The following is a 72,089-nucleotide window of genomic DNA, read 5'->3' on the forward strand; positions in this document are numbered from 1 at the left end:
AGTAGGGTGAAAACTTTAAACTTCTCCCTTTAACTTTGTTCATATCCGGTGCAGATAGCTATTTTTAAAAAAGCAAAAGGATCAGGGAAATTGAGAAAATGAACTGTTGCATAATGATACACCCCAAATAGAAAATATACCCTCTGTTTGTTAGATAAAGAATATATAGATAACACTTATGTGTGAAAGAATCTTGTTCGCAAACTTCTACAGAAAAAAACGGATTTCTACTCAATATTTATATTTTTCAAATTAGTTATATTTTCAGAACAATAATAATTTTTGTTATTTATATAATACTCAAATAAGTTTATTTTAATAAAAAATATATATTGTAACATATATATTTGGCTTTAATTCATGATCTAGAGTACCTAAGAAATATTTTTCCCCCATTGCCACCTATACATTTTACAATTTGGAAAAATTAAACAATAAAAAAAAGATATGTATGCTGTGTACATATCTATATATTTTATTTATTTTTAAAAACAGAAAAAAATATTCACCATAGGTTTATCAAGGGTTGCAAAAATCATAATATAAACATTTATAATTCTTAAGTGTTTGTGTTAAAGGCACAATAAAAATTTACTGAAAGTTGAATTTATTTCTTACAAGATTGCAAAAATGATTCTTTTCCCTAGAATATGATGAATCTTATATATCAGGTTAAAAGACAATTTAACACACCACCATAGAATTATGGAACTTGTCTATTTACTCAAATTTAGGAAAGTCCCCTCAAAGGTTTTATTTGACATTAAATCTCTATATGTCTGGTGGAAGGTTTTCCTGGAGAAGAGACATATAATCTGCTCCAATGCAGACCTCAATAGAGTGGCTAAATGTCTAGCTGTCGTCTGAAAACACAGAAAGAACTAATGTTTCAGATGTGTGTATCATGAAGCTGTGGGATATGTGTAAACAACAAATTCGGTTCAGAATACAGGTGACAGGGAGTGGAGGTTATGATCCTACCTCCTCTCTAGGGTTTTTCCTAGCAAAGTAGGAAAGAGAAATGGAAACCCTCTGGTAATATTAACCCTTAGCATCATCTCCATTGGCATAATAAAGTGGCAATCTGTCTGAATGCCTGATGAGACCTCAACAACCTCCTGGGCTTCCTTGAAGGAGAATGAGTCATTAAGCAATACAATGTTCTGCCTGTGTCTTCAGGTTTCTGCGTGATGCTCATTAGCAGTGATGGGCTGAGGCTGCCTGACTTGAGGAAGTAACACAGACACAAAGCAGTAGATGTGGAGATAATGAACCAAGTGTTCACTGAGAGCTCTGGGTGGCACTGTGGCGTCTGCTGGGAAACTCTGAGTGTTTGCTTAGGCTGTAGCATATAACACAAACTTGTCTAGAGTGGCTCAGCCAAAACGGGATTTCTGTTTCCCACAAAGCAACTTGTCAACCTTAGCAGTCTGATGTGTCATCACTATCCCAGGATTTGTCTGTATTTTTGCTATAACAGACTTTGCTTGTGACTTTCATTCTCTGCTCAAGATGATTTTACACCTCCAGAAGGAGAGGCAAAAATCAAAAAAAGAACCCCAAAAACCCCACAAAAAAGAAATGAAGAAAAAGTTGTTGGTAAGGTTTTTAGAAGCTCTTCTAGTAACTTCCAGTTCATTTCTTAGCAGCCAGAACTGCCATACAGTCACTTCTAGGTCCAAATATTTCTGAAAGATTCTATTCCACTGTCAATGCTGCCCAAAACAAAACTGGAATTCTACTAGTAAGAAAGATGAGGAAATAGACATTTGGGAGGTGACCAGCAGTGTCTGCCCTAATCCTATCAGGACACTGGAAGCTTAGTGGCCTCTCTTTAGTCAGAAGTAAGACTACTCCGCTAATTTGCAATTAATGTGCATCTGACCATACCCCTGGTCCTCTCTATACTGAGGAAATAAAATGTCCTTTTATTGTCTCCTTCACATTGGAGATGGAGAAGTTTTTATATAATTATTATACAATATAATTATATTGTATTCGAAAAATGTCTCAACATTAACTGATATTTTATATTCAGTAACATAAAATTGATAAAAATTAGTTTTATATACCAGGCAATTATATTTTTATAATATAATAATAATCGATTAGAATGACTATAAAAGAAGGGTCCATTATTAAAGAGATCTAAAAATTTAATGCATTAAGGAACTTAATAATTGCCTGAGGTTTGGGAGGATTCCAGTTTTCCGATCTTCCTATTTTTCATTCTTCCACTATACCGGTGGAGTAGGATTCACCACAGACTCAATGTCTGAAAGTATTAAGATATCCTTTCACATTGAAAGCAGCTGTGACAGCCGTCTGGCAATCATGGGGAATAATGATGTGGAAGACTTTCAAAAGTGACTTGGGCATCAACTGATGTCACTTGTCATTTAGAGATTTTATTCCTCCTAAAATGCCCATGAAAATTACAGAAACCAATTTATTTTGCTTGGAGTTATATAGAAAGATAATTTAATACTTAGAAAAATGATGTAAATTTATTGAAAATATGTCAGAGAAAATGTACTTGATTAAGGAAACTAACAACAAAAATCATCAGATTAAGAAAACTATCACTTACGCAATATGGTGACCGTTACAAAGTGCATATTTCTCATTTATAATCTCGCTCTAATTTGCACCCACTTTTGGATGATGTATTAAATATTCAAGACTGTAAGTATTTTGGTTTAGTTCCGTGAAATTTGAAGACACTGGCCACTAAGGCTTTCCAGATTTAAAAAATTAAAGTCACTATTTTTATTTTCTAAATTTAAACCAAACCAATAAGTCTCTAGGCATTTAGACCATTAATAGTTCTGAGAATTTATATATTGAGCATAAGGTTTAAAGGTCTTTACTTATTTTACTATTCAAACTGTTATTCAATGAAAACTACTTTTAACATGCCTAAAGCTCTTTCTTTGACCAGCATTATGTCATGGAAGCACTTTTGTTGTTAAAATGCTTTTTAGTTTCCAGAGAGAAATACATAATAGCGGTGTTTCATTGGCACCAACTATATCTAACCACATGATGGCCTGGATGCTTAAATGCCAGATCTCATCTTGGGAATTCTCCCGCAGAGGATGATGCTATGTAAGTCTCGCTGGTTTCAGAAATATTTTCACCTCAGGGCCAAACCATGTTTAAAACCAAGGATCTGGGCCTTAGTCTTTCTTTGTACATGTTTCAAATTGTTCTGTTTTGAGAAGGAAGGACTCATACAGCTGAGACCCCATCACAGGATAGAAGCCTTGCAGAAATCAAGGTTATTGAAGTTCTTTACCTAAACTTTTGGGGCTCCTCTAAGATTCCAGGGATAGATTTTTAAGATGTATGTAAACCCTGACAAGTATAACCCATTTCTTCTACACTTACGCTCTTTTGAATAAAATCTCTGTATTTTTTGTTGCATTCTCCATGGACTGTTTGTGATGCAGAAGGACAGATCCAGACAAAGCCCCTCAATCAGTGGGAGGCGGGGCTGAACGCAGATCTTTTCTGTTCAGGGCGTTCTCCATTAACCACATTGCCTCTGATGTGATGAAGATAATTTTTCTCTAGCAAAGAAGTATTTTCTTTTTCTCCTGAGCTATAGTGAATATCTGTGTTTCTTAGACAAGTTTACAAGTTTGTGCTACATATAATAAAAGGAAAAAATCTCTGGGAGAGGAACAAGCAAATGAAAATCACGTGTTGGGAGCATGTGTGTGTGTGTGTGTTTGTGTGAGAACATCTGTGGTATGGGGACAGCGCTGGGCACGCTTTCCGTATTATCTGGAGTGGAGCCTTCGCTGTGCTCCCCAGCTCTGTCCTCAAGATCCCTTCATCCTCATGCTGCCCGAGACTCCCAATTACAGACAGGTAACTTTCCAAGTAAACAAATGAGAGCACTTGCTCATCAGTATCCCCGGATGGTTTGGAAATAATCAAGAAAGCAAAAGACTATCTATGCACAGAAATATCCAAAATGCCAACCTTCCACGTCTCCCGTGGATAGTTTCTCTCACTTTCAGTCAGAAAGTGAGTAGGAATAAACCTGTTTATGTGAATGTCTGAATAGGTGTTAGCACCTTGGTATTAGAAACCAGGCCACATGCATTGCTATATACGCTTCCAAACCGTTCACGCAGCTTACATGCAGTGGGCATTCATTTAGTGCAAGTGGAGAAAATCAATAAATAGATATACACACATATTTAAACCTATTTAGTGGCAGTATAAATCACTTGTTATTTTACATTTTAATACATAAGCCATCCCTTAAAGCTAGTTGTTTATCTAAATAATTATCGACTCCATTTGAGTTATATATCCTGAAAAAATGTCTTTTCTGCGATGTTTCCACTGGTGCTGTCCTGAGTAGCACTGTAAAATTCTGTTCAAGAGCCTCCCTGCCTCAGTTTTGCTTCCTGTGATTCCAATTATTCCTGCTCTCTTCACCACTTCTCGTCATTTGGCTCTACAGCTGACGGGACTACGCAGACGCAGTATTTCACATGCAGCACACATGGGCCTTTTCAAAGCGCACTGCACGCAGCTTTCTGGAGGGAAACGAAGTCCGCTCACATGCTTGATATGTGCAGGAAAAAATGCCTTGGAAATAAATTGTCTTATAAAGCATAACTACTTTTTTAATTTTAAGGAGTTTTAGGGGAAATGATTCATTGTTTAAATCTACTGCTTTATATTATTTAATAGCTAAAATCTAGTTCAGCAGTCTATGTACAAACAGTGATGAGATTTTAACCCAAATTTGATAATACAGAAGAAAAAATACAGGTGGTATATTAGTCATCTTGCCCTGCCTTAACAAAATATTATAGATTGGGCGGCTTGAAAAACAGACATTTATTTCTCACAATTCTGGAGGCTGGGAAGTTTGAAAGCAAGGGGCTGGTAGACTTGGTTCCTAGCCAGGGCGCTCTTCCTTGCTCATAGAAGGAAATCTTTTTTTTTTCTTTTTCTGAGGAAGATTAGCCTGAGCTAACATCTGCTGCCAATCCTCCTTTTTTTTGGTGAGGAAGACTGGCCCTGAGCTAATATCCATGCCCATCTTCCTCTACTTTGTATATGGGACGTCTGCCACAGCATGGCTTGACAAGCAGTACATAGAGACCTATGTACCTGGAATCCAAACCAGCAAACCCCGGGCCGCTGAAGCAGAACGTGCAAACCCAACCACTGCGCCACCAGGCTGGGCCCTAGAAGGAAACCTTCTTGATGTGTCCTCACATGGCAGAGAGCAAGACAGTTCTGATCAGTCTTCCTCTTCTTATAAGGACATCAATCCCATGCAGAGGGCCCCGCGCTTATGATCTCATCTAAACCTAATTACTTCCCAAAGGGCACACATCCAAATAGCATCATATGGGGATTAGGACTTCAACATATAAATGCGGGGGTGGGGGTGCACAATTGCTTAGTCCATGTCAAGCTGCTCACATATTTCTAAGTTAATCTATCACTATCCTTCTTCAGGTTCTCTACGTTATACAATGATAGCATCCATTTTTTAATGCTTCTCTCTTCAGAGGGAGAATTGAGGTCATCTTTCCAACCTGTGCCTCTATTCTCCATTTATAATTTTAGATTGTATAATTATTTCATATAAAATATCTTCTCATATCTCCATCACAATCCTAGTGGGCGTCTAGGTCACTATATAGGTGCACAGACTTTAACCTGGCCCTCAGGATGCCTGCCTCCTGATGTGCACAATTTCCTCTCAAGTGTGGGTGGAACCTGTGACTTGCATCTAATCACTCGTATACGGTAAAGGTGATGAGATATATGTAAGACTCTATTGTGAGCAGCTTCCTTTTCTTTTCCTGGCTGGTTTTGAAGAAGCAAGCTGCCATGAATCTTACAACCATATGGAAATAATTTCTGCCAACGACCTGAAGGAACTTGGGTATGAATTCTTCTCCAGTTGAGCCTTTCATGAAATCACAGCCCTGGCTGCCACCTGGATGCAGCTTAGTGAGAACTTAGTTAAGCCATACCCAGGTTCCTGACCTGTGGAAACGTCTAGATAATAAATGTGTGTTGTCTTAAGCTGCTAAGTTTATGGTTAAACAGCAACACAGCAATAGGAAACCAATGCATACATAATTCATTATATCCATTTTCATAGAAGAAACCATTGCCAAACTGCTAGATGGCAGCCCCAAGAAGAAGATTCTTACCAAAAGTTCCATCTCTGATCCCACTGCCAATCCAAATAACAAGAACAGAGTCTTGGGTGAAAAAAGAAAGGCTTTACTTTGTCAGGCAGAGGGAGTAAAGCAAAAGCCAGTGCCCCCCAAATTGCTAGCTCCCCATTAAGAAATGCATAGGGGTTTTTATTTGGTGTTTTAGGTAGGGGAGGGGGGCCATGGACTTCCTGGTCAGCATTTTCCCATCTGCCTGTGTCCAGCGCTGCCTCCAGTGGGGGAGACAAAGGATTGCTCAGATGAGTTTCCTTGACTGTTTATCTGCATGGTGGAAGGTAGACTGACGTCAGCAAGCTGAGGCGTTGGGGTCTGGCAGCTTCAGTTTCTTGATATTCTCTGGACATTAGTTTCTTTGTAAAAGAATTTCAAGGTCCTGTGATGAGCCACGGCTTCAGTGGGAGGCCCCAGCGTGAGGCCATTTGGACTTTAACAATTTGTAACTTCTATTTGGCTCTGTAGCTCAGGGAGTCAGAGGTTAAAGAAACAAGCATTTACATCTGAGTGCAACTGAAGAACCAGGGAACTGGAAAGGTGTGCTTTTAGTTTTAACCCATATATGCTGGGTTCACCGTAGGGGATCCAGTATCAGGGTTGATATTAGGTGAGAGCTGGTAACAAGATGAGTAAATTGATTTTAAAAAAATGATAAAAATCTCTGTCTAACCCTAGACTGAAATATCTATGGTGTGTCACAATCATTCTTTTGCTTTCACCCTTTTCCTTTAACAGAAAAAGCTGCTCATTCCAGGTGGTATCTTCTTTAATTCACTGTGATGGGTGGCAATTGTCTTGTTTCTGCAGCAACACTGATATGTTCTTTCTGAGAAGCCCCGGAAAACACTAGTCCTTTCTCGAGGGAAAGGCATCACAGAGGCAAAACCCAAGATTCTCGAGGGGCTCCTCAGTATGGCATTGGATCTGAGGCAGTTACTGCTCTATCTCCCTCTCCCCGGTCTCACCTCCTCCATCTCCACTTGCACTCTCCAAAGAGAGCTTAGATGGTCAAGAACAAACGCTTAGTAATAATGACAGTGTAGAAACATTTTACAGTGTAAATATGTTTAGAAAACACAATTACCCACGCACATATGTATAAACTTAAGATCCGCGAACACACTTATAAACTTAAGATTGGTGTTTGTACTGGACCTCCAGTGATGGAGAGGGGTCCACTGGATGGCTTTATGTCATAAATAAACTGACACTGACACAGCAGTTTTGAGATAAGATGCCTCTTTGTGATTTGGTATTTCTTAGAAAAAGAAAAAAGAGTCAACCTGCAGACAGTATAATCTGTCATTTATTTTTCAACAAGAAATTATAATGGTTCAAACAGGTACCTGATACTGATCTACATAGCAAGTTTTAATATATGAGGTTCTTGAGAAAGCAAAAGAAAGTTTTTCCTCCCTTTCCTTAAATGTCATTTCCCTTCCTGTGCTGAACTACTACTTAATTTCTTTATTTCTCACCTCAGTGAGGCAGCAGAATCAGGTGTGGTGAGCGGGATTCTTCAGCTCCAGATTGCCTACGGGTCAGCCAGGAGCTCTAGAGGGAAGGGCATTTTAAAAGCAACAACTTCAGTAATTCAAAATATTTTACAACCTCTTGCATAATTATGTCTTCAAATATTTATAAAGACCAGGATCGTTGCTATAAAACATGTGCAGGGATGACCCATGACTATGCTTTCACATCACTGCTGAGGACAAAGCACCGTCCCTGGCTGCCGATCGCTGGTGTTCATTATCACTCACAAAGACAACTAGCAACTAGGCTGACAAGAAGGGGAAAAATGAAAGAAAGCAAGCAAAAAAAGAGAGAAGTTTGTTCACTTGCTTCTTCCCAGCCAGGTCCACACATTCTTTGAAAATCCATCATATTACATCAAAGATTACTGATGCAGTAGGAAATTAACTTGCTTCTCTTTGGGTCGTGTTGGGGAAGGCTATGGTTCTTTCCAGCAAAAACTTTACGTCTTGCTGTTGTGCCTGCTCTCCTAATCATCTTCCCAGGAATCTGTGCTGCGTAATAACTATGTGCAAAAATCAGAACATATGGTGCAGAAAACTAATTACTCTACCAATATTTCACCTTGTTGTCAGTAATGGAATCTTTGTGGTAATTCTGCAACTGTAGCTAAGTAGTAATGCCAATATGATAAATACTGTCGAATAGTGATATGCCTACTCTACTGAGCTTGGTCTTATTGCAGTATCTTAGGGACTTATGCTTTTTCTGCATTTATAAAGTATATAACCTCTAAACGGGTGCTAACTGACCTCTTAAACAATCCTCCTTCATCATAATCAAGTCTAATTAGAGCCATATGCTCCTATGGTTTGCACAACTTAATAAAACCTGCTCAAAATCAATGCTCTAAATAAAAAATATTACTTAGCAATGTAAGGATAAACTCATCACTCAAACAAAGCTGTTAGGCAGACAGACAGTTGAGGTTTGGGTACAGATGAACTCTGGGTGATGGTGATGATGATGGTGATGATGGTGATGGCGGTAGCTGTTAAAATTTATTGAGGACTCATATATTACACAGTGTTCTAAACATTTTCAGCAAAGATTATCTCATTGAACACTTAAAATAATTTAACAGATAGGCATTTTTATGAGTATCTGTTTAACAGATGAGGAGACTAAAAGCAAGGGAGTCTAAATGTCTTAACTCAAATTAATCCACCACTGAATTGCAAAGGTAGTGTTTAAATATAGTTGTTCTGAAGCTAGATCCAGTGCCATTACACAATGCTCTGCTGCTTTCATCCAACTAACGTGGCTTTATTTATCAGCAACACACCACAGCTTATCCTATTGAGAAAACTTATCATAGATTGTAATGGACACAATTTGCAAAGAATAATGAAAATGCACTTAAATTTTGATCCAGAAATTCTGTTTGTGGACGTTTTTTCCAACTGATGTGTATATGGGTGTGTACATAAGTCTTTGTGGCATAGTCGTTGTAAAAGATCGGAGATGGTGTAAAATTCTATCAGTAATTTAGCAAGTAGATAATTACGATGTCAGTATAACGAGACATAACACAGCCATTCAAAAAAAATAAAGTAAACTTGTCAATTCAGGTATGGTGAGATTGCTATGGTGTATTATTGGAGTCAAAAGTCAAGATGTTAGACAATGCTTAAGTTATGTACTTTAGATAGATAGATAGATAGATCCAAAAAAATATACTGGATGGATAAATTGGGGGTCTTAGAGTCCAGGATGGGAAAGAAATTGATTTTCATATTTTACTACATTTGCTTTTGAATTTCTTATATAAGCAAAACATAGCATCATGAAAATTATAATGTACATGAGGGAAGAGGTAACTTTGCAGGACGGACAGCAGATCAGGTGCCAGGTTTACAATCGCAGTGAATTATTTACTCAAAGGTGGACTATACCACCTCATCTTGAAGCTGACGGTGTCACACGAGAAGAGAGGCTAGCAAGGACATATTTGAGGTAGCAGTTACAGGACAGCAGGCTAAAAAGCTAGTTTGATAGAGTTCTGTCAGTCAACCAGTTCCTCATGGAACAATCTATTCTTCACTGATTTTCTGCTGCAACTCTTATAGCTGACTCAATTCTGTTTTACTCCAAGGACGGAGGCACTTCATAGTTATGTCAAGTGCAGAAAATGAAGGAAATTGTCTGCCACCTGACACCTCTGGATAGTGGCAGAGATGGAATTAAGCTACTGGTTTCCTGATGTCAAATCAGTTCTTTTTTACACTATATATAGGAGAAGGTATGTTTCACTTCTCTGAATAGGATGAGGAGAGAATGGGGAGGGAGATATTAGCGCAGTGCACACTGCACACAAACAAATAAAGCTATGTGCTGGATGTGATGTCATGGTCTATCTTCCCGATGGAATTTTCTGGACATAAAACTGCTTTCAACAGAAAACACAGCTGTCGCTGAAGGTGCCCCAGGCTTTTATTGGTACTTGGTGCACTTTGATGGTGCATGAATAAAATGTGCTAATAAGTTTCTGAGTGCACAGAGGCCATCTACCACAATGACAGGTTTCAACATTTATTGTTTGAAACAAGATGAGAGATACTTTCTCAGGCTTTTGCTCAGCGCAGCTCCAGGAAGGAGGAGGTTTCAGAAAGATGACCACACCCTTCAGCTTTTATAATGAGCTTCCTAACCTGTATCGACAACTATCCTTTTGTGAATTATGGGAGATACAGAACTGGGACTTCACGCTTTTGAAAGGCAGGATATAACTAAAATTGCCCCATGCAGACAATTGTCCCTGCTTTCTCTCCTTTTGTCTTCTAAACTGAAGGGGGACCTCATATCACTTACATCAATTTTTTTAATTTTTAATTTTAAATTTTTTTTGAGAAAGATTAGCTCTGAGCTAACATCTGCTGCCAAGCCTCCTCTTTTGACTGAGGAAGACTGGCCCTGAGTTAACATACATGCCCATCTTTCTCCACTTTATATGTGGGACGCCTGCCACAGCCTGGCTTGCCAAGCAGTGCCATGTCTGCACCCGGGATCCAAACCAGTGAACCCTGGGCCGCTGACGTGGAACGTGTAAACTTAACTGCTGCACCACTGGGCAGGCCCAACTTCGTATCACTTACTCATATGTGCATACACCCATATGTACTTTTATATATTTACAACTATTCATTTGTAGTTAAAGAAATGTGGTGTCTGGAGTCATAAAGGTTTTTTGTTTCTAGTTTCCAGCATATTCTCTCATTACAGACAAGTTATAAAACTTTCTAACAGAGTTCCAGTAAACCAAGAATAGCATTACCTGTATTTGAGGATTACTGTGAAGTTACACACACACACACACACACAGAGGCATACACACATTAGAACACCTATTAGGTATTCAATGAGTGTTATATACTTTTGTTTTTTTGTGTTTCTCTCTTCCTCTCCTTCCTGATGCCTTGAAGATACTACAGATACCATAATAAACGTTGTAGGTGGGTACTGTTGAAAGGTATGGCACACTCGATCATGTTGCTATAATGTGCTGTTGAGGATGACATTTATGTAAATATTCTAAGGAATCTACAAAAGGAAGAATGCCCCAAAATGTATGAATTTCAAAATGTGACATTAGGCCAGCGCTAGAAACAGAAAGGGAAAATAAAATTAAATAAAATCGAAAAGGAAGCTACTATATTGCTTTTGTTTCTCTCTGTTCTGTACTCTTTTATTTGCCTCCTGCTCCCACGGTCCATAGTCATACCAATAAAATTTATTCTCTTAAACTACATTATAGGTTAAATGGACTGGCCTGGAAATATATCTACCATTTGTAAAAAATATTTCTGGAAGAAAATGTGAATAGCAAACACCTAAAGGATTTTTTGAACTAGAAACTGATGGTCTTTTAGGATAGCTTGAATTTATTTATTTGTTTATTTTTAACCATTTAAACCCCATTTTTCAGTTTTATTATTTCTTTATGCTTTGACATATTATAATGAGCGTAATATAGTATATAGAATCACCAGCTAATCAAGTCATAGTGTTTCGTTTCTAGCTCTACTTAATTATGTTTCTCCTTTTCTCTTTGTAATATAGAATTGTGAAGTTATTTCTATAGTACTCAGAATAAAATATTCTATCATCTAATTTAACTTGAAAGATCTCATTTTTTTGTAAAATGAATTGTGTTTTTAATGATATATTTTATATAATTTATTAATGATATTTAATGCCTCGCATTTAACAGTAATTATTCTGACTAGAAGGATTTTCCTAGTAAGGACTTTCTCTATTGTATTTGATAGAACTGCCAATTTTCAAAAATATATGTATACACACATATGATTAGGGAGACTAAAATTTGTTATTAAAATTATTGAGTCTGACAGAGGAAGCATTCTGTTTTAATAAAACAACGTTCAGAATAGCAGCTACTCCAGGCTAAATCAATATTAAATCCTTCAAGAGAATCAGTTCAGTAACAATTTAAACTTGCAATCAACCTCTTTCTATGCTGACAGAAACCAGAGCAAGAAGCTTTATCTTATTAAAGGTAACTTTCTAAATTACCCAGATCATGAGCTTTGCTTGAATGCATTTTTTCCCTATAAGTAGCCAAATCACATCCTATCTGGGTTAATTATCACTGATAATGAATTCATAGTTGCTTCTTCACTGAAGAATTTAGAGGGGTTATAAGCACAGCAGAAATATCTGCGTAGATCATGTCCTGTAAAAAAGAAGGGGGATACTATTTCCTGCTGAGCGATGTCAGGCTGAGGCACTGGTTTTGTCAGATGGGCAACATTATAGAGGTAAGCATTTTATTCTTTACCATATTTGCCAGTATAACAATGAATTATAGAGAATTTCTACAGTGGAGAAGTCTGGGTCTTGAAGGTCCCTAATATCTGTTCTCTGCTTTAGGATATAAAAGGACAGTAGCAATGATACTTTTCTGGCTTTCACATAAATATTTTGCTTTTGAAGCCTAGCTAATGTGTAGAAGTTAAAAGGTTTTGCTACTTCTGAAAATGATACACATTTGGTTTCTTCAACCCCAGTTTTGTCACTGAACTTCCAAATTTAACAATAGAGGGGCAGGACCCGAGGCACAGTGGTTAACTTTGCACGTTCCGCTTCAGCGGCCCGGGGTTCGCTGGTTCTGATCCCTGGTGCAGACATGGCACTGCTTGGCAAGCCATGCTGTGTCAGCCATCCCACATATAAAGTAGATGAAGATGGGCATTGATGTTAGCTCAGGGCCAGTCTTCCTCAGCAAAAAGAGGAAGATTGGCAGCAGATGTTAGCTCAGGGCTAATCTTCCTCAAAAAAAAAAAAATGAATTAAAAAAGAAGTAGAAAGCTAAGTATTTCTCAAATGTTGCATTTTAAAGATATCTTCAAGGGAATATAAAGTGGGTCCCATAAAATAATTGGAATTTAAACTTTTCCTCAAAAATCAAGAGATAAAGTTACAGTAGTTTATAACAACTATATGATTTGTTTTCAACAAACAATCTCATTGCATTCTGCGAAGCCATTCGTTTTCATGTCTGTTTGTTCTTCCATGGAAACCTCTTAGTAACTGTCTCCCTTTCCCTTACCAGTGCCTTCACGATTTCACACCTAGAGAACTGTTACCTTTCTCCTAGTCTCCTCCTACTTTTTAATCTCTTCTCTTGCCAATTCATTGAACCACTAAATTTTCCTAAAATTCTGATTTATTTTGTTACTTCCTATCGTAGAGAAAGCCTTTAGGATCCTCACCTTCTAGAGAGAAACACTGTGCCACTAGACTCTGTCTTTGAATGTCTACAAAACTTCTCACGTCCCAATCTAATCCCTCTTCTGTGTACACCTGCTGGGATATTCTGTTCTTTTCAGCTTCACTTATTAAATATCACCAGTGTGTGAAGCAGTACTTGGGGACAAGTTCTGAGTGTGCAGAGACAAGCTGGGCAAGCTTTCCATCCTAGGGAAGAATGAAGTCTAGACCAGGACCCACATTTGAAACAGAAATGCAGACTCCTATGGAAGCACAAAAGAGGGACGCACACTTCTGAAATAGACACATGCCATCATCCTCTCTGACCACCTGATCAGATATCCTGTGATTGGAGGATGTGGGCCTGGGGAAGTTGGGAGTAGATAACTAGAAGCAGAACATTCTATGTGTCTGATTTGGGGAATGTGTTTGGCTTTCTCTGGTTGATCATGGGTTGGAAGCAGGCAGGTAGAGGGAAGGAAGGAGGGGCTCCAAGTAGAGAAGCTCACCCTCATTGACTCAGCCCTGACCAGGTCTTGGTCTTTATGGGATAATCTCTGCAGAGTTTGGGGTTTGGTTTGCCAGGCTACTTGCTACTAAAGTTGTGATTCAGAGTTCTATTTCCATATATGATCTGTCAGGTGTCCACTTCTATATTCACTTTCCTGGACTTGAGTTACAGTACACTGACCATTTTATACTTATTTTGTATTCCTGTCATCATATGGTACATTTTCAACAAAAACTTACTGAATGAACTAATTAATAATTCTTTAACTGCCTGACTTGGCTGTATTGGTATTGGGACCTTAACAAGCATATCACCCTTATTAACTGATGTTTTAAGGACAGTCACAAATTAATCTCTGCATTGAAGAGCAATAATATTTTGTCAGGTTAATGTGGAAATGCTTTCAATTTTACAGAGAACATTCATGAAGTTGTAGTAATTTAATGGACAACTTTTAATCTGGTCTGAAAGAATGATGCTGATGTGGAGAGGGTTATATAACGGGTCTGTAATTGTGCCTCAGCTGGATCATCTTAATACCAAGACTTCAATATGGCCAGCTTGTTAATATCTCTCAGATGCATGTTCATGTTATTCACACATATTTATGGGAGTAATTAAAAAACTGAAGCGTAAATGTGTATTAAACTTAGAAGTATTACTCTTGTCAATATTGATTGGACACTCATGTACCTGTTCTGTCTCACTTCCTTCCAGAAATCAAATTGAGTCAAAGCAAAACCAGAGTTTGCTTTGAGAATATGTCAACAGATCAAATATGTCTTAAATACCTCTTTCATAGCGCAAAGATATCTGAGCCAATGAGCACATCTCTAAATGGACAGTGATGTCCTCGGGGAGGGTAAACTTCCTCCTGGGCTGTGGTTGGAAGTTCAACATTTGCTTAAATGATTTTAGTTTTCTACAGATTCCTCACATTACAAACTCTTTAGTGCTAGCATCTTTCTTAGGGTTATTTTAATATTTCTTAGATTAAGCTTGCTTAGATTGATTTCAATCATTTAAGTTGCAATGGAGCACTTTTATGTAAACTGTGTATGTCTGCTCTGATGGTTTCCACTTCACTACCCCATTAACATGTTTCAATATACCATTCTAACTCCTTTTCCACAGTTTTAGAGAGAAACTTTTTGAAAAGTGTCTAAATTACCTATTTCGACTGCCAGCAGTTTTCGCTTTGCCATTTGTCCCAAAGTCTCTTATATTCTATTGTTACTAAAGTCACAAAGGAATTTTCCATGGCTCTATCTATGAGAAAGATTTCGGTCTCAATTTTGCTTAAACTTGCTGATAATTTGATTTCTGCAAAGACCTCTTACCCCTTCCTATAGAGAAAGGAAGTTCCATGTATAAGAAAGAGACTTATTCTTTAAATCACAGACACTAAAACAAAGAAAGAAAGACTTTGTATTTGGAATATGGGCTATCCAGTCTCAAAAGCTCATTAACATTTACAGGCTTGAAAGCCTGGAGAAAAACACACCAGACACAAAGAATAGAATGGGAAGAAGGAAAGAAGGAAGGAAGGAAGGAGGGAAGGAAAGAAGAAAGGAAGGAAGGAAGGAAGGAAGAAGAGATTCATAGAAGACATATGAGAATACTCTTCCTAGATTTTTCCTGGAAGGTTAACCGAAATAAGAGGACTGGTTGCAGAATTCATTAGAAATACTAGAATGACATGAGTGGGGAAGAAATGGTAGAGGATTCCATAAATTTAAGGGAAAGTGATAGGAAATATCAGGGGTGCCATAGAAATGCAAGAACGGCTGAATCCCAACAGTAGTTTCTTTAAATAAGTATGTGAATAATATTCTAACTCCCAAGTAGTCAGGAAAATATAAACTAAAATAACAATGAGATATTATTTCCCACTTGTCTGACTGGAAATAACTTAAGGAAAATATTGCCAAGGGGGATGTTAGCATCATGGCACTCTGATATATTATCTTGGAAATGTAAATTGTTACACTTTGTAAATAGCTCTTCAATAATACACTTTACAGCTAAAAGTGTATTTATTTCAGCCCAACAATTTCACTGTTGGGAATCTATTCTGTATAAATATCAGCACATGTACTTAAAGTTCTGTGTATCAAAATATTATTTATAGTAGCAAATAGAATCGAACTAATACCCATCATAGGGAAATAGCTGAATAAATGATGATATATCTAGTGATAATATTCAAAACATAAAACAAGTAAAGGAATGTAAATTTATGTAAATGTATCAAAATTAAATATGTGCTGTTTTATTAAATAACAAGTATAAGAAAAAACTTTATCAAGTGACATATTAGTGCAAATTATTCATCAAATTATTCTCATAATATCTAAATTATTTGTAGACTTTTAAAATAAATTGTTCGAATATTTACTTGAGGTAAATGTCCCTAATTAAACATTTCCCTGTATTGGGCAACAATTTGATATGTGAAACTGCACTCACTTTTTAATGATTCAATAGTAAATTGGCTGTCATTGATCACATCAAATTTCTCTCAAAATCAGTGAAGTTTCTCTCAACTTCTGTTAACTTAACAATTGTATTAAAACAATTTGACCCTTCAATGGTATAACTTTTACATATTTAATATGCCCATTATTGACTTTATTCACAAGTAGTTAATAAGAATGATCATTTATCCGCATAAATCATCCATTAGGCAATGTGAGGTGGAATGTAAGCATGCAAACTCTGTTGCCAAGCTACACCTCTATGCCTAACTTTGAGTCACCCCTCTCTGCTTCCATTTCTTTGTGTGCAAGATGAAGACAATGTTAGCCTGCTTTCACAGTTCTCAAATAAGTTAATTTAGCTTCAGCATGGTGCCTGCCTCAGAACAATAGCTGTGTCCACATTAACTAAACATTAATACCTATGTCTGGTGGGCTCTCTGCAGATTTTCATCACCTAGACTTCTTCAATGGAGAATGGAATTTAATAGGGGCAAATATTTTCTGGTTGCCATGGCACCGTCCAAAAACACGAGTGTCCTCCATGCCAGAAGGGCCTGCAGCAGCCACTTTCTTGATTTCCCTTTCCCTCTGGCTTTCTCAGAGTCCAGCATGCCATTTTCGCTCAGCACCCAATCAAGGATCACTGTAGGGAGAGCTGGCCCACGGTGGGTGCTGCTGTTTTATGGGGCTACATGCGTATTGCTCACTGTGGTGCCAGCACCACCGTTACTGTCTCACTGTCTTCAGACCTCAGACCTTGGCCCATTCAGCCCACCAGGAACTTGAGACCCAGGCAGGTGCATGGGGCACGTGGTTGGTTGATTGTCAGGTGCTGGATCTTGAAAGAGGGGCCAAGTGAGCGCTGGGTGAGTGTGGGAGAACTGAGGACCAATCAGACTAAAAGTTTAAACATTGTAAGTAACTATTCAGCTGCATTGAAGATCTCTTCTAGATAAATCCATAGCACAGTAAAAAGTAATTTGGAATTTATATTTTATATCTATCTATCTATCTATCTACCTATGTACCTATCTGTATACACTTATATATGTACATAAAAAATACATGTGAAAAGGCTCCCATTAATTCAGCATAGTTAAATTTTAAGTCATTTTCATTTGCTTCTTAATAAATTTCAGAAAATTTAAGTTTTTCAATAAGCTTGGATGGTTTTTACAATTGGTAAAATATCAAAGAACAGAACTGTTAATGTGGGAAGTACAGAAATCAAAAGCCCAGTCCCCATTTTTCCTGGGGAGAATGAACATTCCCATCCTCAGATGGACCATGTGGCTTCATACAGTGAACACCTCGGAGGCATATTTAGCGCTTATGAAGCAATTACTATGTCCAGGCACTATTAAAGGGCCTTGTGCATATGTTTGGTCATTTAATTCTTACAATATCCCTAATGCTCAGATAGAAGGCTTTATGTGTGTCAACTCTTCTATCAAAAAGGGTGATGCCAAGTCATGTGCCTAACAGAATTGCAAGGGCTACCAACATTATTTTCATATGAAATAAGGGTAAAGGAAAAAGCAGAAATGACATCGGCATTATTTTTGCAAAATCAGAACTTTATAAAAACTTGGCAGACGAAAAACAAACTGGAAAATGTATAATTAATGAAAGCAAAGATATGATTTCTAATCTACAATAAAACAAGTTAAAAAAAAAATCGTTCAATAGAAATAGAAGACAAACCAATGGAAAGAGGAATAAAATAGTAATTGCGTCTCTGACCTGAATTCAGACTGCTTAGATTAAAATTTTCATTACATAAGTTCATTTGTTCATTGTTTATTTAAATGTGCTTTTTCTGAAATGCCCATCCAAATTTCTCGTGTATTTTTTGATGACTTTGTTCTAATGGATACTTAGTTCTTTGGTCTATTGGGTACTTAGTTCTCTGTGTACTATAGATCCAGCCCTTTGTTCATTATAAGTGTTGCAGATACTACCTTCCAGTACGTGGTCTGTGTTTTTACTCTTTTAAAATGATGAACCAAAATTCTAATTTAATATAGTGCAATTTATCTCTATTAAATTAATGGTTAAAGCTTTGTTATGTGATGCTTCAGTAGAGCTTAAGAAATTCTCCCTAACTTAATTTCTTAAATTCTCCTATGTTATCTATAAGAGGCATGATTATTGTATATTTCATAGTTAAATTGATGATCTGTCTGGAAATAATTTTTATAAAGTTGTGGTGTAGTCTCCTGGTTTCTTTTTCATTCCTCCCCCTCCATTCTCTCCTCTTGCTTTTGAACACGGGCATGCAGCTGATCAAGCGCCGTTTAGTGTAAAGATCCCCCTTTCCACACTGCCCTGTCTCATGCCACATGACCATGCACCTGTGTGCCTAGTTCTGGCCTCCCGTAGGCCATTTGACACTTTGTCTATCGTAGTATCATTTCCTCACAGTATTCATTATTGTGGACCTATAATAATCTGTTGACATCCGGTGAGGTGCACGATCTTTTTCTTTTCGTGATTGCCTTAGTTATCCCTGGATATTCATAGGGGAGATTTGAATATGACTCCAGATAGTCATTTCAAAACTGTGAAGCATATCAAAATATCATATCCACATTTTACTTGGTGTAAGTCCAAAATTCTTCTGTAAACCCTGTATCACCAACCTGGCTGAAAATCTCTGTTGGTGGTTAGATAGATTACGTAGCTGTCTGAGCCAGGTCTTTTCTCTATCTATCTCTGTTATTAGCTAATCTTTGCGTCAAACTGGCATTTGACTGCAGTTGATGGTTCCATAAATATTTTGACAAAGTCATTACCTTTATCTTGTATTATAAAAGGCCTTAAGGTTTGAGGTGTACTGAAACATATACAGTCTTTTTCTCTTGCGGTATTGCCACAAATGTTGCTTTTTCTGATCCACCAGGCAGATTTGGGGTGGGGCGGGGTTTGCAAATGGTGTTTTATTCAAGAAAACAGAAAGTATTTCAGAGTTGTACTGTGGAAGAGGGGGTTTTTATGGTTATAACATTGTAAGATACAGAAATAACATATAATAGAGAATATTATTTATCTCAAATTACACTTACTGTACCAAAATCCTCCAGCATTCACTTAAGCAGTCATCTCTGCACATCATATGTGAGTGGCTCCACCTGGGTAGAGAGTGAAGTGTATGAGTTTGGTTTTCTGGTTTCTGAAAGAAGAACCTGGAATGTTTCTTGTGCATTTCTTGGTAACTAATTAATACAGCCTTACCTCCCATTATACTTATTCCTTAGGGAATGCCATATTTCCCTTCGAGATGTAAATCAATGGAAAAATAAATAAAACTACTTAATTCTCCGAAGAAATAAATGATAAAATATAGTTAAAATAAGAAAAATTTAAGAAAGAGTAAACATATGATTCATTATTTAATAATGTGTTTCCAGTATTTCAATTTAATTGTGGCACAGATTTTCACTGAAATGGAATTGCAGAACTTATATATTTAAAACGTAACTATAATACCAAATTTTAAAGTAATATTATATATACGAAGGAAATGATGAGTTTGGTTATCTCACTCCCCAATCACTTGTTCAATATGGAAACCTGTGCTCTCTTTTCACCCCTGCTTCCGAGGGTCTGAATCCTCCTTTACCCATTCTACTGCCTCTCATCTCCATTGCATATTTCCACTCTAACATTCTGTAAAATTTACTTATTCACAACATCTGTTGTTGGTTGTCTACCTAGATCACCACCTCCATATCTGGGGTCCAAGAAAGCAGGGATCACGATGTGTTTCATTCACATGTTGCAAAAGCCCAGGAAGGAGTCTTTATAGTTAAACTGTTAAGCACAATGCTCAGGAGGGGTCTTACTGAGAAGGTGATATTTGGTGGATTGCTTGAGAGCAGTAAAAAAAGTGAGTCATGCCTGTATTGAGTATAGGTAATACGAACCAGAAAACGCAGACTTGAGGTGGGGGACTTGCATGTTGGAATGATAGCAAGTAACACTGGAAAATAGTCAGTGAGGGGTCACGCAGCGAGAGAGAAGGCAGCAGAAGAACAAGGTGTGCATGGGCCGGAATCATGGTTTTGTTTTTCTCTCTGAGTGAAATAAGAATATTGACGAGTTTTGAACAGAGAAGTGACATGAGCTGACTTATGTTTTAAAGTGGGCACTCAGTAAATATTGAATTGAATTGAACCGAATTGATTTTGTGGAAAAAAGCTATAGCTTTTGCAAATTCAGCAACTTATCAGACACTGATATATAACAAAAGTCAAAAAAGGGATATTGGGAAACATGTTTAGAACAATGGGAATAAGGTTAATTTATATGAAATAGTGAGTGCAGTTTAGAATATTGCCTCTTCCTTAATGATCTAAAAGTAATTACTCAAGAGAACTTCAGCTGAAAGTGCGCATACACACATACACTCGTGTACACAGCTTTGAATGGAAAGTTGAAGTTGCCAATATTTTAAAAAGAAATTTGCAACGAGGAGTTAAACTACCAAAGAACAGACCCACGTTCACAGTAACTATTAGAGAATTATCCTTTCTGTTTTGGAATACTTTATTTATTTATTTATTTTAAAGATTGGCACCTGGGCTAACAACTGTTGCCAATCTTTCTTTTTTTTTTTTTCCTGCTTTATCTCCCCAAATCCCCCATGTACACAGTTGCATATCCTAGTTGCACGTCCTTCTAGTTGTAGGATGTGGGACGCCGCCTCAACGTGGCCTGACTAGCGGTGCATGTCCGCGCCCAGGATCCGAACCCTGAGCCGCCGCAGCAGAGCGCTCGAACTTAACCACTCGGCCACGGAGCCGGCCCTTGGAATACTTTAAAGTGAATACTATTAGATGCAAGCTCTTGATGGAAACAGCGATATGGCTTGAGTGTTTTAAAGATACTTAGGAGAAGTCAAAATGCATGCTTTCTTTTTATGCTAAAATTCTTACCGCAAGAGTATATAGCAGAATTGCATAACTACAGTTAAACATATGACGGGTTTATTTAATTACAAGATATTTTTATGGATATAAACAAAATAGAGTATTTTAATTAATGTGGATAGAAAGTTGGGATTTTGTTGTGCCGAGAAACTGTCATTTGGTCTTTAATACCTATTTTTAATTCACTTTTTAGCAAACAGCTTTTAGACTCCACCAAGCCTCCCTACAGTCTGCAGTGGCAGCTGCTAGTGCTTCCCAGAACAGTATTGGAATTCTCGGTGACGCTACCACAGTCTATCAACAAGGAAATAAACAAAAACGGAATCATGCTTCCATTAGGAACGCTGAGGAGAAAAATCAATGTTTTCCCAGAGGAAAAAAACCAAAGATGACAATGGAGGAAGAGTGCTTTCGTTTCCAGCTTCTCCGAAAGCTAAAATAGATGAATCAATACAAAAGCTTAAGTGTTTTAAGTGTAATCTATGAAAGACCAGTAGAAGAAAGTAACAAAAAGTGCACAGAAGAGACCTAAATGATCAGAGACAAATGGGCATATTGTCTTGAAGGTTATTTTGAGGTTACCAAGAAATATTTTAGGAAAATCAGCAAATACTGATTTTCATAATAGTGAGGGAATTTCAGGGGAATTTGAGAATTTTGTGATTTCACTCGCTGACTCAGAAATTCATATGAATACTAATAGTATATAAAGTAATCTGGAGCAACACTCTCACTGAGGACAACTAGAGGTGCTTAATATATATATTTTTGACCAAAAACTCTAGTGTAATATGTAATTCATCAATAGCATTCTCATAATTAAGGAAATTCTAGGGGCCCTCTTTCTGGCATGGGAAAAATTATATCATTTGTTAGGCTTTAAATATAATATATAAAATATATGATGATAATAGTGTATATATTAGCAAAGAGGTAAATGTATTTAAAGAGTTCTAAAGTCTTTTTACTGGAGAGGAATGGATAGGAGTAAAACTTCATGTTAGACTTTGATTGTTAACGAAGTATGTCCTAAACCTTGGGTAACGTCTTAAACAACCTCAAGTGTATATCTATGACAGGGAAGTAGAATTATAAAAAATGCAGCATCCAATCATAAAGGAAGGCAAGAAATGAGACTTTAAAAAAGAAAATAACACATCTGGAATCATTATAAGATGAAGAGTAACATGGAAGTTTGAAAATAATCTATGAGTAATTATATTACTTGAAATTAGAATAACTCTCCAAATAAAAGTAAGATTATCAGATCTGAGTATAAAGAAAATATATACTGCTTTAAGAGACACATAAAATAGAAAATTTAGACAGTTTCTCAATGGCTAGGAAAATTAACATGCATATAATAACAAAAATATACCTCATATCACTGGATTAAGGCCAAATAGTATTTAATGGCAAAGAGGATACTAATGATAAGAGAGAGTCCATTATGATCAAAGTTTCAATTCACAGGGAAGCTATAACATATCCATAGCAATTAATAATATCTCCATTTCATGTAATTTAAAAATTAGAGAAATAAAAAGAGAGTCAAATCCAAAATCATATAAATAAATATAAACATACTCCTCTCAGAAACTGACTGAACATGAAAAAAAGTATAGAGCAATGAACCAACTCAAATGACATTTTTGACACATTTGACATACAAAAAACACCACAAACAACAGCATGAAATACATATTCTTTTCGAGAACCTGAAGATTATATACAAAATGTAATAATATGATGGTCTCATGAAACAAGTTTCAAAAGATTTCCAACAACTGAATTATACAGAAAATATACTCTGACCATAGTAGAAGTAAGTTGGAAATTAATAATAAAAAATACACAAGCTTATATGTTTAGAAATTAAGAAAACATACTTCCAATTAACTATTGATCCCAAGAAGAAAATGTAATATTAATCAAAATATTTGTTTATTTAAAAATAATAAAATATCATATTAGTGAGATGATGCTAAAGCACCCCCCAGAGAAAATATGTAGCTTTAACATCATCCATCATAACAAAGAAAGGCTGAAAATTAATGATCTTAGATTCCATCTCAAGAAAATAAAGAACATAAATACATTCAAACTAAAGAGAAGATGGGGAATAGTAAAGATAAAGAAACAGACAATAGCACCAAGAGGCATTTTAGTTTCCTTCTTTTTTTCTTATTGTGGTAACATTGGTTTATAGCATTATATAAATTTATATATATATCTCAATTTCTGTGTAGATTACATCATGTTCATCACCTAAAGATGAATTACAGTCCATCACCTCACACCTGTGCCTAATCACCCCTTTCACCTTCCTCTCTTCCCCCTTTCCCTCTGGTAACCACCAATCCAATTCCTGTTTCTATGTGTTTGTTTATTATTTTTATCTTCTACTTATGAGTGAGGTCATAAGGTATTTGACTTTCTCTCTCTGACTTATTTCACTTAGCCCTCAAGGTCCCTCAAGGTCCATCCATGTTGTCACAAATAGCTGGGATTTCATCATTTGTTATGGCTGAGTAGTATTCTATTGTGTGTATATACCACATCTTCTTTATCCAATCATCAGTCAGTGGGCACTTGTGTTGCTTCCAAGTCTTGGCTATTGTGAATAATGCTGCAATGAACATAATGGTGCATGTATCCTTACACATTTGTATTTTCATGTTCTTTGGATAAATGCCCAGCTTTGGAATAGCTCGATCATATGGTAGATCTAGTCTTAATTTTTTCAGGAATCTCCATACTGTTTTCCATAATGGCTACACCAGTTTGCAGTCCCACCAGCAGTGTATGAGGGTTCTCTTCTCTCCGCATCCTCTCCAACACTTATTGTTTCCCATCTTGTTAATTGTAGCCATTCTGATGGGAGTGAGGTGATATCTTGGCTCTGAGTACTAGATAGCCCTTCTGGGTTCCCTGGCTGTTAAGAGCTGGTTATTAGATAAAACTAATAAAATTTAATAAGAAGTAAAACTTTAACATAATAAAAATATGATGAGACCTAAATAAAAGAAGAAACAAAGAAGATAACGCTATATATATAACAGGATGCTACTTGAAAAAAGTTAGAGTAGTTTGAGCATCAAAAAGAGAAATACCTTAGGTGCTGGCCCCGTGGCCGAGTGGTTAAGTTCGCGCACTCCCCTGCAGGCAGCCCAGAGTTTCGTAGGTTCGAATCCTGGGCATGGACATGGCACTGCTCGTCAAGTCATGCTGAGGCAGCGTCCCACATGCCACAGCTAGAAGGACCCACAACAAAGAATATACAACTATGTACTGGGGGGCTTTGGGGAGAAAAAGGAAAAAAATAAAATTCTAAGAAAAAGGAGAAATACCTTCAACTTGTTTAAACATGCCCCAAATGCTATGATGCCTGAGGCCATAATTCTACATTAATAGAAATTGCTGAACTTTAGAAGATTCTGTGAAAACATGTCATTATCTGAAAATCACAAATAAAGGAAAATAAACCAAAATATTTTGTCTTTTCTACATGAATGGTGCCCCAGCCCTACCAAATAGTCAATGAAGAATGCCAGAATTATAATGTCACTATTTTATAATACCCAGTTAAATAACATTTCAAGGGATTGATCACAAATGACTGTTCACATTAATAGATAATAAAAGAAAAGACTGTGGGGCTGGCCAGGTGGTGTAGTGGTTAAGTTTGTATACCCTGCTTTGGCGGCCTGGGGTTTGCAGATTCGGATTCCAGGCATGGACCTATGCAGCACTCATCAAGCTACACTGTGGCTGCATCCCACGTAAAACAGAGGAGGATTGGCACAGATGTCAGCTCAGCGACAATCTCCCTCAAGCAAAAAGAGGAAGGCTGGCAACAGATGTCAGCTCAGGGACAATCTTCCTCACCAAAAAAAGAAAGAAAGAAAGAAAGAAAATATAAATAAAAAAGAATGAAAGTGAATTTTATAATGGATGTGTTAGTCTCAAAATGCTTGAACACACTGTATAATTTTCATATCAAAAAACTGCAACAACCAAACATTCTATGCTTACAATATATTGTATCAGGAAGTGCAAAACACTGCCATTAATTATTCTTGCCAAAATAATGAAATGGAATCTGATCAAGTCTCTAGATCTAAATAGTACTTTGCCATAAATATATCAGTCAGAAAAACATGTTAAATAACACCAAGGAAACAATCACCAAGGTCCGAAATGTGAAAGATTACTCTAGTTTCTTCATGAACTAAATTTCAAAAAAAAAAAAAGTGAGGAGCGAGTGTAGTCTAAGGGACTTGGAAACACATGAGCCAAATGTAGATGTGTTTGGATCCGGATTCAAAGCAATCAATCATAAAATAAGTCAGTATATATTTATAGGAGGAAATATACTGGGGAAAATTGAGAGGAACTGAATAGTAGATTTTTATGATGTTAAATCACTATTATTAACTTTTTCAGGTGTAAAAATGGAATTAGAGAGTACTTCAAAATAATCATTGGAAAGGGGGTACTACAGATAAAATAATATTGACCACATGTTGGCAGTTATTGAATCCTGATGATAATTTTATGGGGATACACTGAACCATTATCTTTACTTTTGTATGTTTAAAATGCTCAGAAAAAAAGTTTAAAAAATCAATCAATGAAATTTACTATGTTAACAAAATAAAAGAAAAATCACATGATATCTTGATAGTTGCGTGAAAATTTATGATAGAAAAAATTCCAACAAAGATAAAAGAGGAATCATTAATGAAAAAATTATCTACAAAAAGCTGTTGGAAGTGACATACTAAATGTTGAACTGTTGACAAAGATGCTTAGTCTCACCATTTGTAATTAAATTTACTGAGTTTTCTAGAGAGTGCAATAAGTCAAACGAGAGAATATAAAATGGACAAAAATAGAAAAACAGATAAAATTTTAATCATATGTAGACATTTCATTTGATGATATAGAAAATTCAAACTATGATGCAAAATGCGTGTTTATAGGTGAGTTAAAGCAAGGTTGTCAGATACAAAGTCAGCGTACAGAAATCATTGACATTTTTGCCCTAGAATTAACTAATGAGATAATATAATTTTATAATTTACACCACCACCAAAAATCTAATTCCTAGGAATAAAAGCAACAAAAATGTAAAAGATTTCTTCTCAAAAAACTACTCAATTGTGTGAGGAGAAAAAGAAAAATGGAGGAATGTATTATGCTCATGGATTTGAAGACTCCATATTTTCTTTAAACAATCAATTCTCAGGAAAAAATATTCTAGAGATTTAGTGTTACACCAAATACAAAATACAAATCCCAGGAGGTTATTTCCCCCCAAGCAGAATGCAACATTTACATGCGAATGAAGGGAACCAACATTCCACAAGACATAGTTAAGAAGAACTGGAAGGCATTGTTTCCTACATATCAGAAGTTAGGTGAGGGGCCACCTGCCCGGTGGCGCAGCGGTTAAGTTTGCCCGTTCTGCTTCTCAGTAGCCCAGGGTTCACTGGTTCGGATCCCGGGATCATGGGTGCAGAGATGGCACCGCTTTGCACACCATGCTGTGGTAGGCATCCCATGTATAAAGTAGAGGAAGATGGGCACGGATGTTAGCCAGGCTTCCTCAGCAAAAAGAGGAGGACTGGCAGCAGTTAGCTCAGGGCTAATCTTCCTCACAAAAACCAAAAAAGTTATGGTGAACCTGCATCAATTCACTCATATGTGGAAGATAAACAAACATATGGATAAAGAGAACAGATTAATGGTTATCAGAGAGGAAGGTGGTTGGGGGAGTGGGAGAAAGGAGTAAAGGGGCCCATACACATGGTGATGGATAAAAATTAGACTATTGGTGGTGAGGACGATGCAGTCTATACAGAAACTGATAAATAAAAATATACACCTGAAATTACACAATGCTATAAACCACTATTATCTCAATAAAGTAATAAAATAAGGCGTTTGATATTGATGCAAGGGTAAAAAGGGAAAAAATAATGAAACAATAAAGACTCCAGAGGGAGGCACACATACATACACAGACACTTAATCTTGACACATGTAGCACCACAGAACAGTGAGGAAAAGACACTCTTTTCATTAACTAGTACTGATTAATTGGAAAAATATAATTTTGGTGATTTTCATACCATATATAACATTAATTCTGAGTTGACTATAGATTTAAGTTGTAAAAGATCTCTAGAAAATAATATAGGAAAATAACTTCTTATCCTTGGAGTAGGTTTTCTTTTAAGAGTACATTAGTATAAAGGAAATAATTGATAATTTGGAGTATATTAAAATGAGGAACTTCCATCCACTAAAAGAATGATAAAACAAGACATTAGTTGAGAGAAGATATGTGCACACCTGCACACAGCTAAATTTGTTGCTCAGAATATATAAAGATTCCCTAAACATCAGTAAAAACTACTTTTCAGTAAAAGAAAACGGGCATAAGACTCCAAGAAGTACGTTGGGAACAGAATGACCAAATGGCAAAGTGCTCAACCACAGTAATAGTCAATCCAATTAAAGTTAAAAATGGCACCTGATAAAGAACCATACCATGAGTAGCTCAGAGTAGATTTTTGTTCCTATATTAATGATCTTAAAATGTACCCCATGGCATATGGGTTCACTGAAGCCTTTATGAACAAGTGAATGATATTTTGATTTTGGATAACTTATTCTGCTGCAGTAAGAAGTATAGATTTTAAGATGATCCAGCTGGATGAAGAAAACAGAATGCTGAATGCTGTTAACCATAGTGTGAATGAAAGACAAGGAAGGTGGTAACTGGGTGGGGAAGGCTATTCAGGGTTAACAAAATAAACTTTAAGCTCAGGGCACATGTATTCCCTTTCTCCTTCCTGAACGGAAGCAGGAGACACTTTCTCATCACTAGGCTGAACCCTATCTTTTGGGAGGAGGGAAGACGTCAGCTACATGGACCAACAGACCCACAGGGACAGAAATAAAATTCTAAGAGGTTGGTGGATGGGTTATTTTTAATCCAGGTCAGGGATAACTGGCTATGAATGGAAATAGATATATTTGAAGTAAAGGGAGAAGAATCCTAAACATTTTTTTGAGTAAAGAACTGCAGTGTTTCTGTCGCAGCCTCATTTGTGTGAGCTTTAAGTTTCATGTCGTCATTAACTGGTTAACCTGTTTCTGCAGGACCCTTCTTTTTCTGTAGGACGTATGTTGTCTTTCTATGGGTTTTCTGCCAGCAGTTTCTAAATTCTATGTGATTCTCATTCCCTCTTTCTTTCCTTACATTATACCTTTTCTACTAAGATGAAATTTTCATCAGGATAATTAACTTTAAAATTGAGATTTAAGCTAAAATAATAACGATAATAATAATAAATCTCTTCTGACAGTCCCCGTTGTAAGAGTGTCAAACATGCTACTCCTCTTGACGTTATTGTGCCTCAAGGCGCCATGTTTGTCCAGGTTCCTCCCATCTCACAGGTCCTGACTGAAGGCACTGAAGGAAGCCAGCACATGGAAAGCTGAGAAGTTGAAGTAACTCGGTGCCTTTGGAGCACGGTGAGTGTGCAGACTACAGGACAGGATCTCACTCTCTTGTCTGGGGTGGGAAATGGGGTGGCTCTTTGGTGATCAGCCCTGAACTCTGACAACTAAGATACAGTTCCATCTGGCATGCCCTCACCACAGCTGTCTTCTTGTATTTTTCTAATTGTGAACGCTTCCTTCCCTCATACGCTGCTATTTATCTAGATGCATATTCTCTATGGTATACATTTTATGACCTTAATACTGCATTAAGAATCATTTAGATATACTTTTATAAGATTTTGACAGAGGGATAAATGTCAATTTTTCACAGAGACATCCAAAATTATGGAATTAAGGAAGAAGATTTTTATTTCAGATTTAGTATCAAAATGTTATAAAAATATCTTAGAATAGTGATGAGTAAGTATCATTTCGTAGATACTAACTATTCGATTTCTTCAAAATTGAATCATGAATTTTTTAAATCATAGATAAAGCCATATCAATTTATGCCCTAAAGCATGCATAAAAGATAAGTAACAATTACGCTGGCTTTTCACATTAAAAAGCCTGCATTCCACAGTCTCCACAGAGGTGTTTTTTCTTGTTTTATCTCTGACTTAATTTAAATGGCAAGGTGAAACTTTTTAGATGTTTCGTTTTTCCTTCCACTTCATGGAAATCACATTCTCTTTAATCCGTCATTTCACTGTGGTTGTTTGTTTGCTTTTTAGTATATAGTTGGTATGTGTGTGCCTCCCCTTCAGAGGGATGCCAGAAACATTTTTCAAAGAAGACAAAGAAAGCATTTTTTGAAAAAGATATTGCTCTTAGAGAAGGTAAGTCTTAATAATTGATAGGCTCACTCATTCAAAAGAGTTGACCAGGCTGACCGTGGTTACTTCCTGCATCCTCTGGGTTCTGCCATAGGCACAGCTCCTGCCACTTGTTCTGTACCCTGCCAGAAACACCAGCCTTGTTCTTTGCCTCTTTTTTCGGCAGGGTGATTTCTGAAAGCTTGACTGTTTACTGGTACAAAGCAGTAACACAAGCAGAGCACAAAACCTAGGGAAAATATTCTATGAGGGGGTCTGGCAATGGATTAATGCTGGCTACAACTGTGACATGGAGAAAAGAAAACAAGTGGCCACAGCCACAGGAATGGCTGCAGGGCTGTTCAAAGAATTAATTTCCTGAGATAAACAAATGAATAAAATAGTTGTACCACCAACTCTGATTGTTTTACATTCCCCACCAGGTAGTTAAGTAATGATGAGAGAGAGAGAGAGAGAATGATTTTTACCTATTTAAGGAAAGATTTCCTTATTTGAGATTTGGCTTCTCTGAGTTGGGTGAGGAGAACATAAGGAACGGAGGGGAGTGCACAGTCAGGGAATACATAGGCACGCAGCTTCATTTTTTAAAAGAGATTTTGGCAGAAAAATTCCTTAGATTTTGATCTGTTTTTGCCTCAAGGATGAGGTCAAAGATTGAGAGAAGATGAAAGACTCCTTGTCACTTTTTATTTTCCCAAATGTTCATTAAAAGTGGTTCATATTTTTCCTTTACCAATCATGGAGAAAGGCGGAGACATCTTATCCCCATATCAGAGAATGGTGAAATAGTGACCCAGAATCTTTCTTTTACCTAAACTCATGAGGCTGAGGGGAAGAAAAATATGCCAAGATTAATATTTGCCAGATAGCGGCAAGTTTAATTTCTTCTTAATGTTTCCAAAGGTGCGTAGAAATGCTTAACCATCTCTACTGACGTGAAGCTAAACCAGTGACAGCAACCTCTCCACTGGTTTTCCTAATATCATCTTACCCTTACCGACCTGACATGAAGTGTATGCAACAAGCAGTAGTGTTATTTGAAAATGAAAATATTGTTGCAATTGATCTGCTATTCTTTGCTTTAAGATTTTTGTTTCGATGTTAATATATTAAATGTAAATATATTAAATATATTAAAGTTTCAGTTTACCCAAGGAATTCCAATATCATAAAGCGTTAACTGGACAAAAAAATATTGAACTCTAGTTTACAACATGCATGATGAAATACAAAGACATAAAGTGTGAATATCTTACAAAAAAGAAACAGAAATGGACGAATACAGGATTTCATAGACATGTATACATTAAACAAAATAGTGATTATTGTAGAAGTTAGATAGTGTCCGTATTTGTAGTCACTGTATACTTGCAAATTTTCTGCATTTCAAGGTTTTTATAATGAAATGTTGGAAATCTTAAAGTATAATCTGCACTAAATAATACATGCTTCCTCATTATAGATTTTTACACAAGACAGTAAAATTTATTGAATCCTCATAAATGAGTGACTGCCTATCACCTCCTTTAATAATATTTCATCTAACATCTAAGAAACCTAGTGAGGTCATGGATTCCTTAGTGACCACTTTAGAGATTAAGAGTGCCCCATTGTGTACACTGAATTCTGAATGCCTAACAACTTTCTTCTGTTTATAAACAGAGAAACTTTATCATGTGGGCATAGCCATCAGAGGAAATTTCCTGAGGGTATGTGGAAGTAAAGTACTTGCCTGGGGACTTGTGCACTCTGATTCATAAAATATGCCCAGGATTTCTGGTCCCAACCCAGTTTAGCAACTGAAGTGGAAAAGTACTGAACTCTGGAGTGACCTTTCAATGTACTTCAGCAAAGTTGCGTTAGCGATCTAAAAAGAGAGTATTTCTTTGAATGTTTTCTCCATATCTCAGCTATTAAAGATGGTGCTTTGATTAAATAGAATTTTAAACTATTCTAACTTTAATTGCCTGTGATTTCCAGAGAGTTTATGAGTAAAAATATGGAAAATATATATTCTGGTTAAAAACAAGGTATAATTAGGAATTCTTAAATTTCTCAAATATGGTTTAAGGTTTATGTGTTTTATTATTTTATACACACACAATAATTTACAAAAATATCTAGAATTAGCAATTAGAAAGTGAATAAACACAATGATATGGTTTTAAGAAATTGTCATAAATTCATGGCTAAGAAAAAGTGTCACACTCATGTTCTGTGACTATATAAACCATCTATCTCAAAGGCAATATAGTGGAAATGGGACAGCCTCCGTGAAGCTTTGCAGAATGCTGAAAGGACTGTGCTGGCTTCAGGAGTTGTTTGTGTTATGTGAGATGCCCAGCAACAACTTGCATTGCTATTGCTAGGGGCTTTCAAGAGAAATGTCACTCCTCACAGCAAGTGATGAGATTTGACATATGGCATCAAAGCATCATTAAAACCACACCTGCTGCAGAAGAGGCTGTGTCTTTCAAGAGATTTTCAAGCAGGAAAGGTTACATTGAAAATCCGAAAGGCTAAGGCTTATTTCTTTTCTTTGCAGACAATTAAATGTTCTAAAGAAAAAACTAAATTGCACAAATATATGTAAGAAAAAGTCTACTTTTGCAGCATACTGGTTTTTAAAAAAACTTTATGAATGTAACACTTTTTTTTCGTTGCTAAAACATACAATATAACATAATACAACTTATTCGCAACTATTGATTTCTGTAAGCAAAGTTTTGTTGTGAAACATAGCACACAGCGGCCTGAAAATGTTATGGTTTTGCTATTTGGGCAAACTCTGCTTTTTAAGGACTTTTCACCTCTGTTCTGTATTATGTTTTCAGTTATAGAATGGAAGGCAATATAATTTATTGAGCATTAAGTATATGGCAATGGTTTATGTATTTTATATTCTATTCTATTCTTACCTGGTGATGTCTATAGATAAAGAAACTATGTCTGGGTGGTTATATAATTTTTCCAAGCTCACAAATCCAAAGTGGCAGAGCTGGAATTTAAGTCCAGGTTAGTTAGATGCAAAAAATGTATTCTTCTTTCTTTACGCTATCCTATCGACTATGTTTGAGATTGGATGATAGGTGTCAGATGAAGGAAAATATGTATCTGTCTCTAAGCTCTAATATTTTGTAATGTAGTTTGTGAGATAGAGCATATTCATAGAAGAAAAAGAGAAACATGATGTTCCATCTGTTAAGCATTAAATAGCTGGTACTGCCTGTTACATGGGGAGACAGCACCATGATGAGGTGCTCAGCAAAGGTTCCTGTAGGGCACGGAATCTGACATGGGCTTAGATAAATAGAGAAGATTTCAGTAAAAAGCCTCAGTGACACAATATTAATTGAAATACTGTAATCAGTACATATGAGGACATTTTTATCTTTAATATGAAGAGTTTACAGAGCTCTTAAGATGGCTTCTGTTTCTGCTCCAATAGACTAAAATATATTTAATCTTTCTCCATGTCTCTAATGCTGACAAATTGTCATCATATCAGCCTTTCTCATCTCAACACAGGATTCATGGGAATGATAAGTATTTTTATAGTATGTATATAGTATAGTATTCTATAGTAAAATTTTCATTTCATTATCAAACTTTCACCCTTTTTAAGAAATATTTATATATCATTAAGGGAAAAATGGGTATCCTACAAATAAAAAGTAATCTAATTTTCCATGTGAAACCAAATTTTAATTTTCCTATAACCCAAGAAGAATGAAGGATATCTTCAAAAATATGTCTAAAAGAGCAAATGACAGACTATGTATCGTCAAAGGGTAAATGGAAAGAATAGCCTAATTAAACGCATCCCCAAGCTCTGCATTTCAGAGCATCCATGGAGGAAGCACTGTCACTGAATCATTTAAAGTCGGATCAGTTGAGGATGCACACAGTTTAACTTTTCTAGGTATTCCACCGTCAAAAATGTCCGGAATCTCTACTGTGTGCAGATAACATGCTAACTACTTGACATAAGTGAGTTAAAATAGACACATTCCCTGCTTACTGAGTGGGGAATGAAGGTGAGTTATAGCAATTAAATGTTTAAAATCCCACAAGTAAAGTAAAATTTAAAATTGAAAGGATTTTGAAAGCACACAGGAGAGGGTTCTGAATCAATATGGATCTGATTGGATTTAAATAAACAAAAATTCAAGAAAAATAATTCTGAGGAGAGCAAACATATGAATTCCCTGATTCATCATGGAGAACTGGATATTTAAAGAAATGAAAGACAATCCAGTGGAAGAAGAGAGAGTGATGGGGAAAGTGAGATGTTATCCCTCTCCAGAGGCAGGCAGGGCCAGGTTATGAATAGCCTTATCAGGCAGGTTAAAAATGGTATAATTACATTTTCTGTTAAATGAGTTGTTAATATAATCACATTTGATTTTGTTTTTCCAAGAAAGCATTCTGGCTAAAGTATGGAGAATGGATTGAGGTGAGTAGCGGGTAGAGGATAATTGTGGTGCTGGAGGTAAGAGATGATAGCTGATTCGACTCAGGGGGAATGGTGGGTGTGGAGAGAAGGTGGTGGGTTCAAAGCCTGACACAAGGGGCTTCTGCTTCCCAAGAATATGGTAAAGTGGCACTTACTGCTGCTTCCCTCTCTCAGTCACCTTGCTGATGCCACGGAAATGAGAGGAAGGGCATGGAACTGAGGTAGCTATTGTGGAGAAAGCGTGGGAGAGAGAGTAAGTGCCCCAGTGTGGGAAGGGAATGGCAGCTTGGGGAGAGAAGGTTCATTGCTACAGGGGGGGATGATATGAGGAGAGAGTTTGCCCGATGAGTGTTTTTATTTCCTCTCCTCGGCAATGAACTGGATGGAACTTTGTCCTATCACCAATGAGAACTGAAAAAAACAGAGTGCATACCTACCAGGGTTCTGTTTGACATGGCAGCAGCTCCCAGTGCCTGTGGAGTGAGGCATGGATAGCAATGAATCCTGAGGCCCATAAGTGCCTCTTCCTTCCTCCTAACCTCTCAATACTGGACAGGTTCAGCAATGAAAGGGAGGGCAACAAGGCGCAGTGCAAGAGGCGCAGTGCGTGAGTGCAGCAAAGAGACAATGGCGTGAGGACTTCGGCTGGTTGCAAGGACTAGAGATCAAACTCGTCAAATCTTGCTGTGGGGCTGTGGCCTCTCCTCCCTGGGACACCATTCCTAGGCTCTTAAGTTCATAAAGACTGACAAAGTCGAGACAATGAGATTTGTCTTTCCCCATCTCCCCAGCCTCTACCACCCACTTGTGAATACATAAACACATAAATAGCTAATGTACCTGATTAATCAAAGGGAAAAATAAGATTGCATGCACACACATAAGCAAAAATATTCAGACTCCTTAAAGAGACATAATGTGTTGTAAGCTTAGAGAATTTAACTGAAATTTAATTGAAAACACTACCTTATCTAATGAAAAAATGCAGATAGGTAATTTTTCTGAAAAGAAATCATAGGGAAAAACAAAATTCACACAGCCAACATTCCAGCACTCAGGGAGGAAGTATTTAGGGATATACATAGGTTCTGTCTGGTTGCAGAGATAAATTTCTCTCTCTCGGAGTTAAATGTATGTGGATATTTCTGCCTGATGCATGTAAATATTTGAATTTTGTGCTTACTCCCATCTCCTTCCCCATTCTATGTTTCAAATCATTAAAGAGAATTCTAATAATTTATCTACATATGTAAATTTTATGGAGAGAATGTGCTGGAAAAATAGAATGACTAGTTTATTGTTAGGTCTGTTTACCTTTGTATCAGATTGAAAAGCATTTTCAATTTAGACATCAAGCTCAGAGTCCTGGCTAGTGTGACTCCCTCCTTAAGAGACAGGGTAAAAGTCTGCATGCTGGCCGACTTGATCAAGTTCCCAGCTCTTTGAGAAAAGGCCAGCTCATAGCTCCCAGGAAATTAATTTAGGCAATTGCCTCATTGCTGCTCTCCTGGGAGACAACTATTACCTTTTTCTCACCTCTCTCGGATGACATCCACTGGCATTGGACTATGCAGCACTTTTTCCCCATCTTATGCAGGAAGTAATGATGGAGCAATACTTTATAAAACAAAATTTCTTCTAAATAAATTATTCACCTAAAATTATCTAGAATATTGCAGCCAATGTTATTTGAAAAGACTGATTAAAATGAAATTAGGTTAACTAACTTGATTAATCTCTTATAAATTAGTTGGTCTACTGGAAAGAAAACAGCTCTGAGTTCACTGATTTTTTTTATCATTAAGAACTGTATTAGTAAATTATGCTTCTGGCCAAGATGGAGTGATAGAGACTGGATTTACTCTTCTGCTTGAAACAACTTGAACAAATAAAACAAAAGCGTAAAATACATGAAACAATCATCCACAACATGTTGGACATTAGGCTAACCCTGAGAAGCAGAAAATAAAGAAGGCAAACCCTAGAATTGCCCACTCTACTGCGTTGAGAAAGTTCCCCGATGTAAGGGCAGAGGGTGTATCAGTTTTCTGTGGCTGCTGAAACACATTACCACAGAATCACTGGCTTAAAACAGCTCAAATTTATTATCTTACAGTTCTGGATGTTAGAAGGCCAACATGGGTTTTAGTGAGGTATAATCAAGGCAGCAGCCGAACTGCATTCCTTTCTGGAGGCTCCACAGCAGAATTCCTTTCTTGCTGTTAAATCCTTCCAGCAGTGCACCACCCTGTCCCTCTTCTGTCTCTCTCTTCTTCTAAGGACATTATCATTACATTGGTCCCAGTCAGATAATCCAGAATAATGTCGCTATTATAAGACTCGCTGTTTGGCAAACTTACTTCCATCTGCAGCTCTAAAGCTTGCATGAATAGTGGTAAATGTTCAGGTAAATAAATAGTTTCTGTTATTATTTAACTTTCTTTAAGAAGTATTGACTGTAAAAAACAATGTTAACAATGTAGTGTGGGTTTCCTAAAATATGTAAAAGCAAACTGTGTGACAATAATAGGATAGAAACTGGGACAGGACAAAAGGAGGTTTTAGGATTCTAAGCTGTAAATTCTACTGTAAGATTCTTATACAATGCATGAGTAGTAGAAACATTTGAAGGTAGACTGATACGTTTAAGATGAACACTATAACCTCTGCCAGTAAAGAGAGAATTTAAGGTAATATATTGCCCTTTTACTGTGAATTGATACATTAAATTTCTCTTTTACACTAATGAATTGTTTTTAGTTTATCCATCTCTCAGAAAGGTGTCTATTCTTGGTGTCATAGTACCACAAAAGTGAATTCATCGAGGGAACAAATGTTCAACTCCTGAGACATCAAGTAGATAGTCTACAATCTTTTATCTCAGGTAGCTTTATAATTTATGCTTCTTTTTTTCTCCCTTCTTGTTTTCCTCCTTCTTCACGTTATTTCTATTATTATTATTATCTATATCACATATCCACTGCTATGCAATCACCATCTGGACAGGACTATATCTACTTTGTTTATTGCTGTAGCTGCACACCCTCCGTAACAGTGCCTGGCTTATACTAGTGTTTTAACAAATATTTGAAATGGCTTTTATGCGTGCATTTTATTACTTCAAAAGTAATGACTTAGTAAACTCTTGGATTTGTTTCAAAATATGAATATCTAATTAATTTTTGAAAATATGGAAGTTGGGGTGATCAATTACATTTTTTCACCCACGAGCCTGTTGTCATCTATGTCTGCATCTCTTCATTGATGGAGGCATTTCGTTTTTGCTTATGATGAGGAAGTGTGGGGAAAGGATTTTCCACTTTTTGTAGAGATGTGTACATAAAAATTCTGCGAGATTGTTTCCTCAACGCTCAGCTGATGACACTAGGCTTGTTGGTGGAAAGTAAAGAATCGCACCTCCAGTTTCATTGCCTCTCTCCACCAAAATCTTCTAAATGATGCTTATAGATGCTTTTCTCCTCGTCTCTCCCAGGGATTCCTCTTTATCTTTACTGTTTTCCCTTTGCTGAGATTCTTTTTTTGACTTGAGAACAAGAATCTCTGGTGGATCAAGGAGTTCTCTTTAGTTTCAAGAGCAATCACTCTATAGCAGGGAAGTGTGAGCCTTAAAAGAAGTGGAAGACAGGAGTTTAAAAAATCTCCAATTCTGGGTATTCAATATTTTTTCTACAATGTTTTAAAATAATAAATATATTTATAATTTGGTAGAATTATTTTCATGTCAAAGTTGTATGCCTGTTGTCTCTCTGACGTCACTTTTCTGAAAACCACTTGTCCCAGGTTAGACTCTGAATAAATTACAAAGTCCATGCTCATTAACTCAGTAATGAAAGTTACAGGCTCAATAAATCCTTAGTATTTTGGGGTTTGCCCTCTGGACATATGGCATAAGGGTGGCTACAGAGAAAAGATAGTGTTCTGACCCCCTGAATCATCTCCATCCTATGATTTCAAATTTCTTTATAAGCGTTATTGACAATCATTTTTTCTTGGTTTTACTACAGAGCTTTTCTCTTCTTTCCCACTTATAATGTATAGCTGATTTATTCCTTTTCTTATATGCTGCCCAAATCTATTTCCTTAAGAATGATTTTTTTCCCTCTCATGATATAATTTCATCATAGCTTTCAAATCCCACTGTGTCTGTCCTTCCAGAAAACTTCTGAATACTCTGTTCAACTTAGTAGTCTGTTCCTTTTGTAACAAACTCCTTTTTACCATCTCTTTATAAGGGACTCTCTGTTTTTGGTTTGTTTTCTTGGTGTACATGATTGAGTCACTGTCCCAGGTGCTCATCTGAAATGACAAGCTTAGCAGTCCAGACACCATGTAGTCCTTAATGCACTTCTTTTTTTGGAATCTTACATTGTTCTCTTAGCCAAGCGTGGCATTTGTCAAAAGGTGTACTGAGAAAGAGAATGGGACTCGATTACGGCATTCCCATAAGCACAAAGAAAAAAGAAAACATATATTTTTAGTTCATAGTTTATCATACATAAGATATAATGCATTTTAGCTCATTGAACACGTGTTTATCTGAATATTTTCTGAAGAGAGATGTTAATACGCATTTAAAATTCTCTCAATGTAAAGATATAATAGATTCAAACAGCATGGATATAATGCCTCTATCTCAATCACGGTAGATATTTCATTTTAACGTAATTTCTTTTCCTTCAAGATACTACAATTGAAAATAAAATGAGTGGGTGACAGGTGTTTCTCTTTTACTCCTCCCATGCTCCTTTGCCACTCCAGCTGAGAGAGCTCATAAAAATGTCAGCTCTCCACTGGCAGAGCATGCTGCACCTGCTTGCCATGTGCTTAGTGACTACTAACATTTATCTATTGCTGTATTCCAAGTCAAATAAATTCATAAAATGCAGCTCAAAAAAGCAGCACATTGCATCTCTAACACTTTTTAAGTAGAAATGTTCTTTCCCAATCTTAGTGCAAAAGAGTCATTCTTTATTCTTTTCAGTAAAAACAAGGCCACTTCGACATTCAATTTAATTTGGAAAATGGTGCTGAAAAATATTAAAATAAAATGTATGCACTTAACCGGACAAAGTCTCTTTAATCTACTTTAGGATTGCTTACTAATGCCACAGAATATGCTAAGCCAGCTAAGATTTCATTCTCCACTAAGGTTTGTACAAGTTAATAATTCGTCAATTCATACAATTCCCATTAGAGAGGTAAAAAGCTGTAGGTGATGGCAGAAAGGAGCATTAGCACATTGATGCATGCAAATGGTGCTTTGACTCTGCCTTCCATTTTCGTGAAAACTTTTACTTACTTGCCATCTGAATTTTTTTTTGCTTCTGCTTGCTTTCACGTAACAAAAGCATTTCTCAATTTATTAGAATAACATGAGAAAAAAACTTCTAAATTGTTCTTTAGAAGAGATTATATTTTTCCCTAATAATAACATAGATTTCTAAAAACTAATGAAAGACATGATGATGAGGTGAACTTAATGTAGTCTATTTTTTTAAATTTTAAATAGATACTGTACATTCATATTTTAAATCTATGCTATCTTTCTTGTAGATCACCAGAAATCTTTTCCCTAAAGGCTGATGTAACATTTCAGAGTAGGGCTGCTAAATGCATTTTGTATGTCTCTTCTCATATCATTCTTAAGAATTTAGGGTGTGTGAATTTCTTTTTAAATGAATCTCGAGACAGTATCTCTATGTAGACTTCCCCACCAAAGTCTGGGCCAGACAACACATAGGTAAAAGACTGCGCCTGAAAGATAAAAAAAAAAAAAATGGAGACAGCTCATGAGAGAATGACCATGCTGTCTCTCATGAGACATGTGCTAATTAGTATCTCCATGATGGGACAAACACCAGTGTGGACAAGTTCCATCTTGTATCTTCTATCAACAATGATAGATTAGTAGTAACCTTCTGGAGATACATTTTAAGATAGATCCTGAGTCAGGGTCTGTATCTGTGATCAGTGAAAAATAAAGTCAGGATTAGTTTACTAGACTCTCAAACTTTATAGGCTAAAGTAAAACAAATTTTGTTTTATTCAACTTGCAAGTGCAAAATGATACATGCATTATTAATATTTTTGTGATTGAAAATTTCTCAGTTAATTACATTTCTAGAAAAATCAGAAACTTAAGTTGCATAGGCTCTGGTTTGGGTTGCAAGCTCTATCATTTAATAGCATTTATACTTCAAAATTTAATTTGAAGTCTTGCCCACACTAAGATAGTGAAAATGACTCAAAATCATGTAAGTCTATAAGATACAAGCATATTAATGCACTTGTGTTAAATGTGTATTTCATATATTGTTTGATTTAAAAATAAAATAAATGATTAGTTGAAATGACTCTGCTTTTTTGAAATTATTAGCTTTCTTCCAGTCAAACATAACAGATGATTTTCAGTGTTAAGAAGGGGAATCACGAGTCTAGCGATAACCGGTAAATATTTTTTAAACAATTCTTTTGGAGGTCTAGGTAAAGAGAAATTGCCGTCAAATAGTGGTAGATGTGTAATTTTTATGTGCTGATTGCATGTCGTATTATTTCTTTTAGACAGCATTATTTGAAGGTCAGAATCAGCTGTACTCCAAATAACTAAGTAACCCTGGGCAATCAAGTTAAGTTGAATATAAGCTTTGGGAGTAATTATTGCTTCTTCATTAGCATCAGGACACATAGAAGCAGGAGAATAATTCTTGGAGATTCTTATACTCTAGTAAAATGGGGAAATTATCTGCCTAAATAGTTTGTAAGGCTTGGCTTGGGTGGGTCTGCTTTTTATCTAAACAAAAATGATAAGGAGTAGATTATTAATTCTCATTGTCGAGTTGTTTTGCTGTGCTTGCTTTTTTCCTACAAAATATACTGAGACACTAGAAGTAGAGTCAGTACATTTTCTTAGGCTTTTTATATTTACAAATGTCAATATTGTAGGTCCATTTTTAATCTATCAAAAGTTTATATTAGACATTCACGTGAGTATTAGCTTAGATAAATTCCGAATTTAAATTCCGGTTACTGATTATTTTGTTAATCTACTGTACTTATCTGATCATTATATAGTTATCCTTATATTTAACAAGTGATAAAATAGTGTTATGAAAAAAAACAATAAGAATTATTTCTCAGAACTTTTTAATCTTCTTCTCTGCTATAAAATGCATGATGCTGGAAACCTAAGTTAGAAGAGGCCACATAAATAACTCCAAGGATGTCTCTGTGTGTGTGTGTGTGTGTGTGTGTATGTGTGTGTGTGTTAGGTGGATTAAATATAAGATAACACTCATCTACTAAGAAAGCATTTTCTATTATTGGGAAATCAGGAGTGATCAATTTAATAGTGTTTTAATACCAAAAAGGCTCTAATAGTTTGATTTAAGGGTATCTTGTATCTTGTATCTTTTCACATTCTCATCATCCTTCAAGGCTTATCTAAATGAGCTGTCACCTGTTAATAATTCCCTGTATTCCACATAAAAATATTATTTCTCATTTATATGAACATCTTTGTATAATTTGCATTGCATTTTGGGTTGTCACACGTGTTCATCTCTCTGTGAAAACTGCAAGACCAGGATCTAAATTACTCACTTTTTCTGTCTTCAGTGTTTTTATATAATGTCTAATATACACACAGAATTCATGGATATTTTGGAATTAAATAATATCTATTACAGGGATGTGAAATTTAAAAATATTGTTTTCAAGGCTGAAATTGACTGTAAAATCATCAAAACCATACATTCATTTGAGAATTAAGCAGAAAAAGAAATGAAGTCTATATGCAAGTGTGTTTGTGTTACTATTTTCCTACAGAAAAAAATGACTAACTTTAATGGCTGTATGAGTCAAATACCTACGTGTTAAAACATTTTAGGTATAAGTTATATTGAAGCTTTCATTTTCAAGCTGATAATCTCAATTTAATATGGAAGTCCATACTTAAATCCAGGTGAAGTAAATGCACCAAATGGTGTGTAAAACCTTAAATTGGGCAGTAGAATTCTTTTGGCAGTTAGAATCATGACCTCACAGATTGCTACAGTTCAAAAACATGAATGTTCTATTTCTGCTGTGGATATATATAATGCAGACATTTGTGAAATCCCAATGGTATGGTAGTGCCCAAGCTTAAGAAATGAAAATAGTCAGGTGTTAATTAGTGTATAAATTTCCCCAATGACATCCATACGTACCATTTGGTTTTCTCAGGGGAAGGCTATAGTCTCTTTAGAAAACCTTATTCGTCTAGAAGGGAATCTTATTGGAGGAAAAGTGCTCCTTCTGTGAAATCATAGGTGCTTTACATTTTCATTTATTTATTTTTGCAGTGTGTGTTACTTTAAAAGAATAGACTCTGACACTAATGTCAGAACTGTACCAGCAGTGCAAGACATCACACTTCTGGGGTTGCCTCTATTTAGGTGTGTGTTCTTGAACATTCGAACTGTCTAAGCCAATTTTATCATCTCCTAAATAAAAGGTTTGATTAGAAAAGGTATATACTGCAGTGATTAATACTACTGACTCTGGACTCCAGAGTATTGAACTCAAATCTCGGCTCTGCTACTTTTAATGAGTCGAGCTACTCAGTCTCACAATCATGTTTGTTTTTTAATTATTCTTTCATCTCAAATTGTGACAATAATTTTACAAAGTGTTTATTGTGAGCATTCCGTGAGGTTATATGAGAATTCAATACATAGTCCCAAATTAAAGCCATTATTTTTATTATTCCATGGTAACTAATCCCTCTTCTAGCTGCTGATTTCATGAGAACACATGCCTTGTGGATAATTATTAATATGACTGGTCGAATACTTAGGCAATATTCACTGTAGGCCTCCTCATACACAGATCAAAACCCATAAAAAATTGGCATGTCTGGAGAGTCAAAAATGGAAGTGGATTTAGGTCATCTTCAGCAACATCAAGTCAATCTCAGCTTTGCTTACATTCATCATATTCTGTCACCTAGACTATCTGTTTATCATGGCGAAACACCTCACAAAATTAGTGACTGACAGCCCTTGCATGGCCAATGGATAGCAGTGAATTTCAGTTTAAAAACATGATAAACCTTAAATTGTGCACTAAAGCTTGTGGTGGTCCACACGGGACTGACACATGCAAACTGTGATCCTTTCTTACATCCTATAAGCAAAAAGTCTTGACTTTTGTTTTCTCTGTTTGGAAATGTGACCTTTAACTGCCACTGTTTGCCTGAGTGTTGGGAACAATGACATGGAATTGTTGGGTCCAATGCCTTTTGGGGTACATATAATGATGTTTTTGTGAATGCACCTGAGGTGTTCTGGAGGAAGCTATGGGACTATCTGTACTCTCTTCACATCTTTCTCTGTCCTCTATAATTCTGCAGATTATAAGATTTCTTGTAGAAATAGTTTGAGCCTCCTTCTTAGCATTTGTGGTGAATGGAACTATATTTGGGGCGTGATTTTGTATATGTCCCAGGTGAGACTGTCTTGTCTGCATGATTTGTAACTAAAGACTTGTCAATTTCTTCTATGAAAATTTAGGGAAGAACATGCTAAGAATCAAGATGGCTTAAAGAAGATATGTGTTCTCTCTCTCTCTATTTTTTTTTTCCTGTACCAGGCTACACAATAGACCCAGAGCCCCAGCTGTCACATTCAGAAATCCATAGTTATGTTTTCATGAGACCACGTTTCCCACAGACTGCTTACAGCCAAGAACTGAGCATGAGTGGGATGCTAAGGCAGGCTCTTTCCAGGAGGATATGGCCTGGCCTTGATGAAGCTTTCTTTGACTGCTCATTAGTCTAGGGCACTTCTATCCAACCTGTTTTCCTCTCTCCTTTCCTTGGGGTCAGATTTCAATTATAGCCTGATGACTCACTCACCTACTCCCTGTGCCTTCTCCATTTCCTGTCGCAGGCACTTCTCCTAATGAAAACCTCTCACGTGTAATTCCATCTTTATTTCTTCTCCTCAGAAAACTGGAGGACTAGTATAGCTCATCTCTTTTCCATCTTTCAGCTCTGATGAACTGTTAAGGTCATCATCCCTTCATGATGGCTCATTAAAGTTACTGGTTCCTGCAAGTCTCCTCTTTCATTTAGTTTTTATGTTAACTTTTATTTCCTCCTAAACCACTCCAATACCCTATCAGCACTCCTCACCAGTAACATCCTGCCATCATTTTCTTGTATTTATTCATTTATGCTTTTTCTAAATGTGCGTTTTATTCATGTGTTTGTTTGTCTTTTCTTTTCTTTTCTTTTCTTTTTTGAGGAAGATCAGCCCTGAGCTAACTGCTGCCCATCCTCCTCTTTTTGCTGAGGAAGCCTGGCCCTGAGCTAACATCCGTGCCCATCTTCCTCTACTTTATACGTAGAACACCTGCCACAGCATGGCTTTTGCCAAGCGGTGCCATGTCCCCACCCGGGATCAGAACCAGGGAACCCCGGGCGGCTGAGAAGCAGAAGGTGCGAACTTAACCTCTGTGCCACCGGGCAGTCCCCCGTTTGTCTTTTCAATTTCAAATTACTTTTCAATTTTAATTCTGTAAACTATATTTACTTAGTATATTTCTGTTGCAAAATATTTATATTTTTCAGATACAACCATGCAGTAATACATATTTCTAAGTGCTTTTTCCCTGGTGTGCCAAGAGTGTGCATTCATCAGCTACTGCCTGTCTTTTTTACCTTTAGACTGTCAGGTGGCCTTCCACTTCCAACCACTAAAAGTAATGCTGTAAGAAAAGTCTTTTCCATGTGACCTTAAACATGGGTGGAAAGTTGTTGAGGTACAGCGTCTGGAGCAGAATACCTAGCTCAGGCTATGCATACACATTCTTTATAATCCTCTTGAATTGTACCCCACTTTATATTTATATTGCTGCCTCCTATCTGTGAGGATTGCAACTTCAGCACATTTCCATCCTAGGGAAAAACAGTTATTCATTGTAATTTTAATTTACCTTTTCCAATCACTACTGATTTTGAGCATTCTTTTATGTGCTTGTGGTTTTGTGTGTTACTATCTCTGAAATTACTTGCTCACATTCTTTGTTCATTTTTCCAGTTCAGTTACTTTTCACATCTTATGCATTCTTTCTAGTATCCTTTTTCATATATTCCCAGTACAGTGTTTCCTTGTGATATTCACCTTTTATCCTTAATTTTTAGATAATGAACCCTATCATACTTTTGTTATGGATTCTCTCGTTTTGTTTAACAAATTCTTTCCTTCCATTTTTTATTAGCTTTCCCACATAGCATTTAATACATTGGAGTTCACCTTTACGTGTGGTGTTAGCTGGGATCCTACTTACTTTATTTTTAATGTAAAGAAGCAATGTTTCCAAACTCCATCACTAAACAGTACATCATTTTCCCATTATTTTCTCATATTGTCTATTTCCCATGTCACTTCTACCATATTGTATGCTTTCATATGAAATATGTTAACCTGAGTTTATCTTGTCATGTTGTTACATTGATCTATTTTTCTGCTCTTGCACAATACTCTTTTAATTGTCACTGCATTGTTATGTTAATATGTGTTAACATATGTTAATATTTATTTGGTTAAATGCATTGCCTCCTTTTACTCTTAATGTTTAATGGTTAACTTTCCAATAGGTAGACTTTTCTCTTCCTTATAATGCATGCTATATCTTATCAAATGCATTTTTCTGTATTGCTTAGTTTGCGTATTGTTTTTCCTTTTCACCTATTAACATGGTAAAATGTAGTGATAGATATTCTTATGTTGAACTATCTTTGGCATCTCTGAAATAAACTTTAGTTTACATTTGGTATATTTTTAATTCACAGTTAGAATATACTTTGGATTACTGTTTTGGGAGTTTTTGTGTCTCTCTTCATACATGAAGTGGACCTATAATTTTCTTCTAATTTACTGTAGTTTTCTAGTCTTAGAAATACGATTACACCAGTCTCATTAAATGATCTGGCAACTCTCACTCTATTTCTCTTTTCTGGACAAACCTTCAAAACACAGGAATTAGCTATTCCTTGAATGTTTAGTAAAAATCACATGTAAGCTTCATTGAGAAGGGGACATTTGAGTAAAGCCTTGAAGGGTCTTAGGGATCCCACCATGAAGTCCTAGAGAAGATGAGTTTTTCACGCAGAGCATGGAAACCATAGCTTGTGGGAAGGCCACAATATAAGAGAGTAATGGGTGTACACAGTGAAGACCAAGAAGAGCTCAGTGATGCAGAAAGACAGTATTTTAGGGTGTGAGTGTGTGTGTTTTGGTATCACTTAGGCATCATAGAACATTGGGATATGTTGGCCTTTACTTTGCATGAAATGAGATGGCATCACAGGGCTTGGAGCCGAAAAAGGGTGTAAGTGACATTTATTTTGAGGAATTACTTAGCTAGTTCTCTAAAGTAAACTATAAGTGAGTGAACATTAAAAAAGCCCCAGCTATTATCAGACAATTGAAGTAATCTAGATGAGAACGGATGGTGACTCAAATTAGCCTGGTAGCCAAGTAGTATAAGGTTTTTAAATTCTGGATGTATATTCTGAAGATCTTGCCAGCAGGATTTCCTGAAAGCTGTATACGGTGTGTGAGAAAAACAGAGGAAGGTGGGGGTTATGGATAAGTCTTCTGGTGGAACAGATATAGAGAAGAGAAGAGTTCAATTTCACCATGTTGATTGGACATCTGGAGATAATAAGTGATGAGGATTATTTTAGACTGGTTACTTTAAAAAACTGCAGATGGGAAGGAGGCTCTGAGGAGTGGAATTTACTTACCCTTTGTTAAGAGACATTTACGTTGTAAAGGAAATCTCCATCTGTAAAGTTGTCTCCCTCTCTGTACTAGGAAGTAGGGGGGATGACTTTATCTCTAGAAACTCTTAATCAATGCCAAAGGCAAGGACTTAAATCTGCATTTTGTTTACTGTACTTGTGTGGTAATCTCCCATGATCAACACCCCCTCCACCCCCAACATCCTCCTTTGTCTTTAGCTAAAAATAATATTTAAGGTGATGGCTTCAGCCATTTACTTGATCTGGTTTGATTCTTATCTAAAAGTTATAGGACCACTCAATAACCAGACCCCACCCGCACTGATACCATTTTAACAACTTTTTTACATATTCTTTCCTTTGTCTTGTAAAGAGATAACTCACATACCTATGCCTTAAATTTAGCCCTACCCTCAACCCATGTTTGCAGCAGCTCTTACTGCCCATGAGTCCTGTCCCCATGGCAGCAGCTCTTTACTGCCCATGGGTCCTGTCCCCGTGCTATTCCACACTGCTCTCTAAATAAAAGAGCACTACTGCCAGACCTTGAGAGTCCAAGAGATCTTTCTTTCAATGATTCGACTCACCGACAGTGCATCAGTAAGTTTGATATTTGACTGTATACAAAACTGAAGTAAGAGTGATCCGCATAGACATTTGTTTGGAGGATATTTCAGGTGTAAGGGAGAGTAATCACAAAGATTGTGCTGTGAACTGGAGTGTGCATACAGTAATTAACTATGCAAATTTGCAATAATCAATTTGGGGTAGAAAAGTAGGAACAAATACCAGAAAGGTGAGGCAGCAGATTGTGAATGAAGGGCTAAGCCAAGACAGTAGATCAAGCTGGAATTTTCAAATAATTAGGTATGAAGGGCAGTGCAGAGATTTGGACAATAAATGAACATTAACATACAGAAATAGACAAGATGATGAGCAGAGGGAGATGAACAGACACGTTACTTTATTGAACGCAAAAAGAAATATCCTTCATCTGGAACCATACATAGCTAATTCTTTCACATCTAGAATCAACAGTGCCTTAGTCTTCTTCCAATATTAGTTAATAACTGGTCCAGGAACCTGTAATCATTTAAATAAGGTTAGCTTTAGGGTCAAACAAAGTTCTCAGATGAAAGATGATTTTTAGATGAATTTCGTTTCCATTTCCTGATTGTTTACCTTTTATAGTGACAGAGCTGGGCTCTGAATGCATTCTAATGTCACAAAGATCATGCATATGTATAATGTTTCCCTTCCTTAATGTTGCCCATTATTTTCCCATTAAACAGCATATACTTGGCAGACACATTTTATTAATCATAACAGTAAATAATATTTTCTTGATCAGATACTGGAAAAAATACTGAAGGAATGCAGGTGGCTAATTGAGGTGCTTCTATGATTTATTCCAAATGAGAACCTGGTTCTTTGCTTTCGCTAATCCTGCTGCTTTGAGTAACTTGTGTAAGAAGATAGCAAACAAGATGATTTAACTTCATATTAAAAATGTCATCGTCTGGAAACATTCAAAGAATAGTTATGATACCGTCTTCCTTATCAGATAAATACACTCACCCCATGTGAAGCCTCTAAACCCAAGATTAGATTGATTATTCTGAAAATATCACTCCACTTTACAGGTACCGTCTAAACCAATGTACAGGAAAAGTGATTTCTCTGCTTATTAAATAGATGTTAAAAATGTTAAAATCTATTAGAAAGTCACAGTGCAAATAAGTAGCTTGACTGTTTTCCCATTAATTAGTAATAACATGAATCAAGACATCTAGTTCTTGAGATTTTCCCTCCCTCCTCTCTTCCCTGCCTCCCTTCCTCCCTTCCTCCCTCCCTCGGTCCTCCCACCCTGCCTTTATTTTCTTCCTTCCACTCTTCCTTTCTTATCTTTTCTTTCTTCTTTCCTTCCCTCCTTCTTTCTTCCTAAAATATTTTTGAATTGATAGTCTCTCCATATGTATGCTATAATGTTTTTACCTGAAAATACAAAGCAAATCCAAGCAAGTGCCTTAAACCCTAAGGAAATTAATTGTATCAATACCTGGAAGTCAATATTTGAACAGGATTCAAGTTTGGCTAAGCACAATATTTAAAGCATTCAAAGAGTAATTTTTTAGGGCTGTAATGTAGAAAAGGTTGTGGGGGATTTGCACATTTTTTAGCTTTCTTTCTCTCTGATGGAAATTTACAGATAGGAAATAACTCATACTGTATAAATTCTAAGTTATATATCCAAATAAATTCACTGAAAGAACAAGGAATCAAACAAACAAAACACCTCTAAAGTACTTCATACTTTTTTGCCAGAATCTAAGATTTGTATTCTGGTAAATGATGAAAGGCTAGTTTTCCTACTGGAAATTGATATACACCACATCTTGGAATTGCCCCTTTGATCATCACCACCAGAGGTTAGGGCTGCAGGCCATCAAAGTGACTCCTATTTAATTTAATGCGTGCTGGAATTGTACTCTTTAGAATTTTACTAGTACAAATGAGATGACCAAGCCTCTAGAGCCACACAGAAGTGCATGCATGTTTTTAACAAAGCTTTTGACAACTTATCCAAAAGTTGTTTTTGAATGAAGGAATGATGTTAAATAACATGAAGCTACCCAAGTGTGTTCATGGAAACCCAGAAATATGCTACTCCTTCTTGAACTCAAGAGTGCACTAACTTGACCCCCAAAACAACAGACTTTTTGTCTAACTCAATTAGCCATAAAATAAAGTGCAGTGTTTGCTCTAAAGATTGTCTGTATGCAGGATGGCTCTATGATATGATATAATTATTGGTGTTAGGGTCTTGTGTTTTATTCCTGGCTCAGTGGTTGATTTGGTTTTTTAATCAAACCAAAAATAAACACCAGTTGTAGTTCCATTTCCCCCAGTGAGTGTCACCATAAACTAAATGTCTCATGCTTTTCCCTCCTCCCTAACCATGGTCCCTAACCTGGTTTCCTTTCCAACATCTCTGCCTCTGTCATTGGCAATACACTTGCAGACAGTCCGAGCTCATGGCCTCAGCGCAAATTTTGACTTAACTCTAGTGATCCTACAGCCCTAATCAACACAAAATTATGGTGATTCTTGCTCTGGGCTTTTCCCTCATCATTTAGTTTCTCTTCCTTCTTGTGGCCACTAATCTCATCACTTTAAATGTAAATTATTTTAATTGGTATTACTGAATTTAGTTTCTCTCATTCTATCCTTCCAGGAACAGTGCATCCTACATACATAACATTTTGAAAACATACTCATGCTCTGCTTTGTAACAAGTGGCATTGCTGGCAAGGTCTTCCAGAATTAGATTCTGATGTGCCTATATAAACAGATTTTTTTCACTTCTTATTGTTTTCTTATTTCTCATCTTCTTTTGGCACATTAAAAGCTCATATATCTAATATATCATACTCACCATTTCTTTCTTCTTTCTAATATTTAATTCTTCTATAAAATGAGTAATAGAATTAGATAATTTAATGCCTGTGTGAAATCTTGTGATCAAAGGATCAAATTGCCAAAACAGCCTCACGGGGCACCTAATTCTTACACAACAGGACGCTTTATCAGTATTTGCAGAGGATAAAAGACAGGAACAGGAGCGTATCCAGCATAAAACTATTGGAAGCCTCTTCTCCTTAAGATGCCGCTTGCAGAGGTCCCTTTTGCACACGGAGACGTTTCTGGTTTGAGGGTGATGGGAGTTCACTGAGATCTAGGCAGGTGGGTTTGAGGAAGCTACTGAGCATGGGGCCTATCAGCGTACATATTTTGCTACTCGTCCAGCCCTCGTTTGTCTACATGGACTAATTCCACGTAACATATTAAGAGAAAGATGGATAATCCCAGCAATAATTAGTATTTTATCAGTGAAAAATTTTAGAATTGCCATGGCATGGTGAAATAAAAATCAGACTACCATTTAGTAGTTTTATAAACTTGTTTTTTAAATTTTCTTCACATACCACCTTAAGGTCTACACCTGATTGTTCTGTTCCCACTGTAGTCCATAACTTGCAGGCTTCTATCCATTAAATAATCTAGAAAACCCGTTAGAACCTACTAAAACCATTCCTAGATCAAGATTTAGTACCTAACACCAGGGCATAGTAACCTCGTCATCTCCTAATTAGTAAAATCCCATCAGAGTTGGGAAATGTTCTACACACGAAGGTCAAACTTCCCATAGTCATCTTCAAAGTAGGAAGAAGTTTTAAAGGTCAGCTGTTAACCATTTTCTTCACTGAGGCCTTGTAATTAGCCCAGTTAGGATGTTATATGGGCCACATGTGATAGCCTTGATATAGGCCTACTGTTTAAGCCCAAGATCAGAGCGGAGCAGACTGGGATGGATGAGTAACTATGATGCATGATAAGCAATTCATTCAAGCTTTCTGTGACATTTTTATAAATTGATGAAATTAGGATTACAACTGCCTTCATTATAGGTGCTCATAAGGATTAAATAATCTGTAAGGCGAAGTACAGTACAATGGAATTTAGTGAATTTTACCCATTTTAAAAGCATGTTTACATTGGAAGGGTGGACAAATAACCAACTCCTTAAGGCAACTGGAAAGTATGTATGTGTGTGTGCATGCATTTATTCATTTATTTTTTGTTACTTATTTTGTCAAAGGATCTACTTCTACAAACATAAATTTGTTTGAAGACCAACATATAAACCAATGAAAAGTGGATCACTCTTCGTTTTGTTTGAAGCCAGGGTTGTGTGGGATGGTGAGGGGGTTGAGAGCTGCACTTATTCAGAGATTTGGCTTCTTCCCAAGATCAGATCCCCCAGCTCTCCTGAGAGGTTTCTCTGACTTTAGGAATCCACAGATGTTTTCATAAACCCCTGCCTGTGATGGCTGCTCCTGCCTCCTCTCCCACTGCTACACTCTTAGCTCACTGCATTCAGGCATGTTGATTACCTTTCTGTTTATGAGCACTTGAGGTGCATCTCTGTCTTTCATTTCACCTCTCATTGACGCCTTCCTCCTCGTAATAAGTCTGTGTATGATGGGTCCCTGCCTGTTATTAGTTTTCAGAATAACATTCATCTCCTGAGAAAGCCCAACTCAAACTGATGGACAGCAGCTACCACTACTTCTCAAAACATCCTTAACCATGCCTTATCCCATTTTGCTTATAGCATAGCACTTACTCTTATCTGAAACTAACTTGTTTGTTTACTGTGGGTGTCTCCTAAGCTCCAAGAGTACTGCCAGCATAAGCACTGAAAACAGTGACTGACGTAGAGTAGGTGCCCAATAAATATTTGTTGAAAGAATGAACAATAATTTTTATTGAGCACCGCCATGTGCTGGGCGCTGTTTTTGGTGTCGAGATATAGTGGTGAGCCGAACAGTGACTTTTATCCTCATGGGGCACACAGAGCAGTTAAGTAAAACTCATGTGGAGGAACTGTAGTGAGTAGAAAGTACATCACCCAGAAGAGGCATTTTCTGTTGTTGTTTTTTAAACTGAGGACTGACTTTACTTACACATATAGACACTGGCCAGCTGCCAGAAAGGGGAGAAATAAGAAAATGTCCGTAATAATTAAAGAGGAGAGAAATGTATATGTATCTGAAGAGACTATAAGTTTGTTGATTTAAAAATATAGTGCTATGTTAAGGAAAATATGTCCTAGCAATTTGTATTCTTTACTAGTTAACTGTATTAGAATAGTCTTTGGAAAAACACATCACTTAAATTCAATGGCTATTAATAAATTTATTGAATTACAGCTATGTAAATTTATATAGTTCTTGCCACTGCTTTATCTTTTTCCTTTTTAATTTGTACATACAACTGTGCTTTCCTGTTCACCATTTATTATTCTCTCCTCTAATTTCCTGCTTGATCACCTTGGTCACTTAATGGTTAAACTCCTTGATAGCAGGGGAATATGATTAATGACCTTTGACCCACTGTGTCTAGGATGTAATTTAGTACATGGTGATATATTTTCAAAATTATTTTTAAGTGAAAAAAAAATGGTGCTCAGCTTGATATTTGATCGACTTATGATGCCAAATAGTGAATGACAGCATCTATACTCTTACTGCCCTATTGCCTTGAGAGTCACTCATCCTTCCATGGAAATTCTTCCCTGACAGTGCATGGACTGCAAGTGTGGAGAGAAGTGGCAATTTTCTTTTTTGAGGTTTAGGGGTCTCATCTCTTAAGATACGATGTTAGACTGATCAAGCTATTGTAAAAGGTTTAGTTTGGGCACTCAGTTGGCAACGTGGAACTTTCCAAAGTTGAATTCAGGACAATGGAAATGGAAAATAGTGAGTAGACCTTTGATATTTTAAAATTGCTGATTAATTGTGACCTAGATTATACTGGAAAGACTTATTCCTTCTGAATTGTAGTGAGATTTAAATATCTTCTGTATTTCTCCATTTCTTAACTGATAGTTATAGAGGAAAGAAATAATTTCTGTATTTGGGAATTGAATTTGAAGTTTCTGTATCTTGAAAATAAATATGAGTGGATATGCTAATGTTGTTTTTCTCTGGAACAGAACTTCTTTAAGAAGTGGAATTTTACTATGCATTTACAGTTGACATTTTAATTATATAATAATGCCTGATTATTAAACTTCAGTGAGATATCATCAAAGTAAGTAAGTTTGCTTATTGTCTCAAATTAAAACTCATATACTAGCAACTACTTCTTTAACCAGGGGTTTAAAATCTTAGGTCTTCAGATGCTTGGTTCAATTTCAAAGGGTCTTTGTACTTGTAAAAGACATAAATTGTCATATGTGAATTTCTTGGAGAGATTGTGACTCTTCAGAATTTCAGATGGTTTCATAATCCCCCAAACATCAATATACAAGCTTAAATACATACCTACATATGCAAGCAAGGTGAAATTGAGAGCTAGAAAGAGAATCTTTAGAAAAATATTTTGTTACTTATCTCTACATCAGGATATTTTAACCTAAATATTGCACTTCTTTAAGTTTTTGCCTAGTGTGTACCAATAATAGTAATTTAATAGTTTAATCATTCATTTACTCATTCTTTTGTCAATTTTCTTCAGTCACTGAATAGCTCCTGTAGGCCAAACACTCTTTATGCCCAGAGGACACAAATAAATAGTCCATGATCTCACAGAGCACAGAGTCTGATGGCAGAGACAACTGTTAAACCTATAACTGCTGTTCAGAGTGCTATGTACAAAATCACAGCTAGTTGAGTGTAGGATAAGGCGAGCTTTGTAAAATGTGAAATGTTTAAGACAGTCTTTTATGAGGTACAGAATCTTGGGTAGACCTGAAAAATAAAGGAAAGAGAGAACATTCTAAGCAGTGCATTGTGTGGATTAAAGTGCATGTAATAAAGTTTTTAGATAGCCAGCTTTGAAAAGAATAAATAAATGGTAATTAAATAATTATATTTTGAAATAAAATATTTTAGAAACATATCTTCCAACATTTTATTTTAGTAGATTAAAATGAATTGTGTAAAGTAGAATTCTAAATGTAGAATTCTGAAATTCTTAGAATTGTACTGACTCAAATAGCATAGTCTAGAAGGCTACATGGGAGAAAATATATCCAGGGGCCAGATCACAAGACTTTGCCTGCTGTGATAAGGAATTTCCAGTACATGAGAGTGCACTCACTTCCTTGTCCTCCTCTAGGACAATATTAAGATTTGTAAGTTTTATCACCAAAAAACCCCAAATAAAAAATACATTTTATAGGAATTAAATGAAAAATAATTTCCCACACATTAATATTTTTGACTTCTGAAATACTGGGTTAAAGATAAGAATTTCTCTCTAATAATTCAAAAGTAGTGTAAATTTAATAGTTAATTTACACCCTTTATTCTTAACATTGAAGTACAAAATTCTACTTTTTATTTGCAAATTATGTTTTCCAGGGAAAAGTGATTTTGATACATTTTAAATATTTTAAAATATTGTGTAAACTATGTATGTGCGAGTGTGAATAATAGCCATTGATTTCTTTCCCATAAATGAAAGACTTTAGAATAAGCATTAGTTTCCAGACAAAAATAACAAAAGGAATAATTAAAACTGAGGGATGGAAAATATAAGTACTAACAAATACAAATCAGTGAATTTGTGTCTATGATAATTTGAAGAGGTGAGAAGAATTGTACTGCTGATGAATATCATACATGGAGATGGAGAGATGCTGAAAATTGTTGATTTAGGAAAATGGCCTCTGTCTGGTCCTCTCTAATCCTCTATCCATTAGAGTGGCCTGCTTCACTACTCGAGAAAAGTCCCTTTGCATGTTCTTTATGCAGATCTACTTGGAGAATACAAAATATTTGAAGAATTTATTATCTGGAAGATGGGGCGTTCTATATGAATGCTTGTCAAAAATATTTTTCAAATTTCTATTTTCAACTTTTAGGACATATATTTTAATAATTTCGTATGAAGTTATGAGAAACAAAAAAAACAGAAATACTTGCTGCCTTGAAAATGCAACATATAGTTTTGAACTAGGTACTGACCAAATGTTTTTATTCCATTGCCCTTTAGAAGCAATACTAGTTTCACAAATGCTCTGTCTCCCTTAGACATCAATCAAGTAAATTTGGCAGCTAAAATCAGACTGCAATGTATTCATGCGTAAAAAGAGAATAAATAAATCATGAAATCTTGGGTTTTTAAAAAAAAATACACGTGCTGTTCTAGATTATAATGCAGTTTTATCTTTTAAATTGCATGCCTTTCCATGAAGCTTACCACTGTATCTTCTGTATTAAAATAATCAAAAATTTTTAAATGTGACAAAAAATAAACTGCTTATCAGAGAAACTAGAATTTTGCCATCAAAAATATTTTGGAATTATTGAAGATATTGTGAGTTTGCTATTGCAGTGCTTTAAATATGCTGAATTTTTTTGCATTCTATTAAATCTTGACATTTTGGAGGCAAATATTTTTGTGAATAAGACAACTGTTACAACATTGTTATTATGACCATCTGACTACTTAATCTATAAAGAAATTTATATATTCTCTGTTTTGTTACTTATGTCTTATATGCTTGCAAAAGGAAATTTAAAAACTTCACCAGTTTTAGTTACACAGTTTATAAACCATGGATCTTAAACTTCTAGTTTGTTTTAGAAGTTGAGCCACACGTACATACTGGGTCTTTGAATAACATTGTAGCTGTTTGTCAGTAAGTATAGCTTTGGATAAAACACTTTACAAAGTGCTAAATTTCTGTGATGGTTCAATTCATGTTGTCAGCCAAAATATTTTCTTGTAAGATTTCTATAGAATTAGGTTGTTAATGGCCCAATTCTTCTTTAGATTTATCCCACAATATACATATACATTGAGCTCTGCAATCTTTTTTATAAAGGTTTCATTTTGGTTTCAAGAGTAAACTTTCTCGAGTATTCTGTAACGATGATATTCTTTGAGAATAACTGATTATCAATATTGGGATCTGTTTTCTTTCTTTTTGCTCTTTAGACTTTTTCTTCCACATTCTAAGTTTTCTGTCAATTTTAATGGCATTCCTCATTTCCAGTCACATTTACTCAAAAACATCATTCTCACAACCATGTGTGTATCTATATATTTTTTTCTGTCTACTGATCCAACCTCCTCATACTCTAATTTCTCCACTCTTGTTATTTTTAGCACAACGTTAATCACTTTTCTGGGATACTGAAAAATTCTTACTGCATCTAATATACCTGCGATGTACCTTCTTATTATCCAAAAACACAGTTTACGTAATTTCCCTTCATATGTCCTATGAATTATGTTAACCTTGTGCTATCCACTCTACTTGGAAAAATTTCCCTTGATATCTAATGGTAAAAATTGAACTTGTCTACCAAAGGTCATTCAAGTATGAAATTCTCCATAAACATTTTTTTTTCCCAAATCACATGTTCAGATTTTGTTCTTTATCTTCCGTGCTCCATATTATTATTTTCAAATCTTATGTATGTAAGTGTTCTATTCCTTTAGAAGATAAGATAATGTAGGAAACACGAAGAGTAACTTTCTTATGATGAGTAGGGCACATTGAAACCCTCGAAAGTAGAAAATTAATAAGGTAGACTCATGGAAAATATCGCCAATGATAGAGGTAGAAATATGTTGTCTATTTGGGATTATTTATTTTTTACTAACCCTGTAAAGAATTGACACAGGACAAAGGAAAATTGGTTCTGAGGCTTTGAGATAATAGCAGACATTGATGCATTTCTTACTCTGGCCCCAAGGAGACAACTGCGTCTATGGCTGTGTATGTGAACATCTGGTTTTTTCTTATAAACCTGAGAGTGTATATATAGAACATCCTTGAATACACTCTGGAGAGTGGTCTAAGGAGTGAGGTCATCTCCTTCTTGAAAAACTGCTGCAGGCTGCACTGAGTTGAGAAACTTGCACCACTGTAGTGTGAAGAAGAATGCACATTATTACACAGAGACAATCTAAAATGGCAAAACTGTGAGCAGGAAAAACGTCAGCAATGGACAGCCAGTCTTGTCAGATGGTTCTTTGGAATCATTAATACTCTTAAATCTTTAGATAATTCAAGAGGAAGAAGATCTTTCAAGAGGGAGAATCTGGACTTTCTGCTAATAAGTGGGAGGATAAATGAATATTTCTTTGCCAATATTATTCTGTGGAGCAATTTATAATGTCAGTGGTTATTGGCACACAATTATTTTTCTTCTCATTCATTCATTAAAAAAGAATTGCTTCTCTGCAGCAGGCATGGTCTTGAGTACTGATGGCGCATATGATCAAGATGGATAAGTCCATTTTCTCATAGGGAGCATAAGTCAGAGCCAACCAAAAACAAAACAAACACAAAGCAACACAAAACGAAATAAAAGGCTTAATAATTAAAATTATAGTACCTATACAAATGCAGCAAGTGTGATGCAGGAAACACGTTTTACCCATTCTCTGCAAGCAATGAGCAGTTGTTCTGTCTGATGTAGACCCCTAGCTCTGAGCTTTCATCTCAACTTCAGACACAAATATCCATTTCCACTTGGATATGTGCTAAGTACATTAAACTCAACACATCCCGATACATGCTCCAAACTTAATCTTACTTTCGTGAAAGTCTATAAGTAAAAACAATCCATTCAATTGTAATAACCAGAATCATGGAGACATTTCTGGTGTCTCCTGCTACACTGTTCTTCACAGGCAAATAGCTTGAGGTGTTGCTGATTCTCTCTCGTAGCTGTAAGTTTCTCTCTAACGCCACAGCTACATCCTAGGTGAAACATCCAATATCTAGTTTATAGCAGTCTTTCAACAAACCCATCTGCACTCATTCCTTCTTACTTTCTGTCAATTTATTCACATTGCAGTCAGGGGTGATTTTTTTTAAATTAATATTATTAGCATATTAAGAAACCAAATCCAAAACTGTTGAGATATCTCTGCATTTACAGTGCTATAATGTATACAATTTCATGTTTATCTTATCAATGTTATAAGCATACTTGCTACTCTTGTAGTTGATAATAATATAAGTAACAATATAAGTATAATATCTGATATTTAACAATAACATCACGTTGTTCACTCGTTTTCATACTTCAGATGAAGTTGCATTTATTACTCATCACCTATTTATATTCAGGAGTAGACAATTCAGAATAATTTTTGAGGGAATGGGTAGAAGTTCTTTTTGTTTTTTTTTTTGAGGAAGATTAGCCCTGAGCTAACTGCTGCCAATCCTCTCTTTTTGCTGAGGAAGCCTGTCCCTGAGCTAACATCCATGACCATCTTCCTCTACTTTATATGTGGGATGCCTACCACAGCATGGCTTGTCAAGCGATGCCATGTCCACACCCAGGATCCAAAACGGCGAACCCCGGGCCACCGAAGCAGAACGTGTGCCCTTAACCGCTGCACCACCAAGCCAGCACCTGGGTAGAAGTTCTTAAGCAGTGATATTTGAGCGAGATCTAAAGGATAAGTCACATGGTGGTGGGTGAAGAAGGAAGAGCAAATATTCCTTCGTTCTTTCCTCTAGCCCGTGACTCAAAGACTCCTGTCATTATCTGCTGTACATCTACAAACTGTTCAGCCAAGATGATGGATAAACAATGGGTCATATGTTAAATTTTTCACTCAGAGCTATGAGAATTTTATTAAATAGCAATTGATACACCTTGTGGTAAAAATGTTCATGTATAAGCAAAGTGGATGGGATGGGTGCCATGAGACTTTCTCAAATGTCATAAAATTATGCAAAAAATTGGTTTGAAATTCTACTAAAATTATAATTTTGTGTAACTACATCTAACTTAGAAAACATCTAACCCAAGCAAACAGCTATTCCAATAAGAAGTGGGATATATATGAATCTTGAGGGAATTGTGTTTATTTGTAATCTTTCCTGACTATTTCAACTATCCTCTGTAATTACTTTTCCTATGTTTTACTAAATAAACTGAAAATCAGTTGAAGATCATCTCTGGCATAATTCAAAGCAGATGTGTTCCTTGCAGAGACGCCATCTCTTACTAACGGCAACATTATTAGATGCAGTGTTCCCAGAACTCAGAGCCTTTGGTCATAGCTGAGCTGTTGCTGCATCTTCCAGAAGATGACATGTGGCTTTTAAAGCTGATAAAAAAATTGTTTTCAATTGTAGATTTGATGCTTCTGAGGAAATAGCAATCAAAGTAGTTTTAAGTGCCATTATGTTAAATGGTATTTTGTTTGAAAGAGTGTCTAACACCAAAAGAAATGGGAACTGGACAATTCTTATGATATTTTTTTCTTCAACAATGAGTTCTTAATTTAATAGATATTTGAAAACTATGATGATTTAAATTTTCACTCAACGGACTTATTTCAAATGGCTTTGAAATACCAGTCATCACAACTGCTTTAAAACAACGCTTCCTCGCATTGTACGGCAGCTGGATTATAGAAATTCCAAATATACTTGGGTTTTAAATTTATTCTTATAGAGTGTAATATAATATGTATACCTATGTCTACCTATAAGTTAGATTTTTTTGTGTGCTGACCTTTTGCATTCAAATGCCATTGCTAGAATTTCAGTATGTCTTCACAGAGGTATATTAAAAAATTATGCTGGTGAACCTGCTGAAAAGTTTGACAATGGTAAACAGGACATAGGGTGAACAAACTATAAAATCACATTTCCTAGTTCAGCTAGGGACAGAGGTTATTTTTTCCATAATAATGTATCTTTTAAAAGTTTCATGAAATAATTTTACAAATTGGTTTACAAAATACACCCTTCACAATATTGAAAGTATATTTTTAGGAAAGAGCATCCAATTACATATAAACAAATATGGTTTGCATTTGCCCATATTTGAAATTGTTTTATGCTTGCAAAATCAAGTGAGTTGATTTACAGATTTTTTTTCCTTACAAGTTTCTATTTTGCTCTCTACAATGAATCCCACATTCTCAGTGCATGCATTATACAAACATAACCATTAAAATCTGACTGATGCATAATCTGTCTGTAGCTCTTTTTTAATAGACAATTAGCATTGTCCATTGCGCTTCTGATTAACAATCAAGCTGCCATTTTAAGATCCGGTCACAGTAGCAAGGGCTTGCATTGTTATATCATTGTCAATTATTAGCTACATGGTTTGCTTTTATATGATGATTCTTTTGTAGGATATGATTCTATTCTGTCCATTTAGCAAATATTGTGTTTTATTTTGAGAGCCCCAAAACGCTTTGTGAAAGATAGATAATATTCACCAATTATGTTAGTAAATTACAATTAATCCTGTACTTGAACTGATGTGACAGTCTCATCTACATCGGGTTTCTCAGTCTCAATTCTATTGATATTTTGGGCTGAATAATTCACTGTTGCAGGTGCTGTCATGTGCATTGGAAGATGTTTAGCAGTATCCATGGCCTTTATGCACCAGTTATGACAACTGCAACTCTCTCCAGACATTGACAAAAGCCTTCTTGGGGACAAAACCTTCTTTGGTTGAACATCACTGATTTAAATAGTGAGCATTAATATTACCTGGGAGAGAAAAGGATAATATCCACTTTATTTTTATTTTTAAATTTATATTGCTGGATTTTTCCTGGAAGATCTATGAATTAAATTAATTGTTGAAATTTGAATATGTCTACATTACAGAAAATGATGTCTGGATCTTTCTTTTAGGTCTTGTGCTCCTCCTTTTAAATACACTTTATGCAAAAGAGAATGAAGAGATTATAAGTATAAAATAATTTTCAAAACTGGGGAAAATGTTACAAAAAGTACCATATAATGCAGTGGTCTAAGGATTATAATGAATAAGGACAGATGTTAACTAGACTTATCGTGGTGATTATTTCGCAATTTGTACAAATATCGAATCATTATGTAGTACATCTGAAACTAAAATAATGCTATATGTCAATTATGCCTCAATAAAAAAAAGAGTAAATCAATGTGAAAAATTATTTAGTTCAGAATTATAGGTATATGTCTACGTATACATATATGTCTACAGATTTCCTTATAAATATAAAGAAAAGTTGTATCTAAGTGCAGTGCTTCATGCTTGAATGTCCTCTGATCTTTGCTTACAGGTCACCAATATTTCATAATTTATGTTACTTCCCATCTTCTCTTTATAGTGTCTGCAAACTTGCAAGACAGGAAATTTGGTGTTTAAGCACTTTTTGCTCATGAAATTTGAATTGAAGTATTTTTTATCATTTACTTTAAAGGTTTGTTTTTTTACTCTTCCAAAAAGTGTGATTTTATATCCTTTTCAGTGGGGGTACCATTCTTTTCCCTTCAGATTTCAAAACGTTGTCATGAAAAATTAATTCCAAAACATTATTGGGAAGCAATCTTTAATTCTCTTCCCTCCTTCTTCCTTTATGAAGTAGGGGTGACTAATCTGAACACTGGGATGGGAACTGACTATGTGTCCATCTGTTCTCTCTCTTTGTCTTTTTCTCTCCCTCCCTGCTTCTTTCTTTTCCCTTTTCGTAGGTTATTCTTATATTGGTAGGCATTTCTCTTGAAAATAGAGTGGATGAATTTAATGATGGAGAAAAGTGGTGCGAAGACTGAGTATGGACATGGTCAAACTATCCTCTCCAATCCAGTTTACTAATAATTATAACAGTGATTTCATCTGCTTCTGGATCTATTAATTGATTATAAAAAGTAGACACTAATCTAAATCCAACACCTTAATTGAAATAATTTGAAGGGTGAAATTTAATATTTAACAAAATTGAAAATAAAAGTGTTTTATTGCCTAAGATATACTTCTTTTGGGGATTCAGTTTTAAAAGTATTAGCATACAATTACAAATAATATAATGTATGGCTTATCATCTTTTTATTATATAGTAATATAAATATATCTGTTTGAACTGGGATATTTCAGCATGTGTGACTTCTGTGAAGTTTTATATTAAGGAGAAATAGAGTTAATTCTTCTTCACTCATGATACTTTTTTCGCTTAAGTGGTTCTTGCCTTTAGGAACTAGTCTCCTGTCTTAATTCTTCCAAATAGCGTCATCTCAAAAATACACCTTGCAATTGGCAGAATATCTCCATTCATATTTCTTCTCTGTATATTCTTTAAAAATAGCCGGGTGGAGGGCTTGCAAATCAAATACCTGTCTTTATTTTCCTTAACATAATATGTTCAATGATACAAAAGGAAGACTTTTCTATAAATAGTCCCAAACCGGAATGATCAAACAGAAAACAAGAACAATTTTAACTTTTTCAGTTGTTTTATTGATTAGAATTAATATTTGTTTTTGTCAAAGTGTTGTTCTAAAATACAAAATATCTTGCAGTCTGTGTGAAATATATACTAGAGTGAGTTAAACATTCTGAGTTATTGCATTATATTTATCAGACAAAATATCCTTTGGTACTTGAGGACAATAGAAAAATTATACTTTTATCAGAAAATAATTTTTAGAAATCACGTCAGACCTTTGCTTTTGCTATTATTTACTATGAAAGAAACAAATGTATCTATGAATCTCCTTCAAGTAATTTTATAGACGTTAGCAAGTAATTTAATTTCTCATAATGTCCTATTAATTCACAGGGCAGTTGAGAGATACAAACAGGCATTTTAGTTTTAAAATGCAGGCAGATAATGATGATGAAAATTATTTTTGGAAAAAATGAATGTAAGAAATAAAATATAACAACTAAAATCAAGCAATTTTTTAAAATTTTCCTTAGTGAATGAAATGACCCAATTCCTTCCTTCCTACCTTCCTGCCTTTCTGGAACTGATTGTCTATGTAGCTTCACATATATTCCTATAGAATATTGTTTAAAAAAACCCTTTTTTGGTATTTGTTCTGAAGTGTTAGAAAGCATTAGTTCACTTAATATTCAAAATAGTACAGGAATCGACATTCTGGATGACTTTGAAGTACAGTTTCCTTCCACAGATGATGCGACTCCTTTAAAATGGATGCTTCGATTTTGCTTTGACATTAAAAGAAAGGATTAAATTTAAAAATGTTTAACAAAGCATTCCTTTCAAATTCTAATGTTTCATGGTAATTATTTCCTGGACAATATGACATAAATTCATTTTCAACCTCACTGAATAATATACTTATACAAAGCAAGGGTGTAAAAGCCCTCGTATTTGAATATAATTGTTCCTTAAGTCACTACTTGAGTTATTCTGAACACAAACTTTAGCTTCATGAAATTCTGCACCTCATAGGCACATTATTCTTCCTTAATAAAATAATACAGATTTAAAAGAAAATAGATAGCAAACAAGATACTACAGAATATGCCTTTCTTAACATGGTATGAATAAAAACTGCATATTTATCTATAGTTTTTAGTATTAATTTTTCAATTATGGTTTATTTTCAGCTTTAGTTGTGAGAAAAAGCTTTTTTCTACTTCCATTTAATTTTTGTAAATCAATTTCATATTCTTTCAACTACTATTTAACATCAAACAGAAAATATGACTTTCTCAAACACAGTATTCTCCATACTATTTATTTCTTGTGATGTAAATTTAAGCAAATTACTTATTTCTATTTTATCTAGGATATCTATCATTAAAAATGGGCCGTTCTCTCTTGGGCAACAGAAATAAGCTAGCAATACATATATCATCCTTTCGTGCCTGTTTATTGTTGCCATTGTAAAAATGGTAATGCTCTAACTTACAGAAAGTTGTACAATTAGAAGTCATTATCATTCAATAACTTTGACACAAGGTTTATATGTCTAACTGGCACAACCATTGTAAAGAAACTATGTGTGTGCAAAAATAGGGGAGCGATTACTCGTTTCTCCTCTCAGAAGGAAATGACGGGAGTTTTTCTTCTTCCATCCTTAACAGAGACACATTCTTAGCATCTGTGGTGAAATATGAATGAACAATAACAACAAGTCCCTAAGGATCGAAAACAAATCGTATATCCTATGACAGGTTAGCTTCGGTCATAGTTTTTCAATTCAAATTCTAGATGGCATTTTCAGTTTACATGGTATTTAAATTAAATATTTCTCCCTTAAAGTAGAAAATTTATTTTTCAAAATACTGAAAAATAAAGTAAAATTTATTTACCATAAAATAATGTAAGATTCAGCAAGAAAGTTGTTTTTTTAACCAAATTAGATAATTAATATCAAAAAGATCTTTGAAATCTGTGAAGAGGGAATGCACTTAGTAACATTTGTCAAACTGGATAATTTTGTGCATAGATTATAAATATCCTCTAAGCTCAGGCTTTGACAGATTCCCTAGATTTCTAGGCAATATAAATATTTTATAACTTTTGACCATTATATTTATCATCTCAATTACTATAACTCATTCAATATATATTAAGAACAACGCCTGCCAAAATGTCCTATTACGTAGACTTGCGTACTTGGAGACAAGCTTTATGTGTCTTTAACAGCTATGCTGGCATAAGCAAAACTGCTATTGATACATCAGAATTTTGTTTTCAATCCTGTGTGTAGAAAGCTGTGATTCTATGTACATAGATAAATACACACCTACACACATATATTTACATACATGTATATATAACATTATTTAGCAAACACACACGAAGATCTCTGCATCTGAGCAAAATGTGCATGTTACAGTTTATTAACCTCTTTCTTCCATGTGATGTATTTTTTTATGTATATGATCATTCCACAGCTCTCTAAGCACCCTGTGGAGCAGATTTGTGCTCATTTAATCTTGCATATTACATGTTGTTGATAAAGCATATTGCATTTAATACAGGCAAAGAAAATACAATTTTAATGAATGTACCCAAGAATCTACTGCAATTGAATTTATTTTTTATGTGAAATATGATGATCATCCAATATATTTCTCATTTATGAACCCTATATGTTTATTCATAATAGATTTTGAGCTCCTGTATTATCTTATAAAATCGTTGTTTAAGAAATTTGTAACATATCATTTATTCTTATTTTACAAGAAAAAGTAGATTTTTCTCTAATATGGTTCCTTGAATGTGTGAATAAATGGAATAAGTTGATTACAAATTACATTAGATATAGTTATTTTTATGTAGTACAATAGTTATATATTTGCATGTATATCTATGCATCTTTCTATGCACCCACTCATCCATCCATCCACTTAGCTAATTATTGAAATTACTCTAAAAAGATTATGTCCCTATTTGACATATTCATTTCCCAACAAGTTCATTAAATTCAATAGAACCAAAATTATTGGATAATAGCTTTTTAAATTATTATTGTATTATTTTTAATAATTCACTTTAATTAAAAGTAAAGTAAATGAAATGCTAGTTTCACTGAGTTACAATGAAATGAAATTCCAAAAATTTATATAGGAAACCTAAAAATAACTCTTCTTAGTTTCTTTTGCAGCTCTTTAATTGTAGAATTGAGGTCTTTGAGAGATGTTTGATCAGATAAATGATCAGAATGGTTTCACTGATAGTAGTGTTGAACTGATGAATCCGTGAACTCCTGCCCAACCTTTGCTGTTTTCTGACTAGACCCCTTCTTAAGTTGTGGTGTGTTTTCCAACACTAATTATCTATATAAGGGTAGTGCTGGAAAATTTTCTCAAGTATCACAGATCTAGTTCTCTTTAGAATAGTGATAACTTCGGGAAATTGGAGTTCTGGTGCTAATTAACAGATAGCACTCATTTTCTTATTCTTTCCCCATGTCCAGTATCTCTTTCTGCTGGATACTTTGATGAGATATGTAAACTTGTTTCAATAATTCAATAACGAACATCATCAAAGTAGTTTTCACTCATGTATTATGTATATCATAATATTTATTGAATAATCTGTGAAGCTTTCAATCTTAGTCTATGAAATAATATATGGCATAGTATATGGTATAATGTGGTTTTATAACAGAGCCACAGATAAAATGTTATGTGACCCCCAAGAGGAAATAATTATTTGATTGAAAATAATGAAGAATTTCAGCGATAATATATTTGAACTGAGTCTTTGAAATCTAGACGATATTTGACATGGACAAGCCACAGAAACCACCACCCAGACCACTGCTGTTCTATCACCACTATACCATCATCACTGCCACCACCAACAATTTGAATAGTATTTACAGATCTGGCTTGATGTTGACAAGACATCTAATTTGGCTCCCACAGTCAGAAGAGGCATTGTAGATACATATTTTAGCCCATGATTTGTGGTCTAAGCATTATCAAAAGATATGAACAGAAAAAGCATGCCAATGTAATCATCTTTCCCAATTTAGCATCAGATGAAATCTATCTTCAGAGGCAAGTGGTATCTTCAGACATAGTACCTGCCCATGAAAAGAAAGAAGTCTCCATTATGTTCTGCATTCCTCAATATCTAAGCATGCAACCATTACTCAAACTCTTAGCTTTACATCAAAATTAATTAATTTTGTGGGGTAAAAGTAGACACATTGTACATGTGTGGGAATAAAACATGGACCAGAGTGATGGAGAGATGAAAAGAGATGGAAAGATATAATCAAATAGCTTCTTTAATGAATAAAGAATTATAAGAGGTTAGACCAAGGAAAACAATAATTTGTGAGGCTCTGTGCAAAATACAAATGTAGAGTCCTTATTCAAAAATTATTAAGAATTTCAAGGCAGTGACAGCAGAACATTATACCAAGTCGGGTCCACTCTGAACATGGGGCCCTGTGTGACTGCACAGCTCACAAGCCCATGAAACAATCCCAAATTAGACTAAGAATACCAAACAAAGAACAAGTGTAGGAAGAATATTAGAGAGAGCAAGCTTGATTTAATATAGTAAACAAGAAACTAGATTAATTCTCCAAATTTTGAAATGAAGTTTTTTGCAAATAATAAAGTTGGAGGAGAAAGAAGTCCAACATACTTATGAAAGATAGTATCGTAAAGTACTGATTTTCATGAGGAAGAAATTCTGATTTTATTCCGGAAGATTCAGAGTATCTAAGGGTGAAAAGAGGACTCGATGTACCTAGGTCACAGAATGCGTGTGTGCTGAGGCTAGTATTCTCTCAATCGCAAGATTCTAGTAAAATCTGATTCTACAGAAAAGTACATAAACAGTCATATAACTGAAAACATAGTACTTTTTAAATCACAATAACCCTAAGTAGATAGAACTGTTTCATTGCACAATGTAAGAAAGTGTTTCATTTGTTTATACATTCAGGAGAATGAAGGTTTTACTGTTTTGTCGTTTTCTTGAGTAGCACCTGAGATAAATCAATGGGCCAGTAGAAGTGTTAGAGCTTAATAAGTTGCCTATAAATTCTAATATGAAGTAAAAACTTGAAAACAAGGACCTTTGTGAAATCGCAGAGAGCATGAACCATTCAGGAAGCCTAGTTTGCTACCCCATTTCTGAGATGCAGTAGTGAAGAAATCGTTAATGTGTGTGTGAATGGATTAAAGATTTTCCTGGTGTCCGTAATAAAATCCGTTATAGTAAGTGAATAATGGTTAATAATAGAATATTTAACCAAGGCCTTATTGTTGCGTATAAAAAGGTTATCAGATGGTTCCTTATTAAATATAAACCTTACTTAAAGTCACTCAAACAAAAGAAATGCAAATGGAAGCAGATTTTACCAACCAATTAACAAATGCACAGTTAGTCAGGGAGGAAAGTTGTTTGCAAACAGAAATCTAATTTGGTTTCATTGATTGTACTCTTATTCCATCCTTAAGGTCATTATAGGCATACTATATTTAATTTTCCGGAGGCTGTTTGGAAAATAAACTACAGCTCTAGAAGAGGAAAGCTTTATTGTGAAATATAGACCCCTTGAGGAAGCAAAGCACAGTGATTTTGTAATGTAATCATTCTAGAAAACAGATGAAAACCGTAAGAGAGGTTACTTTAATCCTAATTGATATTTCTTAAGTTTGATGATAGCAGATTGTTTTCTTTTAACATTAAGTCTTACTGATCCACCCCTTAATGTTGTAACTTAAATAAAATGGCCTATGCCTGCTGTTTGACTTTTCTAAATCTGAGAATTATTTCTGGGGGAGTTTAAATGAAAACTAAGCTGGTGTGTAGGTAGATGGAAAGGACACACAGCTCACAGTGGAAATCAAGATTCTAACCTGAGCTCTTCCATGGACAAAATCTTTTACTCTGACCAACTCATTTATTTTTTTTCTAATGACTTTGAATGATTTCAGAAAATAAGAACAAAGTAAACAGGCAAAACAAAACAATAAAGTGATTCTATTCTTCACAGCTAACATCTACTATTGTTAAAACCAAATAAGATGATACTGTTGATTTTCTTTATTAATGTGCTCTTCTTTCCACGCAATATTCTCCACCTTTTCACTTCAATAAATTTTTTCTCCAATACCTAGATTGTTGTAGATGGTTTAAAATACATTCTTAGCAGATAGTTTATCCAATCTATGCTTATATTTCATTTAATTTTTCTCTAAGTTTCTTAATTTATCAAAGAGATTTTTCAGCACTAACGTTTTCTTCTTTTTTCCTTTACTAAACAACTCATTCTATGTATTTTGATTTTTTCCAGCTTTGTTGAAGTATAATTGACAAAAATTGTATATATTTAAGGAGTAGAATGTGATGTTTTGACATAAATTGTGAAATGATAATCGCAATCTGGCACCCCATAGTTACCATTTTGTTGTCTTTGTGTGTGTGTGTGTGTTGAGGACGTCTCAGATTTATTCTCCTAGCAAATTTAAAGTACACAACACAGTGTTGTTAACTAACATCACTATGTTGTACATTAGAACTCCAGAACTTATTCATAGCGTGTAACTGAAACATTTTATCCTTGAACCAATATCTTCTCATTAACTTCAATCCCCAGCACCTAGCAACCAATATTGGTTGCTACTCTCTGCTTTTATAAGTTCAATTTCTTTTAGATCTCACATGCAGATTGATATCATGAAGTATTTGTCTCTCTGTGCCTGGCTTAATGCCTACCAGGTTAGTCTATATTGTCAATAATAGCAGTATTTCCTTCTTTTTAAAGGCTGTATAATATTCCATTCCATATAGATATAAATGTAACTATATTTTCTTTCTCCATTCATCTGTCAAGAGACATTTAGGTTGTTTCCATATCTGGGTTATTGTGCATAATGTTACAGTGAACATGGGAGCACAGATATTTTTTCCAGATCCTGATTTCAATTCCTTTAGATACATAAGCTGAAGCGGGATTGCTGGATCATATGGTAATCCTATTTTTAATTTTTTGAGAAACTTTGATACTGTTTTCTATAATAACTTACCAATTTACATCCCTGCCAACAGGGTACGAGGATTCCCTTTTATGTACATACTCATCAACACTTGTTGTCATTTGTCTTTTTGATGATAGTCATACTAACAAGTGTGAGGTGATAAACTTGTGGTTTTATTTGCATTTCCTTGATAATTAGAGATGTTGAGACACTTTTTCCTGTATCTGTTGGCCATTTGTATGTTTTAGAGAAATACCCATTCAGGTATTTTGCCCATTTTTTAATTGGCTTATTTGTGTTTTTTTTGCTCTTGAGTTGTCTGATTTAGAAGAAGTGTTTGAGTTTGATGCAATCTCATTTGTCTATTTTTGCTTTTGTTGCTATGCTTTTAGGGTGTTATCTAAAAAGTCATTTTGAAGACTAATGTCAAGAAGCTTTTTCCCTATGTTTTCTCCTAGTAATTTTACAGTTTTAGGTCTTATATTTAAGTCTTTAATCTGTTTTGACTTGGTTTTTGTATATGCTATGAAATAAGGGTATGATGTTATTAGTTTGCATGTGGATATCAAGTTTTCCTAATGTCACTTACTGAAGAGAATATTTTCTCCGTACTGTGTGTTCTTTGCACTCTTGTCAAAGATCAGTTGACTGTAAATGCATAAGTTTATTTCAGGGCTCTAGTCTATTCCTTTGGTGTATATGTCTGCTTTGATGCCAGTGGCATACTCTTTTGGTTACTATAGCTTTGTAATGTATTTTTGAATCAGGAACTGTGATGCTTTACTTTTGTTCTTCTTGGTTAAGATTTATTTCTCTATTTGGGCTCTTTTGTGATTCTATATACATTTTCAGATTGTTTTTTCTTTTTTTCAAAAACGACACTGGAAGTTTGATAGAGATTGCCTTGAATCTGTAGCTCATTTTGGGAGGTGTGGACATTTTAACAGTCTTAGTTCTTCTAATCCATGAACATGGGATATCTTTCCATTTCTTTATGCCTTTCTCAATTTCTTCCATCAATATTTTATTGTTTTTAGCTTACAGATATTTTACCTCTTTGCTTAAATTTATTCCAAAATATGTTTTTGTTTTTTCTGCTATTATAAATGAGATTACTTTCTTGATTACTTTTTTGATTAGCTTGTTAGTGTTTAGAAACATAACTGATTTTTGTATGTTTATTTTATATCCTGCAGCTTTACTGAATTTGTTTATTAGTTTTAAAAGGTTTTTTGTTGTTGCTCTCTTTAGGATTTTCTGTAAATGAGGTTATATTATTTGCAAACAGACACTTTTAATTCTTCTTTTATGATTTGGATGACTGTTATTCTTTTTCTTGCCTAATTGCTCAGGCCAGGACATCCAGTACTGTGTTGAATAGGAGTGGTGAGAGTGGACATCCTTGCCGTGTTCCTGTTCTTAGAAGAAAAGCTTTCTGTTTTGACTGTTGACTATGGGGTTAACTGTAAGCTTGTCATATATTTTGTTTATTATGTTGAGATATGTTTCTTCTATGGCTAATTCATTCAGAATTTTTATCATGAAAGGAGGTTGAATTTTTTCAAATAATTTTTCTTCATCTATTCAAATGATCTTATTATTTTTATTCTTTATTCTGTTAATGTGGTGTATCACATTTATTGATTTGCATATGTCTAACCATTCTGATGTCTCAGCAATAAATTCCATTTGATTATGATGTATCATTCATTTAATGTGCTGTTGAATTTGGTTTGGTAGTATTTTATTGAGGATTTTTGTATCTATGTTCATTAGGAACATTAGCCTATAGTTTTCTTTCCTTATAACATCCTCACCTGGTTTTGGTATGAGAATGAAGCTGGCCTCATAAAATGAGTTTGAGAGTGTTCCTTTCTCTTCAATTTTTTTGAAGAGTTTGAGAAAGAATGGCATTAATCCTTCTTTAACTGTTTGATAGGATTCACCCATGAAGCCATATATTCCTGGTCTTTTTTTTGTCGGGAGATTTTTGATTACTGCATCAATCTCCTTACTCACTGTAAGTCTGTTCAGATTTTCTCTCTCTTCATAATTGAGTCTTAGTAGGTTTTATATTTCTAGGACTTTGTCCATTTCTTCGAGATTATCTACTTTGGTTGGTGTATGGTGGTTCATAATAGTCTTACAATCTTTTTTTTCCTATGGTATTAGTTTTAGCATCTGCTCTTTTATATTTAATTTTATTTATCTGATTCTTTTCTTTTTTTGGTCAATCTAGGTAAAGTTTTATCAATTTCCTTTATGTTTTCATCTTTTCAAAATTGTGACAATG

The sequence above is a fragment of the Equus caballus genome, chromosome 8 (assembly GCF_041296265.1).
Source record: "Equus caballus isolate H_3958 breed thoroughbred chromosome 8, TB-T2T, whole genome shotgun sequence".
Classification (NCBI taxonomy): domain Eukaryota; kingdom Metazoa; phylum Chordata; class Mammalia; order Perissodactyla; family Equidae; genus Equus; species Equus caballus.